Genomic DNA, 72,089 nt, shown 5'->3' with positions numbered 1-72,089 from the left:
TGTTCCATTTTGGTCCATTTTGATCCATTTTGCTCTTTTATGCTCTCCGGGCATCTTTTCCTACAAAACAACATAAAAACACAAAAAGTAATAACAAAAGTGCTTAAAGAGTCACAAAAACTTAAGGAATTAGCATCGAAAATTGCGTAATTTCACGACTCATCACGTCACCCCACGACTGCACGTCTAGGCCAACGGACCCTTGCTTGCAAGGCTGAACCCAAGCCAAGCTCACAAGTCAATACACGAGGCTCTTGAGTGGTTCCTCGAGTACTAAATCGGCACGGAGGTCTTTAACATCCATAAAGATAGCCCGCGGGGCATAATCAATTCCTACGTCAAGCCTCCGACACTCGTTATGCTCCCAACGCGGGCCCGCAGGCACGGCGCCGTCCATAGAGTCCCTTAACTCGTATGGATACCTAGGACACTCTGTCACGACCCGACTAGGAGGCCGCGACGAGCACCCGGTGCTATCCCACCCGGGCACCCCTTGACATACTTTCACATAACATCTAGGTGAGCCACATAGTAAAAACATACATTTCTATCCATCAATCATACTAGTCCCTTTGGACAACAACCTCTTTATATCATCATAGGCATCTATGCCACATCAATGTACATGGGCTAACGAGGCCAACAAAATGGTATACAAAATATAGGCCGACAAGGCCAAACACATCTAACCACATACACATGTCTTCGAGCCTCTAAGAAGAGTATAACATATCACATAAGCGGGACAGGACCCCGTTATGCCTATAATTATGTACACAAAAGAATAAGTACCCAAAAGCTATGGCTCCGAAGGAAATAGAGCTTTGCTATGTAGTCTCTGAGAATATAGCTATGGATCGAGCCTGTCTCCCTATGCACCTGCGGGCATGACGCAACGTCCACAAACAAAAGGACATCAGTACGAAGAATGTACTGAGTATGTAAAGCATGATCAACAACAATATAGAAGCATACTATACAACATATGAGACAACATAGGATGGGAGATAATAATATCGTCGTCATGGCACTTACTTGCTTTTCCACAAGGACAGCCCAATTCTATTGCGTATCCGTGTACATACATCCATATCCGTACTTATTTACCTTCACATTCATTTTCGTATTCGTATTCATGTTCCCATTCATATTCATATTCCTAGAGTCTACATCTCATATACATTGCTTATACATAGCCTTTGCACAACATTTACATATCCTTAGCATATTCGTACTCATATTGATGTCATATATATATATATATATATATATATATATATATATATATATATATATACCCGACCATAAAGGATCGGTGTTTCATACATACTTGGCCAACCAAGGCTCAAGGTCATACATACCTGGCCCTACCAAGGCTTCAGGGTTATCCGTACCTTCTGCAGAAGTGTGCACGTGTTACATAATCATATACATACTCTATACATATTCATATACATACATTCTACCCGGCATCATAAGCTCGGGGTCTTATTATAGCCCTTCATAGACACACATACATACAATAGCCCGTAGGCATCTTTAACATCATATTATTCTCATAATTATTACTATCATTATCACTATCTTCGTTGTTATCATTACATCTATCTTATAGGCCTACTCGTCATATGAGGAACTTGGTACAGCCGTAACGTATCAAGCATCGTGAGCTTACTAGCTCGGAAGATCAAATCATTTGAAGAAATCATAGTCTTATAGAAGGTTTAGACGTTTGGCCAAAGAACCATGCCTTATGAAAGAAGGGTTAGCCTTACATACCTTTTCGTTCGACTATTTACCACTTGCACGTTCTCTTTCAACGGTTGTGTTTATACCTTCATTAAAGTCATACTATCGTTAGAATCGACAACTAGCACACATGGCTAAAGTTAGAGAAAATCGGACAGCATCTCTTTTATTTATACAACATTCCTCCATATCGTAATTCAACTCCCGAACGTCAACAATACATTCACAATACCATAACAATGGCCATTAATTATTTACGTTAACCACATTATCTAGATTTCTCAATTCGCTCCCAATTCACCCATATTCATGGTCATATCACCCGACTTCGTCCATTCATATACAATGCCCATTTTCATGATCTTAACATCATTTATAACACATTCATATCACAACACAACAAGAATCATGGTTCAATTCAAACTATCTCTCAAAATGTCACTATTCAACATTCATGACCCATTTTTCTATACTCATCTAATGTCCAAGCATTTTAACTCTCAAATACCTTAAACAATATATAAATACCATAAATCTTACCTTAGATGTTGTAGGAACGAGCCTTGGTCGAAATACTTCACTTGAGCAAAAACCCTAGTTTTCCTTCAATAAGATTTTCTTGACTTGAATAATCTTAATGGGTTTCCTTACACTTGATTCACTTGATTTGTGTTGTTGATGACTAATAATCCTTGAAATCTTGTGGAATAAATGTAGAGAGATGTTTTAGAGAGAGGGGATGAAATGTGGAAAAGAAATAATAAACTTGGATCCCTTATTTAATGACTTAAAATCTGGTCTGGAGTGAACAGTACAGTGGTCGTAAACTTGGTTTATGATCCGTCTTCCAGTTTACGGACCTTCCTTCGTGGTCGTATTTAATCATAACAGAACTAGAAACTAAGGCTGAGACGTGGTGATTACAGACACAGTTTACGGGCCGTAAACCACTTTACGGTCCGTATTTCAGGTTGTATTTAACCATTTGATCATTTGGCAGAAAGTTGAAGTTTTGGAAGCCAAAATACGACATGGCAGTTTACGGGCCGTATACCACTTTACGGTTCGTATTTCATTTTACGTGCAACTGGCCAAAATGCAGATCTGCAACTTCCCATATTTTCAGAACCTATAATTATTCATTATGGAGCATAACCTATCTCTTATTGCAATTGCCTTCGGAATCTTACTTAGGGTCGTCAAATGTTATTTCTTACTCATGAAAATATCGGATACTCGTACTCCTCGCGGGTCCATTCACTTGGGCAACCAGGGAGGATTTTTCCGAGGTGTAACACACTCCTATGAGGTGCCTAGGCAGGCCCTTGAGGTCCTCCCTCAAGGTTGCTCACTTAGTGAGACTGGCCGATAGCACGCACGGGGGAGGCTGGCTGAGCTGTAGACACCTCTGCCCCCGTTATATATGCTTTAAAAGAAAAACCCAAGTTCTAGCACTGGACATCATTTTGCCAGAGAATCACACTTGGCCTTTCTCACTCTTCCGAACTCCAAATGAGGCGCCGTCTGTTCCTAACTCTTTCTCTTGACTTCCTTCACTCCTCCATGAAGTTTCATCTCATTCCCATACTCGTGGATCGAGATATAGCCTTCGGGAGCTTTATCAATGACACTGCTCCTTGGCTAAGTCAAGCCTTTAGGTGAACGATCTTCAAATGACGCCAAACTTGGTAAGCACATTCCATAACATCCTAGGAAGGGTCCCGTCACCCTAAATCCCAAGATTCCATCCAGAGCTCGGAAACGCACGGGACTGACACTCAGGCTCGCGCTTGGCCTCGTTCGCCGACGGCCCATGGGCTCATCCCAGATCCTTGTTAAACTTCCTTGGCACTCTTATAATATGCCATAGAGCATCTCTAGATGCTTATTGACTCTCGTCCGTCGGAGCCCCTCGTCAATGCACGTCGCCCGCGCACAGCTGACACTGCCTGCGCGGCCGACCCTGCCTGCGCGCGCGGCCGACCCTGCACGCGCGCGCGGCCGACCCTGCACGCGCGCGCGGCCGACCCTGCCTGCGCGCGGCTGACACTCATCTGCGCACGTCTCTTGCACGACTGACACTCGCTTGGACCTCCTGGGGCGCGCAGGGGTTATGGACGCCAAGGCACAATGAAGGCAGCCTGTAACACTACTCATGTGCATTTGATAGATCGTCATAGCTCCAAACAACTTTTCCGACAACTCCTCCTCCGTCTCCGTCTCCGCCTCCACCAAAAACCCCATATCGATCGCCACCGGACGTAACATAACCTAAAGCCAAGTGCAAAATCGCACTAGCAATCGCTGAACTTTAAATCGAAGGAAAACTGTCCCACTTTTAATAATTCAAGGGCAAAATTGGTTCATTTTTTCTCGTTTTAGAGCCATCAGTAAGAAGGTTATTTTGAGTCATTTGACTAGTTGGAGGATATTTTTGAGCCAAAAACGTAACGAAGAGAACATTTTTGAAAAAAAAAAAAACACAACGCGAGACTAATTAATTAATCTATTTTGAATAGTTGAGAAAAAATTTTTTGACCCTTTTACCATTAAGTTTAGTGAATGTGATCCAAATATCATATTGTTAGAAAAACATAACAAAACAAAACTTTAAGAGGGGGACAAATTCTTTTTATTAAAATTGACAACAAATACATTATCTACCAGGGACACAAAAGAATTTAACATCATTAAATTTTCCAAAATTACAGGTAGGAACAAAATGCTCACTTGTCTTCCTCATCTTCGCTGTCCTTAGATTGCACCTTACTAATATTGCTAAAATGACCATTGTGTATTACTTTCCTGAACGACTCAACAAAAGTAGCAGAACTCATTTCCATTTGACAAATCCTCACAGCACCAAACAACTTTTCTGGCAACTCTTCTTCCATCTGCCCCTCCACTAAAAACCCCATATCAATCGTCACTGATGTAACATACCCTAAAGCCAAATGCAAAATCGCACTAGCAATTGTCGAGCTACCAATATCCACGTCGATTTCTAAGTAATTATCACCTTTATGATAATAACAATTCAAAGCTTTACCAAGTATACAAGCTGAGTAATTCCCCACAGCAGCTTTCACTATCCATGGTCCTTTAATCATCCGGTTCACTATCTTGAACCGGCTGTTACGATACGAGTCGTCACCGTGTACAAACCGATAGAGGAGTGAACCCGGTTCGAGTGGGCGGTTTTCTTTAGTGGCGAAGTAAAAAACCGCGCTGTGGTGGTCCCTACTAGGGATTTGAAGATTCACCGCGATTACGAAGGTTTTTAGAGATTTACCTGAAAAAACGACAAAAATAATCCATTATATTTAAGGGTTTGGTTTAAAATAGTCTCTTAAGTATGCACTAGAGATTTACCTGAAAAAACGACAAAAATAATCCACTATATTTGAGGGTTTGGTTTAAAATAGTCTCTTAAGTATGCACTTAACGGTTTTGGTCCGTTAAGTTTGTAATAAGTTAATAAAAATGATCTCTTATTATGTTTGAGGGTAGAGTTAGAATAATTTCTTAAGTATGCACTTAACAGTTTTGATATTTTAAATTTGTCAAAAGTTAATATTTTTAGTTTTGGCAAAATATTTATGAAACTTCGATCAGTTAGATTTGACTTGACTATGAAAAACCGCATGTGGTGGTTCCTATCGGGATTTGAAGATGGAAAAGTTACAAAACATTACAAACATGTAGCTATAATTTCAAAAAATTACAGAACGTATCTACTGTATTTACGAAACGTAGCTATCAACGCTGATATAGTAGTACTGTGTTGACATAATTCTTTCGCGCAATTTCAGCTGATAGCTACCGAATACAATAACTATAACTACATTTCGTAATACGCAAATTATAGCTACATTTTATAATTACGCTTTAAACTACCGCTATATATATGAAATTTGCCCTTCGAAGACTTACCTTGTGAATGAGATTTCTTCAGTGCGTGTATTACACGGTTATCGTTCCTTGCAAGGACATGGTCGAGTTTCGAATTTGACCTTAGCCAATCAACTCCAGCAGGTTGCAAAAGCCATTCCCCTGAGGGTATTTTCGTCTTTTTCGTGAAGTAATTTGGACTTCGTAGATTGAAATTATCTCCTGGAGGTGATGCCCACCCATTTGTTCCATCATTCAAATCAACACACTTTAACGAACCGCTATTGATTACTTCTTCTCTCCAATCTTTTTCGCTTCCACCGCCCTTCTTATTGAGCTTTTGCTTCTGCTTTGTCGAGCACATTATAACAACAAGAAGAACAAACCCAATGTAACTCAACGACTGGAGTTGGGGAGGATAATGTGTGCGCAGATCTTATTTATATCTTGACAAGATAGAGAGGATGTTTTCAATAGACGCTCGACTCAAAGAAAGATGTATTAAAAAAGAAGGCAGTAGCAACGCAGAAACAAGAAGATAAAATAATATAACTGAGGCCACAATTGAGCTCTGAGTAGGATAGTGTGTACGCTGATCTTATCCTTACCTTGAAAAGGAAGATAGGTTTTTTTCGATAGAGCCTCGACTCAAAGAAAGATGAATTGAAAAGAAAGGCTAGCAACAAGCAAAAACAAGAATAAAATAAGATAACCGATGCTAAAGAAACTATTACTTCTTTTTTCTTCCAGTTATTGAATGATCACTGGAATGAGTTATTTTTGGTAGAAGTAAAAGTGAATGGTGGGTGAAGAAATATGGTGGAGCTAGTTCTGTGTTTATGGAGTATATTGAAAATGTTGGACGTGGGGGTGGATATATGTATGAGAATAGGAAAACACACGTGCCCTTGAGTTTGCAGGAAACTACGAAAGAACCCTTTTGACAGCTAATAGTGAGAACTATTTTTTTTTTTTTCAGACAGCAGTGTGAACTGGCATATAGAAAAGAACGGAGAAAATACCCAAACTCTTAAGTTTGGATTCATTTTGTTCTTTTCTTCATCATGTTTCTTTTATGACAATTTCTCTAGCGGACCACTAAAAATTATGATGAAATAGTAAATACTTTGTCATTCTTAATTTATACTTTAAATTTGAGTTATAAGAACAACAATAACATATTCAGTGTATTTTTATAAGTGGGATCTGAGGAGGGTGGGTGTACGTTGATCTTACGGGATAGAGAGGATGTTTTCGATAGATTCTTGACTCAAGAAAATCATTTTTCAAAAAATGGTTTGAAAGAAATTAGAAGCTATGATAAAAAAAAAGATTGAAGAAAGAAAAGTTTTAACAGTACAACTATTAAAGTTAACCAAAGTAAAAAGAAACAACATTAATAATATAATCGAAGCTTAAGAGAATGCTGGCATCATTGTAATAATACCGGTAAGGGAACGCTCTACTACCTACTAAATACTATTTTTTCTGTTCAATTTATGTGATACACTTTCCTTTTAAGTTTGTTCCAAAAATAATGATACATTTCCTTATTTGACAACAATTTAACTTTAAACTTTACCTTTTACGTTTAATGAGATGATCTATAACTACACAAATATCTTTGACTTAATTTAGACCACAAGATTCAAAAGTCTTCCTTTATTTCTTATCCAGTCAAACTATGTCATATAAATTGAAACGCAGGGAGTAACCAACTACCCTAATTCCTCTCCTATCTAGATTTGAGTTATGAAGATGAAATTACTCTTTATAAATAGTGGTTTACTTTTAAAGTGAGACTTTTCAAATATAAATCTAAATTAATCGAATGTCAAATCAAATATACCGATCATTAAAAAAAAAAAATCCTAGCAGAGAAAATTGATGTAGTACTACATATTTTTGTTTTTTTGACATCTGAAAATGTCTTTCAGCAATTAATACTAATGAGGATCTTTTTATACAGTTAACAGAAAGATTTACCGGTTTAGCCAGAGAACAAAATCAACATCGGTTCATTTAAAGAAGAAGAAATAGTGAGCCTAGATGCTCTTCCATGATTTTCTTCAAATATTCTATTAAGCATTTTTCAGTTGAGAATAAGTGATTAACAGTAATTTTTATGATATTTTCCAAGTTTGTATAAATTCTGTCTTAAAATATGAATGAGCCTGTGTTGATTTTATTTTCTAAATCATGGATATAACTTTTAGTGAATGAAAGTAGGTAAAGATATTTAAGGACTTAATTTTCTTTAAAAAAAAAAACTACTCCACTAGGCTTGTGAAAGTCCAGTTGTAAATAATAGACTATGTAATAGTCTACGTAAATATTGTAAATATTAGGATAATCTTTTCATAATTAGCACATGTATATTAGGCATGATCTCTTCCTTATATATAGTAATTAGGTCCTATAATTTAGCCTAGTATTATGGTGATAGTTAGATACCTACTTTGTATATAATGACTTTCATACATCAATACAAATCACGGATTGATTTCCTACATGGTATCAGATTAGGTTTCCTTCCTCACCTCCTAAACCTAGCCGTCACCTTCCCCACCCTAACCCTAGCCATCCTCTTCTTCCTCCCTTTTCTCTCTTCAATGGCTGACAAAAATTTTCATTCTGCTTTAACTGTCACGAATGTGAAATCTTTAATACCAATCACTCTTGACATGGAAACCGGCCATTATCACGAATGGGCGACACTCTTCAAAGTTCTAGCCCGCGTCCACTCCGTACTTGAGCACATCATACCACCAACTGACACCACCGAACTCACCGCGTACAACGCAACGAAGGCGGCTAATCTTCCGCTATGGAAACGGCTCGATGCGGTGGTCCTTCAATGGATTTACGCCACCGTATCCCATGATATTCTTACCTCTATTCTCGTGGCGGATGATGTTGCGGAGAAGGCTTGGAACCGAGTTGCTCAGCTTTTCCAAGATAACAAGCACTCAAGGGTAGCGTACCTTGAAACTGAATTCACCACCACAAAAATGGCCGACTTCGGTTCGGTTATGGTCTATTATAATAGGTTAAAGTCACTTGCAGATCAGTTGCCAACGTGGGGTCGCCGGTGTCCGACCAACGTATGGTCTTGCGCCTCCTTGCGGACTTACCGGAGACATATGCACACTTTGTCACAACCATCCAGCAGAAGGATGTGCTGCCCTCTTTCTCTGAAGTGTGCTCCAGACTCAAGCTCGAAGACGCCGCTGCAAAAGAACGTGCCCGCAATTCTATTCCCGCGGCACTCCTTGTTGATAATGATGCTCCCTCCCCGCCACCTGGAGGCATCAATAATTCAACAAACCGTCGTGATAATAATAATCGAGGCAGGAACTCCAACAGGAACAAGAGAAAGGGAAATAACAATAACAACAACAACAACCGCGGGAAATCCGGCTGCCGCCGCCGCGGCGGACAGCCCAGCCACGGCCAGTGGCCGACGGCCCAGCCATCAGCAGGGGGCTACTACTGGCCTACCTGGCCGCCCCAGCAATGGGCAATGCCCCCCTGCCCGTATCCGACCAGGCCGTGGCAGCAGCGTCCCACGACGCCAAGGCTCGGCGGTGGCATTCTCGGTGCAGGTCCACGCTCACCTCAGTAGGCCTATTCTATGCATGGTCCATCCTACTCTGGGTACACTCCAACAGACGTAGAGGCCGCCATGCACACTCTGTCCATGCATCAACCAGATGATAATTGGTACATGGACACCGGAGCGACTTCCCACATAACTGGCAACACAAGTACTCTCACGTCTTATTTTAATTTGAGCAATAATTCTGGAATCGTTGTTGGTAATGGTAGCACTATTCCAATTCGAGGCTATGGTCATACATCCCTACCCCCACCTAATCCCCAATTACGTCTCCGAAATGTCTTGCATGCTCTAAAACTCATCAAAAACCTTATTTCCGTACGCAAATTCACTAAGGACAATAATGTTTCTGTTGAGTTTGATCCTCTTGGGTTTTTTGTGAAGGATTTACCGACGGGGAGCCGCCTAATGAGATGTGAGAGCACCGGGGAATTGTATCTTATCACTGCCACAAAACGGACCACTCCACCATCAACCTTCATTGTCGCATCACCTAGCTTGTGGCATTCCCGACTCGGGCATCCGGGAACTGCTATCCTTAGTTCTCTTCGTAGTAATGCCTTAATTAAATGTAATAGGGCCCGAACTTCTTTTTGTACCTCTTGTCCTTTGGGGAAACACGTTAAATTGCCATTTTATGATTCATTGTCATTTACTACTATGCCATTTGATATCACTCATAGTGATTTATGGACATCTCCTGTTTTGAGTTCAAATGGGCACCGCTATTATGTTTTCTTTCTTGATGATTATAGTAATTTTCTTTTGGACTTTTCCAATCTCTAACAAGTCCAAAGTTTATTCTACTTTTCTATCTTTTAAGGCATTAATACGAACCCAATTCGGAAGAGACATCAAAAACATTCAATGTGATAATGGGCGGGAGTTCACCAATGGGCATTTTCAATCTTTTTGCGCCTCCAATGGTTTAAATTTCAGATTTTCTTGCCCCCATACCTCTCCTCAAAACGGCAAAGCGGAAAGAAAAATTAAAACCATTAACAACATAGTGCGCACTCTTCTTGTCCACTCCTCCATGCCCCCCACTTTTTGGCATCATGCTCTCCAAATGGCCACATACCTCTTTCATGTGCTTCCCACCAAGGTCCTTGGGTATAAATCACCAACGTAAGTTCTCTACCAACGAACCCCCACCTATTCTCATCTCCGGGTTTTTGGGTGCCTATGCTATCCACTTTTCCCATCTACAACTATTAATAAGTTGCAAGCAAGATCCACCCCGTGTGTATTTTTGGGCTATCCGTTGAATCATAGAGGATATAAATGTTATGATTTATCCACCAACAAAATCATCATATCAAGGCATGTCATCTTTGAGGAAACTCAATTTCCCTTCTCAAAATTGCACTCACCAACCCCAACTTCTTATGATTTTTTGGACCATGAGATTTCTCCATACACCTTGCATTTTCTGTCGCAGCCCACTCCACCCGTCGTTCCCTCGGTCCAGCCCGATCCCCCCACTGCTGAACCCGTGCCCACTGCCCAGCAGCCCCTCCCCCCACTGCCCAGCAGCCCCTCCCCCCACTGCTCCACCCATGACCACTGCCCAGCAGCCCACCCGCATGGTCACTAGAAGCCAACATGAGATTTATAAGCCCAAACAACCGTTTAACTTAAACACTTCCACCACTACCCCCATCTCGCCTATCCAGCGAAATCTTGTAAGTGCTTTAAATGAACACAATTGGAAAGCTTTCATGGTTGATGAATATAATGCTCTAATTAAAAATAAGACGTGGGAGTTAGTTCCACGTCCCATTGATGTGAATCTTATTCGTTCTATGTGGATTTTTCGTTATAAAAAGAAATCTGATGGTTCTTTTGAGAGGCACAAAGGCCGTCTTGTCTGTGATGGCAGGTCTCAACAGGTTGGAGTTGACTGCGATGACACTTTCAGTCCGGTTTTCAAACCGGCTACTATTCGCGCTGTCTTGACCATTGCACTTGCACACTCTTGGCCCATCCATCAGTTGGACGTCAAGAATGCTTTTCTACACGGTAATCTTAATGAGACTGTTTATATGCATCATCCTATTGGGTTTAAGGATCCAAAGCATCCCCATCATGTCTGTCTCTTGAAGAAATCGTTATATGGGCTTAAGCAAGCTCCCCGTGCATGGTTCCAACGCTTTGCAGACTATGTCTCCACTATTGATTTTTCACATAGCCGATCTGATCACTCTCTATTTATTTATTGTCGAGGTTCTGACATTGCTTACATTCTGCTATATGTTGATGATATTATTCTCACAGCTTCCTCAGATGCTCTCAGAAAATTCATCATGTCTCTGCTTAGTGTCGAATTTGCTATGAAGGATTTGGGCCCTTTAAGCTATTTTCTGGGTATTGCTGTTACCCGGACTTCACACGGCATTTTTCTCTCTCAGAAAAATTATGCAGCAGATATTATAGAGCGTGCGGGCATGACTGCCTGTAAGCCGAGTCAGACACCGGTCGACACCAAATCCAAACTTGGTGCCACGGCCGGGCCTTCTTGCGATGATCCCACACAATATCGTAAGTTGGCTGGCGCGTTGCAGTACCTTACGTTCACAAGACCAGACATCTCCTATGCGGTTCAACAAGTATGCCTTCACATGCATGATCCAAAGGTTGCACATATGAATGCTCTTAAACGCATAGTACGACACATTTAAGGTACTATTGAGTTTGGTCTCCATCTGTACAAATCCTCCATTGCCTCTCTGGTTTCTTATACAGATACAGATTGGGGTGGGTGTCCAGACACTCGCCGATCCACATCCGGTTACTGTGTTTTCCTTGGCGATAATCTACTCTCATGGTCATCCAAACGGCAACCTACTATGTCTAAGTCGAGTGCCGAGGCCGAATACCGTGGCGTCGCTAATGTCGTCTTTGAGTCTTGTTGGCTTCGCAACCTTCTTTTGGAGCTCCGTTGTCCCATCCGGACAGCTACATTGGTTTATTGTGATAATGTTAGTGCCATATACCTATCAGGTAACCCAGTTCAGCACCAACGCACTAAACATATTGAGATGGACATACATTTCGTACGTGAGAAAGTTGCCCGTGGAGAAGTTTGTGTTCTTCACGTCCCGTCTCGTTACCAGATCGCAGACATCTTCACCAAAGGTCTTCCGCGCGTGCTCTTTGATGATTTCAGGGACAGTCTAAGCGTACGACAACCTCCCGCTTCGACTGCGGGGGTGTAATAGACTATGTAATAGTCTACGTAAATATTGTAAATATTAGGATAATCTTTTCATAATTAGCACATGTATATTAGGCATAATCTCTTCCTTATGTATAGTAATTAGGTCTTATAATTTAGCCTAGTATTATGCTGATAGTTAGATACCTACTTTGTATATAATGATTTCATACATCAATACAAATCACGGATTGATTTCCTACGGTAGAGAATCACTTTTGAACTGAACTGTCATTATCCAAAACAGATATAGGAAGAATCTGAATAAATGTAATCTATTCTTTCTTCATTTGGTTACAACTACTTTTGCTTTTGGAAGACTATAGATAAGAAGAAGTACAATTTGTTGTGAAATCTTTGTGTTTTCGTTGACATGGTTATGGTTGTTTTGTCCCTATTATAGGAATTGCTGTTTCAATTATTTACTTTCTTTTAAAAAAAAAAAACAATAGCTGTTTTTTTGCTGTAACACGTTGGAGTTTGGACCACGAATTGACAGATCTAGGCTGGTGCCTTTGTGGGGATCGATTATTTTCGTTGGCCATTAATTTCAGAAATTTGTAGAAAATTTTGTTTGAAAAATAATTACGCAAAAGAATGGTGCTTAGTTTTTAGACTTTTTTTTTTTTTTTTGGTTCTTGAATATCAATAGAAAGAAATTTTTTAAAACAAAAGAATAACTCCAACCATGATTTTTCCCAGTGTTCTGCATGGTGAAATTGATCACAATTTAACTAGTTATATCTAGGTTGTCAACTTTATGCAAGTATGCGACTATCCTCTTTTATTCGAGCATGAAACCAACAATATGACCGAGCTTACGTAGATGGAATGCTAGTGGAAAATATAAAGAACTTCTAGTGTCTTTTATTTTATTTTATATAATATGAGATCAAAATGAGCTTAAATAAAGAAAGTATATATCCAGCTATACCATATAATTTGCTTGAGAATTTGACGTAGTAATAGTAATCATTGTCGTAAGTTTTCTCCAATGTGAAATCTGACGAAAGCTTTCATTTTGACTCCTCTATTTGTTGTTTGCTCTTTTTTCATATACAATGGAAGTGTAAATAGAAGCTTTGTGAAAGTTAATTGAATTAATGTAATTTTGCACTACTTGGAGAAAATAGTACCCAAAATATGAAAAAGATTTATTTGCATCAAGTATTTACATTAAATCAATAAATGCATGATATGTGTTTGAATATGTACAACTATTACTCATTCATGATTAGTTAATATATTTTTAATTCATAAAATTATTTAACCACGATAACTTGAATTAGTTTGGTATAAACATCCAGTGCTCATAAGTATTTACGCCCCAAATTAAACACCACTATTTGTTTCTTTTGAAAAATTCTCCAGCAATTGCTTATATAAGCAAAACCAAATCCAAATTCGGTCCTTGAATTTTGTCTTATGATGTTTTACTTCCTCGTCTTTTCTTCTTTTATCAATTGGATTCTCAATTTCTCACATTCAAATTAAAGTTGTCTAGAATATCATCATCCCTTGTGAAATTATTCATCAATAGTTGTTATTTCCAAATTGTGTCTTATTATTGAACTCCATTGCGATTGTCTGTCCAAACATTTCCTTCAAGTTGCTAACTAACAACTCCACTTCAATCATTCATTTCTAGTTGCTCAATCATGTCCCTACCTTCGATTTTCAAATTACTGGGATTTATATATGAATTAAAATTTGTATTCACCAAGTGGTTCACTTTTATATACACTGTTGTAATTTAACATAACAAATATGATTAGTCTAGAATTGGTTTTTTTTTTTTTTTAATGGGAGATTGCTTAAGTGTCATGCTACAGCTCTTACTAAATTGGTTTTTTTGGTTTCTTTGTTTGATATTATTTGCTAGAGAGCAATTGATCTGTCATGTAGTTGATGGTATTGCTGGTAAATAGGACAGGAGCTATTTTTTTGCAAAAAAAAAAAAAAAAAAAACTTTAGTTTTACTTTTTTGAAACATTTAAATTTATTTAAAACCAATGTAAAAAATATAGCTAAACGAAAAACAAGCAAATTTCGTGGTAAATTAGTCACAACTTTCGAGGATAGACTGGACCAATACGTAATAATCATAGAAAGGTCAAAATGCTTGTAAATGCCAATAGGTATACTTGCTTGAAGTATTAAAGGAACTCTCCCCAATTGGTCTTTTAAAGTGGAATCCTGTAGTTGTATATTAACGCTTACCTTTCTTAAAACTTCCTCATTTTAATTCAAGTGACCAGTGGCAGGACCAGCATTTAATGGTCCTGGTGCTCATCTTAAAATCTAACAAAAAATATAGAAAAAATTACGTTTTATAGCTACTTTTAGTACATAATTAGTGATATTAACTATCTTTTGTTTTAATTACTAATAATAGCTAAATATTTTTTGAATTTAACTAATATAGCTACACAGTAACTTTCAGTTACTGGTGCACAAATAAACCTAAAATTTAGCACCCTCAATCCCATACCCCTTTTAATGGTAACAATATTAATCACTTAATATACATTACCATTTTCTCTCCTTTTTCATAAATTTTTAACTTTCTCTATTCTCACTCACTATCCATTTCAGATTTTTCATTTCTCAAATCCTTAAAAAATTCTCCCTCTCCTTCTATCAACCACCACCACCACGGGTGACGGCCGCCCTTCTCTCAAAAAAAATTTGGGCTGTAAATGCCAAGACTTTTGGGTTGTGGAGCAGTGCCCATAAATTTGGACCGAGTTGCATCTGATTTGTGGCTAGGGTTTTTTGGTGGTCTAGGGTTTTTTAGGGTTTTGAGAAGATGAAAAATATATGTATTTGTGTATGTTCTATGATATAGCTACCAATTGTCGTGGTTGGTGGTGTATTTATGTAAGTTTTTCTATATTTTTGTGTATTTTGTTTAAATTAATTCCATCAGTTCATCTAGTTTCAAATACATGAGTAACGAAAATACATTATAAGTTTTCTATATATTTGTGTATTTTGTTCAAATTAATCCAGCAAATACATGTGTGATGCAAATTGTTACACAAATACATGAGATTTAATATAAAAATACATGGGGTTTGATTGGTAACTTCTAATACATTGGTTATGCTATCAAATACATGTGTAAATCAAAACGAAATCAATATTAAAAACTTCAAATACATTACCGCTAAAATACATGGGTGATGCAAATTGGTACTCACACAAATACATAAGATTTAATATAAAATACATCGGGTTTGATTGGAAACTTCAAATACATTGGTTATGCTATCAAATATATGAGTAAATCAAGAACGAAATCAATATTGAAAACTTCAAATATATTTGCTGTTGAATGTTTTCAAATTTTGAATTTTTTATTTTTTATGTTTGAATGTTGAAGATTGGATGCGGGAATAGAAAATGGTTATAGAAAGGTAATCTAAAATCTGATTTTGCGGAAGGGTATGGTAAAAAATACAGGATCTTCCAAAAAAAAAAAGACTTTATATCGAATAAAGTATATACTTCAATCATAAACAATACTTCGCTAGAAAATTGGAAAGAGAGAGTTAGACTAAATTAGGATTCATACTATCTTTCTTCCGAATACTGATTACCAAGAATTTAATAGCTAATTAATTGATCCCACCGTTATGGCCTTAAATCAAGGGATATGTTTTATTTTTTATTGTGTTACTATGTACTTATAAGCATCAAATACATCCGAAAAAATACCTTAATTTGGGAAAACATAGCTACAAATGGTAATTTTTAAAAGGTAGCTATAAATGATAGGAAACTACCAAAAGGTAGTCATTTTGTTAATTTTACCAAAAATATATTGCTTTGAGTAAAATTCGAACTTAGCTCCTTCGTGGCTTAGCCTAAAGCCTACAACCTTTTAATCAAAGCATCAAGATCTTTTATTGCTTCTTGGGTACTATTTATTATTTTATACGACAATTTTAATATTTTCATATCTACATAGAGTATCCGACACGGTTAATGGGTGCTCGAGCACTAAAAACTAACACATGTGCCCGCCCTGCATGTGATGTAATTTGATTGAGTATAAAGTTTAAGAATTTTTTTTTTAACTTTGTGATCTTAAACAGGTTAATTATAATATTTGTGTTTCTATAAAACTTTTAAAACATGTAATTTTAAACATATATAACAATAATGTGTAAATAAAAATATTGGTCGACGAAAAAAGAGTGAAAAAACAACCCTAGACCTTCGACCTTTCCTTCATCATTAGAGCACCCGAGACCTTATCTTCTCATTTTGTCATTGCTTATTACCATCAGGTATGTTTTTATATAGTGATCGTTTTACAAATCAAAAATAAAATTTCGAGAGAAATAAAATATATCAACAATTTAATCGAGTGTTGGATCTATATGTTTTTTCTTTTGAAAATTGAGTTTCTTCATCACATATGTAGCAGCTTTTCCCTAAATGTTTGTATGTAACTTCAAATTCATTTTTCCATAGAAGTATTGACATCTTTATTTCATCAAACAATTTGAAGTAAAATTTGATTAAGACCTAGACATGGGAGACAATAAAAGGATCAAAATCTGGAAGGCATGTGCACGTTGTTGTTAGACTAACTTGTTACATATGAAAAGGCTTGTCAAACTTTGCTTTCATTGTATCTTACTACTTTTGGTATCTTTTGTTATGTTGAGAAAACTTTTTTAGTTTGGTGCAGGTGACAGTTACACCTAGAATGATGAGTTGGTTTTGATATTCCCTGCAACGATAGTTTCATTTAAATAACCAGGTACTATATAAGAGAATAAACTTAAATAAAAGTCTTCTCCAGCAATTTCAGAATTGTTTCTTTATCTGGGCTAATAGGTATTAACGTAAAATAGAGTGCTTTATTATATTGAATCCATCAAGAATAGATAAAATTAAACTCTTGAAGAATTAAACTTTTAAAATAAATTGTAGGTTCCAAAATATTTTTTAATAATAGAATATAAGAAAATTGAGAAGTGGGGTACAAGAGCTTTCCTCTAAAGAAAGTAAATAAATTTTTAGAATACCCAAAACAAGAACTAGGACAGGCTGTACACAGTCATAGACTTGTATAAGTTAAATTATCTCTCGATAAAACCGACCAAAGAATTACTGACGTTTAATTTCTGATATATGAGATTACATAACCAACAATCCACGAAATGAGCATTAACATATCTCAAATGGTGTTTCCTTTCAACAACACCGCATTAGAAATTATAATAAGGGCTAGCTTTGGATGTAACGATGAAAATACTTACCCGCATCAGCTGTTTACACTAAACAATAATTTAACTTTAGCAGTTACAAGGGTTGAGTGATAAAAGTTATATGAAAGAAATGTTTTGCATTCATTAGTTAGGTACAAATACTGCTTGCGGATTTAATATACATAAGCTACTCAAAGCAGAAAGCACAAATCAGAAGAAAAGGAAAGCACTGTATAATTTTGATGTGTTGAGCAAAATACTTAAACAATATCTCATTGGGAAGAGTGGAATGAAACTGCCCAACTTTTCCATTGGAGTAATAATATGCCATGCCAGTAATTTGCCCAATTACAAGTAACTCACAAAAAATATTACGATACAAGTTCATCTACTAACTCACAACAGATATTACTATACAAGTTCATATACCTAATACATGCTTCAATAATTCCACCAGGTTATCCTCAATGAACAACGAACCGATCGATGCTGCTAGAGGCAAAATTGTATTAACTCACGGAGTATTGTGTATAAGATTCTGATTACCTAGAGTTCAAGCCGCTAGATTTTGAGTGCGAGTTTGACGAACGGTGAGAACGTTTTGGCAATGAATCCATACTGTCGCTTGAACTTGGGGTAGAAACATCAGCTACGAACTCATCGAGTGTCTAGAGAAAAATGGGAAGAATCAAAAGCTTCAGCTTTACATTTTAATTAGTGCTTTAGCAAACATACTCAAATAGAAAAAAGAGATGAGAGGAGGATTCCATGCAGAGCACTTGAAATTTGAAGCCAATATCACAATACTATGTACAGTAAGAGGTAGCTGGTAGGCCTGCAGTAAAATCTGGTTTCTTGGTATCATATGTGCACATGCCACATCAAAAATAATCTTAACCTACACTAACTGTTTGTATATCCTTCAAAAGGAAAATAAGTCTCTTGCAACTTCTGCGGACCGAAACATGAGCAAAACTGATTTCTAGTTAAAAGAGCAGTCAAGTTTAATCTTGCAACCATACAATCTTTTGAACTAACCTCGACAGCTTGTCGCAGAGCATGACACATTTCTGCAGTCGTCCTCCTTTGAGTCACAACTTCATCCTGCTCTCGCAACAAATCTTCAAATAGGTTCTCCCTGTGAGTGACTCGAGGAGAGGCAGCGAAATGATCATTCATGGTTTATAACTCAAAGTGTGCTGTAAACAAGGTAATTCTACATTATCTATGACTTAACAGCCTTCTAATCCTATTTTGCTTAGGAGAATCCCCCAAAAGAGGGAGAGGGAAAGGTCGACAAGCTGTGCCTCATGAAAGAACTGGTTCGGCTGTCCATATTAGTCAACTATCTAACTTAAACTTTCTACCATTTTTCTTTCTAAAACGATATAAATATCAAGATAACTGGAATCAAATAATGCAAAAAGCTTAACAAAATGTGGACAAAGAGAGATTGCTCGAACCAATCAATTAAAAAAAAAAAAATTAAGATGGAAACCTAAGACAACAACCAGAAGCATAATTGACCCAGGTGATAGGAACTCTAACCATCCGATTAGGAACAAGCACAAGCTGAGAATGAGTTGTCTTCTTATGAGGAGGTACTCCTAATTCAAGTAAGACTAGTTGTCTTCTTATGAGGAGGTACTCCTAATTCAAGTAAGACTATATTTTCAGATTCTTTAGCATGCAGTTACAAGTTTAGCGAGGACGTCAAATCAATCTACGTGGGGTCTATAAGATCCAAAAACCAAATAACTTGAAAAATAAACACTGTCCCGATGAGCATACCGGTACAATTTCTCTATGAATGTGCCAAGAAGGTTTCTCTTCGCATGATTGACCTGGAGAAAATCAGCAGTGAGTGATACCAAAGGGCAAAAACTTGCAAAGTGCTATACACAGCGTAAAAGAAAAACATAAACAGATATATAAATAAAATTGGCTACATAATACATGTCCAACGAGTTGAACAGAGGGGAAAATACCAGATAATGCATGATAGCTTTTGGAACCAAATCCTGAATATTTCTCCTCACAATATCATAGTAAGATGTTATGAGTAGTTTTGTCACTATAATCTCCACTTGATACTCTCTGTCAGTCTCTCCAGGCCTCAAGACCGACTGTGGCTAAAAAGAGAAAGGGAGAGAATCAATCACAAATATAAAATATTTCATTTCCATGTCTACTGTTCCTCTGCTTTATGATATGTACTTGATTAGTATGCACTTACATTTTCCAATTGTATAACAGGGGGTGCCTGACCAAAATCATCCACCACTTCAGCAGCATGCCTCTTAGATGAATTCCCTGCCGATGATACTCGACTTGCGAATAGGGAAGAAACGGAAGGAACGCCCCATGTTCTTGTGGATGATGTACCTAAGAAACATTTTGTAGCAGCTTCACATGTTACTAATTACTATTATAAAAGAAGAGGTGAAAAGCATCCACTTGCGTTTAAATAAACAAGTATTTTAAGCCCAAGATCTTGGAAAAGACCCTAGTCTCTGAATTTATTTCATAAGATAAATAATTTTATTAATGGTGCGGAAACCCCCGTGTAAAAGCCTTATACCAAAAACTAGAGAACCTACACCAAAATATGGTTCTCTCAAAAGAAACTCAATCTTCTATACAAACAGCAAACTCATGGGTACGCCACCAAAAAGAAATTAGAAACAAGAGATTATTTTGTAACTTTACAAAACCATGGTCAACCCCTTTGAAGGCTATCCTATTTTGCTCCTTGCACATAACCCACATAATGGCTAATGGAACAACTTTCCGTGCTCTCAGACTTCTCTTTCCCCTCCTGAAGGGGAAGGGAAGCAATTGTTCCTTTCTAGGCTTATTTTCAACCTTACAATACAAAGTAAGAAGTCTTACCAAGAAAGATATGCGAGCTTTACATAGTCTTATGCCATCAAAAAAGCAGTTAATTCTCCCTGTCGTCTTCAATTATTATAACCCTTAATTATCTCCACTTATGAAAGCAAATGGACTCCTATAGGTTTATTTTCTTTTATTAAATAGAATATAAGCAAGAAGACGGATCTTTGACATCCGCATTCATTCTTCCAAATCCTCAACTTTGGAACATGGTTTTCAGTTAACTTTTGATTAATTACAAAGTCAACCCAAGATGTTATAATGAGTTGCAGGGCTTCGAAATTACATAGAGTATTTGTGCAAGCACAAATGCCAAAAGCTGCAACAAAGCAATCGTACCAACAACATAATACCCAGTGTAATCCCACAAGTGGGGTCTGGGGAGGATAAGATGTACGCAGACCTTAAACCTACCTTTTTGGGATAGAGAAACAAAGAAACCGTACCAACAGCGGAAAACCTTAGGTAATAATTTATTCTTATCTAAAGTGTCAGTAGGCCTCGAGAACCTGATAGGATGTCTCAAATACTCTCAAAAATTGATAATGATTCATTCAACCAGGAGAACTGCAAATTGCAAAGACTATACAATCCAACGCACTGACTGAGTCCTCTGCGAACCAAGAGGACACATCATCATATACTGTTTAAGCTAGAGCTAAGTGAGTGAACATATTCTACTAATGTAACAATAAGAAGTGCTTCAACATGAATAACCAGTGATTAAGATATCCAGATTAACTTACTTCTCCACATTGTTGCTTCAAGCCCCCCCTCCCCTGGCCCCAACCCCCAGACCGAAAGAGAACTCTAACCAAAGTCTTTTCAATGTTTTGCTCTCCTCTATTCGTCTTGCATTATCAGCATCAAAAGAAAAGGAGTAGATGAAAAGCAGGGGAGATCAGGCATGGGAACAACATCAAGAGGCATGGCAGGTTAAAAAGTTTGAAGGAGCTTACCTGCTGGTGCCGCTTTATCATTGTCAGATTGAGGTCGACCCGCCTTAAACAGTCAAATGCACTAAATCAGCAAGGATTTTCTTAAGATAATAATAACGAAGCAATTTTCTTTTTCATTATTGATAAGTAAACAACAAACAACAACAACATACCCAGTGTAATCCCACAAGTGGGTTCTGGGGAGGGTAGTGCGTACGCAACCCTACCCCTACCCTGTGAAGATAGAGAGGTTGTTTCCGATAGGCCCTCCACTCAAGTTCATTATTGATAAGTACAATTTGGATATGTCAAGTTCTGAGGAAAGTGGGAGCATATACTCTCAAAACAACCCTCTTGCATTTCAAGATCTATAATTAACTGAAGTCAACGCAGACTTAGTAAAGAATAGAACATAATTGATGTAAAGGATCCATATAGGCCATACCAACTAAGCGGGATTCAGGCTTAGTTACTCTCTGATTATGTTCCAGTATTAACAATCAACAATGAGTCTATTAAGTTTGATTACGGACTTGTATGACAGTATGGAGATAAGTGTAAGATTTAGAGAAATTAGTTTTAGATAACCACAAATTTGTCTCTAAAGACAAATGATTCACCTGTACTGAAATGAAGTAAGTCTACGTGGCAGAATGTACGTAGATGATTCAACAAAACCAACCCAACTAGTTCAGGATTAAGATAGTTGATTTAATTTGAAGGTCATTGGTCAGCAATCACTGTAATGGACATTTAAGTTTTCAGTAGGCATATCTTGGGATTTAGCAAGAGTCATTTTTTAATCGCCAACAATGTTGTTAGCATTATCCGGATTTTTTTAGTTTCCACAAAATGCCCCCTAATAGCACATTATCATCTCTTTAACAGTGAACAACTTTTTTTCTTTTTGACTTTCCACCAAAATTTTAAAAGCAAGTAAATCGTTCTTCCCATGATCTAGATGCTCTGTTTTCTTTTCATTTACCAGTGTATTTATCAACAACTCTTCTCTATTTCTTTTTCTGGAAAACAACTATCCATTGACTCCTCTCCAATCTACCTCCGACGAAGCCCATCCTTTTCTCCTCTTCCCTTCTTTTTCTTTTTCCTTTGCTCCTGAGAATACACATTGAAAGCAAGACCCTACTTTTTCTTGCCGTCTGCTGGCTACCTGCACCATCGTCGCTAACTTGCTCCTATCTGCTGGTTCTTTCACACCTCTGCGGGCCGTCGCCAACGACCGCTGAAACTCCATTCCACCTTTCATTGTTTCTGAAATATTCTTTAGTTTGGAAATTCTGCGAGAATTCAGGATATTGTTTCAAGGGAAGAGGCTATTTGTTCTCACATCCTGTTTTGAAGCATCAGCTGGTGGTTGCCTCATTCTCAGACGACGTTACAATGATGGAGAAACGAAAAAAAGATGAACATTGGAAAGGAGAGTGGTATTAGTTTTGGTCAAAAGACGTAAAAGCCCCTCTTGTTGATTTTCAATTGATGCACTATTAAAGGCATTTATAATTAAAGGAAAATAAAAATCGGGCCAATGCTGACCTAATATAGCCATGTTTCCCCATCTTCTTATCACTAAATTCACAATGGACAGAATTGGAACCTCGGATCAAGACGTCAAATTTTACTGACTGCACTGGAACTTGAAAGTAATTGTATTTACAAAGACCAGGAAACACACTAATTTGCCTGCTAAACAATTCCAAATATTCACATGCAATATGAGAAGGGGAGCCTCGGAGCAACAGTGAAGTTATCTCTGCGTGACCTATAGATCACGGGTTCGAGCTGCGGAAGCAACTACTGATGCTTGCATTAGTGTAGGTTGTCTACATCACACCCCTTGGGGTGCGGTCCTTCCCCGTACCCAGCTAACACGGGATGCTTTGTGCACCGGCCTGCCCTTTTACAATGCAATATGACTTTACATATAATAAACTAGACTCGTTTCCTCAAAAAACGAAATAAATTAAACTAATCTAGATCCTTTCCAAAGTTCTCTACAAGGTTCACACGTTTTCAATAGTATAATCTATCCTCCAACTGAAAATTTTAGGGAAAAAGCAAAAGGAGAAGAAGAGAAAAATCTATATGACTATACAACCAGAAAAACAAATGTAAAAACACCAAAGCAACAAGCTCCCAAAATTTTGGGAATCCATTAAATTGGCTTTAAGTTTAGTATTTTGTAGACTGCAAGACTACCGAAATACAGATCAAGATTACCCCAAAAACCTCAAAAGCTGACCAGTAGCACGGGGCTAGGTAAAGCACCATTCAGAAATTCAGCTACAGTTGCTATGGATTTGTGACCCGATTTTGATCCTGGAAATTTATCAGCATCATTTTCCTCCTAAATTATCACATGTCACATGCAGCAGTTAATGTTAGAACCTAATGACATCCCTGGGTTTGGAAAAGTAACTGGGTCAGTGAGCAGTATGACATAATCCTGTATTTGATATTTGCGAAACAAGAAGAAGCGAGAGAAACCTTACTATTGGATTAACAACATACAAAGTGTTCCAGAGTCTATGGCTACATAAAATACTGTGTAAGTTTCTTCACCAACCTAAGGTATCTACACAAAAAAAATGGACATTCTACAAAACATTTGACTTGCCTACTACTCAAGTTGGATCATATCTATCACCGAGTCCAAGCTTTAAGTACATATATTATTGGACCTCCGGGTGTTGTAGTTGTTGTGTATTTTCTCATAAATAAAGTGACAATGATCTCAAAACATTTGGTCTCTCATGCAATACTGACTCCAATGGAATATTATCAAAACTTGGTTGTCAAATCAATTTCCTCAGTACGAACCTTTCTGAATTTTAACTCAAACAACTATTTCAACCACATAAGCTCACTTGTATCCAAAGGCATAGCTCTATATCAAGTTTTGCACTTGATCTGGCAAATGGCAATTACATCTTCCTTTTTACTTTTTCAAGAGATCATGTTTCCACCAAAATACATGATCCAGATGTGGACCATCACATCTAGATCTCTTTGATTAGATACATTTTAACTTCAGAATTGCTTTCCGGCTAGATCTCTTCTCCAGCAACTTTTCCTCCATTGTGGGGGCGCCTGAAGCCATTGCATCCTCCCATTCAATTTTCAGAATTTTTCGTCAATTGTCCGGCCAGTTTCAGACAACCAGCAGCTCTTCTGCTGTTTAACGGTGAGTTTTTCCGACAAGCATGAAACTAGTCTCTGAAATATTCTCAGGTCAGTTGTTGGTCCTAGGTTCAATTCCCAACGGAGGCAAAAACACTAGGTGATTTCCTCCCATCTCTCCGAGCCTTGATAGCCAGAGTTACCCGGTATCTGCGCTGGTGAGAGGTGTCCTGTGGAATTAGTCTAGGTGCGCGCTAGCTGGCCCGGATACCATGGTCATCAAAAAAAGTTTCTCGGGTCAGTTTTTAACTATATTTTGTGGTTATTTGCTGAATTTTAGTTAGAGCTCTCTTGGGAGGACTTAGTGACATGTTGAGTACAGCTCAGATTAACAACAGAATCAGGGGTTTCAAGACCAATGTTGGGGTGAATCAAGGAGTGACAATATCTCACCTTCAATAAGCTGATGACACTCCAATCTTTTGTGATGCAGAAAGTTACCAATTGAAATACCTGAGAGTTATTTTTATTCTCTTTGAAGCTATATCTGGACTTCACATCAACAGGGGGAAGAGCTTTGTGTATCCAGTTAATGAGGTGCCAAATATTAATGCTATGGCCAACATCTTGGGAGGCAGAATTGGAGAACTTCCTACTACATACCTTGGCATGCCACTGGGTGCTAAGAGTAAATCTAAGAATATCTGGAATACAGTGTTGGAGAAATGTGAAAAGAAACTAGTTAATTGGAAGAGCCAATACCTATCTCTGGGAGGTGGACTAACTCTTATTAACAGCGTTATTGATGCCACGCCAACCTATATGATGTCTGTATTTTCCATGCCAGTGAATGTCATTGAAAAGCTGGATACCATCAGAAGAAATTTCCGATGGCAAGGAAACAGTGAGACAGAAAAGATTCATTTGGTGAAGTGGTTGACAGTCATAACCAGTACGCAAGCAGGAAAAATGGGTATTAAGAACCTGAGGACACAAAACCAAAGCCTTCTGTTGAAATGGCTATGGAGATTTGTTTCAAATGAACAGTCTTTGTGGAAACAGGTTGTCCTGTCAAGATATGGAATGGAAGGTCAATGGGTCACAAAGGAAGTGAAGAATCCTTATAGTGTTGGCTTGTGGAGAACCATCAGGAATTAGTGGCCTAAAATGTGGAAAAATACCAGGATCAAAGTAGGCAATGGAGGGAAAACATCCTTTTGGAATGATGTTTGGATTGGGCAACATTCCTTAAAACACATGTTTCCTGATATATATAACTTGGCAACAATTTTGGAAGCTAGGGACAACCAAGGGTGGAATCTCAGTTTCAGAAGACTACTCAATGATTGGGAAGTGGAGAGATTGATAGATTTCTATAGCACCCTTGAACTTTTCAAGGATTTTTCAACTAATGAAGATAGTCTAGTTTGGCTAAAGGAGAAGAAAAGGTCTTTTTCTGTCAAATCTGCTTATACGTGCTTACAATATATAAGGCCTCAGCCTGGGTTTTGGCCTTGGAAGATGATATGGAAAGTGAAGATTCCACACAAGGTGGCTTGTTTTTCTTGGTTAGTGGCTAGAGAAGCTGTCAAAGTGATGAAAACAAGACTTCAGCTTTGTTCCAGAGTGTTTTTTTTTTTTTTTTGAAGCAGAGACAATAAACCATCTCTTCTTACACTGTAAAGTGACACAACAACTTTGGTTGATATTCATCAATTTGAGGGGAATCAGGCGGACTATGCCAAGGAGTACATTGGATGTTCTAGCTTGTTGGAATAGAGATGGGAATATGTCAGTACACAGGAAGAGATGGAAGATTGTCCCAGCTAGCATTTGGTGGACAATTTGGAAGGAGAGAAACCAGAGATGTTTTAAAGACAAGAGTATCTCCTTTCAGAAATTGAAAATGAATTGTCTAGTGTTTTTCTATTTTTGGTGTATTCATGACCTTCCTCAAGAGACTGAGGATATTGTCACTGTTTTAGATTGTCTGTGAAGGTCCTAGGTGGTAGGTTTTCCCTTTGTAACCACTACTTGTAAGTATTACTGAAGTACACCTTTGGTGTAGCTTTGTCTATAATAAAATGTAAACTGTTTCAAAAAAAAAAAAAAAACTGACAGTGTCTCTTGTTTTGATATCAAAAACACAAGATCCAGAAATTTGAGTCCCATGCATACTTCGGAAACCTTACTCGGAGGTTCTAACTACTTAGCTTGGGCTTCTTCTGTTGAATTATGGTGTAAGGGTCAAGGTGTCTATGATGCTGATGAAAAGGCCAGAGGTAATTGGGAGGAGGTTGATGCTTAGTTGTGCAGTTATTTGTGGTGCCCCATTGATCCTACGTTGATGGATTTGTTTCGGTCATTCCAGATAACATATCTAGTTTTTGAGGAAAGGCCCGTGCAGATGAAGTGTTCTCTTGCTTACTGTCTCAACTACTCCTGGTCACACAGTGGTCCCCTCACCATCAGTGGACTCTTCTGTTCTAGTATCAGACTGTGGAAAATCGGGGTCAAGGTCACTTCGAAAAGTCTCGACCTAAGTGCACGCACTATCATAAAATTGATCATACACGTGAGAAGTGTTAATCTTTACATGGTCGACCACCAAGGAAGGCTGATGTTTCCCAGACTGGGCCAGTTGGTAATCCAGGCAATTCCATACACTTCATTTGAAGCAAAGTATAATGAGTTCCTCCAATTCTAGGCTAGTAAGCAGACGTCCACTAAGGTAGCTTCTGTCATCCCAACCGGTAAAATCATAGCTTGTATTTCTCAGTTTTTACACTCAGTAGTGGATCAGCAACTCATTTTTGCCTCTGATCATATACCTGGTAATAAATCATTTTCTCTACTATCTCTTTTTCACAGTCTCTACCAGCAGTCACATTGCCTAATGGTCAGAGGCGGACTCATGTATTAATTTTTGGTGCTCGAGAGCCCATTAACCGCGGTTATCGATACTCTATGTAGACATATAGAAAATACTGAAATTTTGGCATAAAATAATAAATAGCACCCAGGAAGCAATAAAAGATCTTGGTGCTTTGGTTAAAAGCTGGGGTAGGCTAAGCCATGGAGGAGCAGAGTTCGAATCCTACTCAAAGCAACATATTTTTTGTTGATTTTAAGGTGAGCACCCAGGACCATTGAATCCTGGGTCCAGCACTGCTAATGGTACACGGTCCATGAGAACTGGGATTGGTCAAGCAACCCCACTTCCTTCTTCAACCTTAATCTTTATACTTTATGTTCCTAGTTGTCCCTTTAATCTTATATCAATTAGTCGTGAGTCGTACGTTAAGTTATTATGTTGATTTCTCTCATGAATTTGTTGTCATACGGGGCTGCGGTACGGGTGATTGGCATCAATCGTGAATCATGAGGACTCTATTACCTCACCCTCGCTAGCCTTTTTACAGCCTGCCCAATTACTGATTCTCCGGAATTATTCCATCGACGATTGGACATCCTAACTTACACAAGCTTCAGAAGATAGTACCTAGTTTGTTAAAACTGTACCAACATAGTTCTGGTGCCACTGCAATCGCAGTGGGGGGGAGACCATCGCGGAGAGCCATGGTTGGGTTGGTCTCACATTTGCAAAGTATGGGCACATTTGCGAAATGATGAGGGTTAGGGAAGCTTTGCATTAGCGGAGTGTTGGGTGGATTCATAGAAGTAGTGGGACTCCCACAGAATCATGTTCACAGCCTAAGCGTCGTGTTTGCAGAGTTCTAGGCTAGGCCCGTATTCACAATAGCGAAGGGTTCACAGCGATCGCGGTTCAGTCTGAGTATTTAAAGAGGAGTTCATGGACAACATCACTTTTCACCATTTTTTTTTTAACCTAGGGCTACAGGATGGGGGTATTTTCGCCGAGGGTTGACAATTTGAATCAAGAGAACTATACCTATTTGGACTTAATACAAGATTTAATTGGATTTTTAGCTTTAATTTTGTGAATTGGTGTGTAAGTGGTTTTGAGCCCCAAGCCTTTAAGGTAGAAAATTAAGATTTTGAACACGTAATATCGACTCCAATTGGAAACCTCCTTATTGTATTTCAACTAAATGACCTATGGGTAACCCAAGAATGTATTGGGTTTGGGAATTTGACCCTGTTGATCAAGGATTGACTTTTTGGGTTGACTTTGACCAACGTTTCTGTTGATTCTCCCATATCGGTTGTGGGATGGGTGTTTGGACTTGTACAATCCTCTTCTCATGAGCTAGCTTTTGGGATTGAGTTAGGTCCAAGATCCATTCTTTACATGGTAGCAGAGCCAGGCCCATCCCAATTCATCGTTTACCCAATGTTGGGCCCCCACAATCTTATATTGTCCACGCTCCAGATATCCAGTCCTTGGCGTGCGGTGGTGTTGATTCTCCCACATCGGCTGTGGGATGGGTGTTTGGACTCCTGATATGGACTTGGACAATCCTCCCCTCATTAATTAGCTTTTGGGATTGAGTTAGGCCAAGATCCATTCCTTACCGTTTAAATTAAGGAAATGGGTCCAATGGATTAATTTAGCGTTGTTAAACACTCTTTTGCATGGATCAAAGACGTTTGGAGGAAATTGAACGCAGCAAGACTTTTTAAAACAGTAGCTTAGCTCGGGTTGAGGCCAGTTAAGACTTTGACCTCATTAGGGATTTTCACAAGTCAAATCATATTATATGCACGCTATGAATAGGGGTGACTTGTATGTGAGGTGACGAGCATATACACAGAAACCGGATTATATGTTCGGAATGCTATGCGCATAGTGTATATGTTAGATTAACGTCATGGACTGTATGTATGTCATGATACATGCATAGTTTAGATTATCGTGACATTGCTTATATAATTATATGTATGATGTGATACATGCATGGTCTGGATATTTATTCATATTGGATAAGTGGGACTCTGTTGACGAGCATGGTTTGATTCATGTCTCGCATTATGTTTACAAGCGCGGTGTGCTTCACTTCTCGAAACAGGTCATCGAGCATGTGATTTCATGTCTCAAGTTATGATTACGAGTGTGGTGTGAATCACAACTCGGGTGCATGTCACTTGTCATGGACCCCACGGCTGTGTGCACGCAGGATATTGGGGGCATGTTGGTTGACTTTACTAACAATTGTGCATTTTATATGTTTTACCCTTGTGCATCTTACGATATGTGTTATCTTTGCGCATGTTATTATAGATGCTTTATCACAATGCATACTAGCTAGAAATGTTGTGCTAACTAAGGATAATTTAAAAAAGAAATACAGATCTGTGTTCAACATGCTTTCTATGTGGAGAGGATGCAGAGACAATCAATCATCTTTTTTTACACTGCAAAACCACAAGTCAGCTGTGGAGGATCTTCATCAACCTGAAAGGACTTATGTGGGTAATGCCTAGAAGTATTCTGGAGACTTTAGAGAATTGGAATAGCTACAGTATGCTAGCTACGGAGAAGGAAAGATGGAAAACTGTCCCTGCTTGTATTGGTGGACAGCGTGGAAGGAAAGGAATCAAAGATGTTTTGAAAACAAATGTAGCTCCGTCCAGAACTTGAGGATGAAGTACTTAGTTTTGTTTTATCTTTGGTGTAAACATGAATATATGGAAGATCATGAATCATTCGTAGATGTTATAGGAACCTAGTGAACCAAAGGAATAGGAGACTGATCTATAGCATTTTGTAATTACTTTGGACTGCAGTTTTTTCCTGGATATATAAAACAGTTGTTATATGTTGTATTTGTGTATTGGAAGCATGCGGTAGATGTTGATACCTTGGTTGTTGTGCATAAGATTGCGCTATTAAATATATATCATAACATTTATGTAGCTATAAGACTTTTGAAACATGTGGCCTTTAACATGCCATAACATTTGTATGGCTATAAAAAGCTTTTCATTATGGGTGAAACGGAAAGGTTAAATTAAAAACTTCTTTCAAATATAGAAAGGAAAACGGACTAACAAGGAAATAGGTTCACATAAATTGAAACGGAGAGAATAATATCTTAATACAGAGAAAGGTGAGGGATTGAAAAGACAATAAAGGCATCACGACTCCTCACAGTCTTTGCAAATTGGCCATCCAGTGTTCACTAAATATAACAAAACAAACAGAAGACTAAGTCTTGCTCACATAAAAAAGGTCGGACGTGCGATCAGGAAATGTAGGACAAAGTAATAAATGGAAAATAATGTGTTCTTGACCGACTCCCTTGGTCATAGGTCGGTGCATAAGGGTGACTGATGGTGTCGGAATATTGGAAAGATAAGAGAACAATTACCAGTCACGTGATATTGGGCTCCTAAATCAGATATTTCTAGAGCCCAAGAGACGAAAGGTGATAAAGATATGCAATTGATAATTGGTGAGGATAACAAAGACACAGATGAATGCTTAGCCACCTTAAGTTTCAACACATGTAGTTAGCATAAAAAACGAGAAAATGAACCGACTCTCCTGAAGGAGCACTCTGACACTTGTTCCTGGTTCCAGTTTATGATTGGAATGTGACAAACCTGATTGCAAAAATGGAACCGGACCTCAAATAACCCAAATTTTGATTTTTCGAAACGGGGCAGGTGACTACATAGTGAATGATTGTTGATTGGACAATGACATGATTTTGACTGAACAGTGACTTGTCATGACTGAACAATGATGTGTGAACTCATTTAGTGCTAACGTGGCACTGACGGGACAATTCTGGCACATTTGGCAATTGACTTGACGCTAAGAGTGACGTTCCTTCAGATGGCGCTTAGGTTGTTTGTTTCTGCTTCTCTTTCAACGACTGTGTTTGTCCCTTTGAGTAAAATATCCTAATGTGGTAACTTATTTGGCTGCCGAATCAGCATGGAAATCAAGGTAGCAGCACACTTAATGAACTTTGCCAGAAAACATCTTTAGTGTAAATTCCAATATTTTCACTTGCTCTAATACCCAAACAAGATACAAGAAAACAAAATTCTTATTAAATTAACATGTAAAGAGACTTCATCTTGGTCTTGGTTTACATACCATCAATTGCATTTCCTAATTATTGATAACTCTTTGAAATATTGTACACAAAATGTTATATAATATTTCACTTCTCATACACAAGCACAATGAAATTAGACATGAAACAGAAATAAAGTTGTTGGTACCTGCATAGCTTTCAATTCTAATTGAGCCGTATCAACCGCTTTTGTCCCACCAATAAAATTGGGATGTGAGGAATTTATATAATCCATCTACAATGAATTAAAGAGTTCGTTTCTCAGGAATAGAAAACTAATCTTTTGATTGCTATGGATAAGCATGGAATATATAAAATCAACCATTGAAGTACAAAACTCAGGAGAAAATTGGCAATACAGCTTATTTGAATTTTTTTTTTTTTTTGAAACTGGTAACTGGATTGTATTCGATATGAACAAAACAGTACATAGGTTGTACTGAAACCATATCTACAAAAGTACTCCAAGACTCTACTATTCTAATCCTATATTGAATCTAATACATCAATAATGGAAATAGTATCATCTGAGTAGGCCTGATTACACCAAAAACAAAGCAATAAAATACAATTCAACTTGACCTTCTGCACTCCATTCTCTATACTCTCAAAACATCTGGAGTTTCTCTCCTTCCATATTGCCCACCATATGCTGGCAGGGACCATTCTCCATCTATTTCTGTTTTTTGCCTGCAATCCTGCCTCTTCCCAACTCTTTAGAGCCTCTGAAACCTTGCTAGGCATAGTCCAGGCTATACCTTTGAGATTTAAAAATATTCTCCAAAGCTGTTGTGTAAACTTACAGTGTAGAAACAGATGGTTAACTGTCTCTGCTGTTTCTCCACATAGGAAACATCTAGAGCATAAAATTATCCCCCTTTTCATCAAATTATCCTGTGTAAGAACTGCTTCTTTAGCTAAAAGCCACACAAAGCAGCTAACTTTATGTGGGATTTTGGATCTCCAAATGTGTTTCCAGGGCCAGTTGGTAATCTGTTGAATTGATTGATTCATCATCCTGTAGGCTGAACTAACTTTGAACACTCCTTTTTTATTCCCCAACCACCAAAAAACATCCTCTCCTAGCTGAAGTCCCTTAAATTGTTGCAATATGTTAAGAAAATCAGCCACTCTTTGTATCTCCCAATCATTGATTTGCCTTCTGAAAGTGAAATTCCATCCTTGAGGTGTCCACAAATCAGCCACAGTCCTTTGATGATCAAAGACAATGTTGTATATATCTGGAAATAGTGTTTCCAGATGACCAGCCTCAAGCCAATTATCCTTCCAGAATCTGGTTTTGACCCCATTCACTACTTTGATCTTGGAGTTGCACTTAACTTCATTCCATAAGGCTCTTATGGATCTCCACAGACTAACCCCATATGGTGTGGTAACCTCCTTTGTCATCCAGCTATCTTCCTCTTCATATTTTGCATTGATAACTTTCCTCCATAAAAGTTGATTTTCATTGGCATACTTCCATAGCCACTTCATTCTGAGTGCTTTGCTCTGCATTTTCATATCTTTTATTCCCAGTCCCCCACTCTTCTTGCCAGTGATCACTACTTTCCACTTCACCAAGTGAAATCCTTTTTTTTCTTTATTTCCTTGCCACAGGAATTTCCTCCTAATGCTATCCAACCTCTTAATAATCCCTGTTGGAATTGGAAACAGGGACATCATATATGTTGGTAGAGCATCAAGGACCGAGTTGATGAGTGTCACTCTACCCCCCAAGGACAAATATTGGCTTTTCCATCTGGCTAGTTTCCTCTCACATTTTTCAATCACATTGTTCCAAATCTCTGTTGAATTAGATTTGGCTCCCAGAGGCATTCCCAGATAGATAGTTGGCAAAGTACCTACTTCACCACCTAGATTTGCAGCCAACAAGTTCATGTTTGGGACTTCATTGATAGGATACAAAAAACTCTTCCTCCAATTAATGTGCAGCCCAGAGATTCCTTCAAATAAGACTAGTATCATCCTTAAAAACCTTAGTTGCTCCTCTTCAGCATCACAAAAGATCAGTGTGTCATCTGCATATTGGAGATGTGTCACCTCCAGACTTTCATTACCAGCTCTAGCCACCTCAAAACCATTTATCCACCTATTCACCTTTGCTGTCTTGATCATATTGTTTAGACCTTCCATTGCAATCAAAAATAGGAAAGGTGACAAGGGGTCACCTTGCCTGAGACCTCTTTGTGCTTTAAAAAAACCTGCTGGGGAACCATTAATCAGAACTGAGAAACTAGCAGTTGATATGCAGAATTTGATCCATTGGATCCATTTCTGTCCAAAACCCATCATCTCCAAAACCTGGAGTAAGTACCTCCAGTTTACATGATCATATGCTTTTTCAATATCTAACTTGCAAAGGATTCCAGGTTTCTTCTGCTTAAACCTGGAATCTACTGCTTCATTAGCTATTAGCACAGCATCCATAATTTGTCTGCCCTTAATGAAGGCCATCTGCTGGGAGTCCACTAGTTTTGCAATGACCCCTTTCATTCTTTCAGTCAACACTTTGGAAAAGATTTTATAAATACTGCCTATCAAACTGATAGGCCTGAAGTCCCTTAGTTCTTTAGCACCTTTCTTCTTAGGAATGAGAGTAATGAAAGTTGCATTAAAACTTTCCTCAAAAATTCCTTGCTCATGGAAGTTGTGAAAAGTGTTCATTATGTCATGCTTCACTACTTCCCAACATTTGATGAAGAAACCCATGGTGAATCCATCAGGGCCTGGAGCTTTGTCAACTGCACACAATTTTAGACATCTCAATACTTCATTTTCTTCAAAACTGCCTTGTAAAGACTCCTTTTCCTCCTCTGATATAGTAGGGCAATTTGTGAAGTTACAGGCTGGCCTCCATTGTGTAGTCTCAGAATACAGCGTTTGATAGTAATCAATTATCTCTTCTTCAATTCTAGCTGGCTCCTCAATTGTTTCTCCCTGAATCACAAGCTGATCAATATTGTTATATCTTCTGTGAGCATTTGCCATTTTGTGAAAGAACTTAGTGTTCTTGTCCCCTTCTTTTAACCAGAGTGATCTTGATTTCTGTCTCCAAGATATTTCTTCATTCTTGACCAACTCCTCATACTCCATAAGCAAAGTTGCCTTCTTGATTGATTCCTCTTCTGTTAGGGCTCTTTCTTCCAGCACTACATCCATTTCAGCCATCTGTCCTAGCAAACTTCTTCTTTTAGAGCCCAAGTTTCCATCCTCACTTCTGCTCCAAGTCTTGAGATTAGACTTTAGAGCTTTTAATTTACAAGCAAGTATGTAGTCTGGTTTGCCTGTGAAGTTGAAAGAATTCCACCAACCCCTAACTCTATCCACAAAACCCTCGGAGCCTAGCCACCAGTTTTCAAATTTAAAATAACTCTTACTCCTATTCCATGAACCACCTTGTAAAGCAACAGGAATATGGTCTGAAACCAGTCTTTGAAGAGGAATCTGTTTCAAATTGTTGAAACTATCATCAAACTCTTTTGAGATTAGTATCCTGTCAATTCTAGAAGCTATCTCTAGATTGTCACCTTTGAACCAAGTATAAGTAGCATCCTCAAGCTGTAGGTCAATTAGGTTCATGTCTTCAATGAAATCAGAAAATTCCTTCATCCCCCTGGTTCTTTGAGTACAGTTTTTCTTCTCTGAGATAAACCTGGTGACATTAAAATCTCCACAAACAGCCCATGGCCCTTCCATTAAGCCCCTCACAGAACCTAATTCTTCCCACACCAGTCTCCTTTCTTTATAAGAGTTTGGAGCATACACTCCTGTGATATGGCATGAGAAGTTTTGTAATTGTGCTTCAAACTTGCAGGTTAGAGTGTAAGCACCTATTTCAAGAATATCCCCCCTCCATACTCTTTTATCCCACATCAACAGAATCCCCCCTCTTGTTCCACTAGCTTCCAAACAAGCAAAATTAATCCATCTCCCCCCCCAGATTTGTTTCACCAGATCTGTAATGTCACCCTCAATTTTAGTTTCCTGAAAACAGATGATATCTGCTCTCCAGTCAAAAACTAAACTGCTCACCAGTCGCCTTTTGTCCCTATTGTTTAATCCCCTAACATTCCATGTTACTAGTTTGAACTGCATTAAGAAACAGGGATGATACTTCTCCCCTTGTACCTATTCCCATTGCTCTTGTATTTAACATCAAAAGAAACAAGACCTTTCAGCTCTTGTGCACCCTTAAACCTTGTTTTTCTGCATTCAGAATCCTGCACCATTCTTCTTGCTTGTCTACTGCTGTCAATTTGCAGTAATAGTTCCATAGCCTCTTCCTCGTGCCCCTGGAAATCTACCCCAAAGATTTTGTTGAATTTGCTCATATTTTGTTGTACCCATACCGAAGCTTCTTGCTCTTTATCCATGATTGTTTGCTGTTGCTGAATTTGGATAGGCTCTGCCTCCTCAACTTCCCAGTTTTCAATAGCATTGAAAGGATTCAGATCTGCTATCTCAGATGGGTCCTCTGCCACCCACTTTCCACCACTTTCCCCAGCCACCATCTGCCAATCATCTTTTTCCACCCCTTTTGAAGTTTCCCCAATCACCTCCCTAGACAAGTTCATCACCACTTCTGCAAAAGTGTTCCCTTCCTTTGCAGTTTGTGTGCATGCATGCTTTTCTTTTTGTTTTGAGAGCTCAGCCATGGTCATGCAGTGCCAATTGTTGTTGTACAATGTTGAGGGCAAGTAATAATCACAAGTTAAGTCATTAAAGATAACTTGTCCAGCAAAATCAGGCCCATTTATCACTTTCAGAGGTTTCTGAGGTGTGGGCTCACATACCCGGCCCAATCCTGAAATTTCATTTAAACTGTTCACTTGCCCATCACATGATACCTCTGATGGGAAGTCAACTACTGTATCTGACAGTCCCATGTGATGCATATCTTTAGAATCCCTAGGAGGATGAGATTCTTGTACTTCTTTGCAGAGGTCATCTCCTTTTACCCAGCATGCAATAGCTTTACCTGGATCTTTCACAGCATCATCTACAGCAGCATCTCTGATGGTTCTTCCTTCCTTTTCCGGTGTGATTTCGAATCTCGTTTTACTTTCCACCCAGATTGGGAAGTAATATGTGATTCCATTACGATTGATCGACACCTCCCTTGGAATAAATCTACCATCATTGGACACCAAGATTCTTGCCCATTTCATATGGTTCTTGAGTTCTGTCTCCTCCTCTGTAGCCACCCATCCCCCACAGATTTCACCTATTTCTTGGAAAATTTTCTGTGACCACAAATGCAGTGGAATGCCCACTGCTCTGATCCAAGTCTCCTTTACTTCAATGGAGTTTGAGACACTTCCTGATAATGGGCTCCACCATTCGAGGTTAAAACAGATGTTCTTCCACCTCCATTGTCCTTGGAGAGTTTGTTCAGCCATATGTCTATTTGGGAATTCAAATAGGAACATATCATTGTAAAGCTCGTAGATGTTTAACCCAATAGCCTTTTTCCAGTTGGATGAAGACCATCTCCTTATATCTGCTAGGGTAGGTTTTTCCTTTGACTTTTCTCCACAACATCCAACTAAACATCTCTTCAAGAGCCCATTTTCCTGATTTGCAGATGATTCTGATATTTCAATGCTTCCCTTCTTGCTTTTAACCTCTGCTGTACGGAGATTTCTCGACTGCCATTTACTCTCTTGTACTACCTTTGAGAAAGGGTAGTTGGTTTCATTAATTCTAGGAGGGGCTGCTTGTTCCTGCTTTGAGTGGCACTTAATGAATCTTTCAATCTTAAATGCTAAGTCAACCCATCCAGCATTCAATACAGGCTCTGGAATAATGAGGACTGATCTGCCACTACCATTTAAAGATAGGATGCTCATATATCTCCCATGCTCATTATGTTTCCTGGTGCAAAAGTGCTCTGCTTCTCGTTCAGAAGTTTTCCATCTCCTCACCACTTTCTTCTGATCTGTTGAGGCTTCTTTCAAAGTGAAAATGATCCACTCCATGATTTTTCTACTTATGGATGTCCTCCTCATCATCTTTCTACTTCTTTCTACCCATTCATACCAGTCAGAGTTTCCAGAAGACCATCTAGTAATGTCAAAGGATTTAAACCCTGCATTGAAGTAAATCCTATTGTCACCCATGTTTGAGAAGAGAATCTAAGTTGTCGAACTGAAAGAGAAGGATAAGATATCACAGAAGGTAATAACTTGAGAATTGATGGGAGAGATAGAAAGAAATTCCGGTAGAAAGTCACCGGAAAAGGGTTAGATCCCCTCCTAAAAAGTAGGAGAGAGAACTTTCTTGGGGAGTGTGCCTGGGAGCATTTTCAAACCCCTTGTGTCTTTTTACAGCTTATTTGAATTTTTACTTCTCAATAGTCCAAGGTAGACTATAAAAGAATGGAGGATTAATACAAAATACATTTCTAGGCCATCCCAACTTTCAGCAAATTCATAAAAATGAGAAACCCACCCATCCCAACCCTCAAGGAAAAAAACCTTTCAAATGAAAAGAAACTGAAGCTTGTTAATATCCATTAAAAACCTTGAAACATTACTCCAAGTGGCAATTAGAGTATGGACATATTCATATCTATACAATTCTTAGATCAGTTATAAAACTAACTATTTGATATGGGAGTGAATGTTTGGCTGTTAAAGTACAACCCATCTACAGGATCAGACTATCAGACTATCAGTGTCGAAAGGATGAAGATGCTAAGATGGATGTGCAATCTACGAGACAAGACAAAAAATAACCACATAACCAGAAGGTGCTAGTAGTCCACGTGGAGGATTAAATGAGAGGAGGCCACTTGAGACTAAGTTACTCGGACACGGTGCGGGTGTCCGATATGGGTGTGGATCTAGATGACGGATCCTTCATGATCTAAATTTTAAGATTTGGGGATACGGATCCAGTTACAGATACGGGTGCGGGGATTCGGCAAAAAAATTCAAATATCTAAAAATAGAGTTATAAAACCTAAATTATGGAATATTATGCGGAAAACATGAGGAAAAAATATTCATCAAGAGGAGAATCCCCAAAGGAGATAAAAGGAAACAGAGTGACATAGAAATTTTTATATACAAGGTATTCCATTTTCTTCAATTTCACCTTAGCATTAGTTATGATTAAAGAAATCATTGAATCTGTCTAGAATTTCTATATCGATTTTGGTCAAAGGATCCAAAATCGGTTGACCAGATTAGGTACGGATCCCACACCCACACCCATGTCGTGTCGACATGGGCGCGGCACCGAAAGTGAAGATTCCGAGTAACATAGACTTGAGATGGTTTGGCCATAACCCTGTATTGACCTCCAGATGCAGAGGTCTGTAGGTGCGAAACTGCGAAACCATGGTATGTGAAGGTATTAAAAAGGGAACGACAAACCCTGTATTGTCTTGGATGCGTATGATGTCCATATTTCCAATATCTGTTACTGTAGAGGAGAGAATTGACAGACTCAGAAGAGATTTTTTATGGCAAGGCAACAGTGACAAAAAGAAGATCCATTTAGTCAAGTGGATATCTTAACAATCAACAAGAAAGGAGGGTTGGGAATCAGGAACTTGAAAGCTCAAAATCAGAGTTTGTCGATGAAGTGGCTATGGAGATTTGCCTCTGAAAAAAAAACCTCTATGGAAGGAGGTTGTTGGAGCAAAATATGGGAAAGAAGGAAGTTGGACCACCAATCCAGTTGCAATTCCTTATGGGTGCAGCGTGTGGAGATCAGTCAGAAATCTATGGCCAAAGATGATTAGAAAGGTAAGGTTTAAAGTTGGTCATGGAACGAAGGTATCCTTCTGGAAGGATAAGTGGATTGGCCAGGAAACTCTATTTCAACTTTTCCCAGATATTTACAACTTATGTCAACAACAGGAGGTTACTGTGGCTGAAGTGTGGTCTGAACAGGGATGGAACCTAACTTTTAGGAGACTATTCAATGACTGGGAATTGGGAAGGATAACTGAGTTCTATAGTTCTTTAACTCAGTTGGAAGGGGTCACTGGAAGGGGAGACTGTATGGTTTGGCAAGGGAACGCTCAAGGTAAATACAAGGTGAATGAGGCATACAAAGATTTGAACAGAGTTAACAATCAAGTAGGATGTTGGCCTTGGAAGTTGATATGGAAGGTAAAAATTCCTTATCAAGTAGCATGTTTCACTTGCCTGGTGGCCAAAGAAGCAGTTTTGACTAAGGAAAAATTAAGAAGTACAGGAGTTCAGCTATGCACTAGATGCTTATTTTGTGGGGAACAGGCAGAGACAAGCAACCATCTCTTTTTACATTGTAAGTGGACACAGCAGATATGGAGATTATTCATTATTTTGAGGGGGATCAGTTGGGTAATGCCAGAAAGGGCAAAAGATGTTCTACACAGCTGGAGCAGAGAAGGAAGCTTGTCCATGCAGAGAGAGATGGAGGATTGTCCCAGCATGTATTCGGTGTGCTGTGTGGAAAGAGAGAAACCAGAGATGTTTTGAGAACAAGCAGTGTAGCATACAGAAGTTGAAGATGAATTGCTTATCCCTTTTTTTATTTTTGGTGTAAACAGGAATGTTTAGGGGAAACAGAAGATATTTTTGATGTTCTAGACAATTTGTAAAAGAAACATAGCTAGAATGATCCGACTTTTGTAATTGTCTACTTGGGTACTATACAGTTTGGTATAGTATACCTATTAATATATAGAAATGTTACCATTGTCAAAAAAAAACAAAAAAAAGGAACGAGGTAGACCTAAAATCACTTGAAAGGAAGTTCTTCGGAAAACTACAATCTCTGGGAATCATGCACGACTTGGCGATAGATAAAGCATAGTGCGGAAAAAATAAATGAAGGTGACACTAACTAATTCGGAATATGTATGTTAGTACGTTTACTTTAGGTACTATACTTTTAGGAGTCTGACACTTTTATGCTAAAAAAGGAAATTTCCAGTAGAGAATTCATATAGCTAACACCAACTTGTTTGGAATTGAGACATAGTTTGCTTTCATATATCTATAAAATTGGTTCTTTTTTCGCGTGAGAAAAACTCTTAAGACATATGAGTATCTACAGTCTGTAAACTGAAGGAGCCTTTAGTTTAAGCACATTACTTCAAGCAGAATGGTCAAAAAATATACAATCAGAGAACAGCATTGGAACCCATGGTTATGGACCCAAATCCGTTAGTAATACCTCCATATCAATAAGATTTGTTATCATTCTTTCAGCAGGCTTTACACCATCTCGTAGAAACCTTGCTGTAACATCCTCTAGTCGCCTTCTTAACTCTGAGAAGCGCCGCATTTCAACTGCTTCACAAGCACGACTAATCTGCAAGAATATCGAAAAGTATGTCCAACTGAATATCCATTATGCCTCAAGGATCTAGTTTGTGTGTGTTCACATGATGCTCATGGGAGAGGAAACCTAAATACTGAAACTGTAAAAAACCATATTGGTCAAAAATACCCTTCATCACCTTTATAAGCTCATCATAGACAAATCGCAAGCACTGGACGCTGGGATCTAGCAGCCTAGCAATTTGTCTTTTAACCAAAACTTCAAATGGGACCTAAAACGCTTGTACCATCAGTATCATCCCAACGATTTCCACAATAGAAAGAATTATAGGTGCTCTGCTTGAGGCATAGATTTACAGTCATGGCACGCACCTCTGGCACAAATAGCGCATTTCTTGGACCAGTTGCATTGTGGATAGCTATTCTTATGTCCTCATCACTTAGATCTTCACAAGGATCAACATCCTACAGTGACACAAAAAGCAACATAGCTATCTGATGTAGCATTAAAAGCTTACTGCTACTGCTAAAAGCCATCAGTAACATTGTTAAGTATATAAAATCCTGGGAATATCTAAAGCAAGAAATATCAAAATAATATTGAACTTAGACCTTCATTAGAAAAGTTAGTCCAAGAAAGATCAGCAGCAACAAGAAACTAATTGAGGAACAAAAATTTGCACCTCCAAGCTCTTTACAAAAATTGATTGGAATATGTGGTGAATCCGTGCTCCCCCTGACAATGCTTTAGTTGTCATTGCTTGAGTATTACCATCCACCTCTGCAGAAAATGCTGTTTATCACCAACAAATGCAAGAACATTAGAAGCAATCAAAAATTCTACTCCCTCTAGTTTGACTTGATTAACGTACTTTGACTAGAAAAATGATCAAGACAACACCATAAGAAGGTGTTTTTTGTTTGTTAAAATGTTGAAGTGATTGTGGGAATAACTGACAAGACAGATGTTTATCAAATTCAAAAAAAAAAAAAAACTATATGTTATTTTGATCTTTTTAAATTGCAAAGTTTACCACTTCAAGGAAAAGATCAATCTTTTCAGACAAACGGAGAGTAGGTCAACCAAAATGAGACAAAAAGAGTCCAAATGAACTAAATGTTGCTACAGATTAATAATTGCCTAGTTTCACTCGGACAATCTGGGAAAGAGAATATGCATACCTAAATTAAATTCTATGTTATCGTATTTGAATAATAAGACTTAATTAAGTAAATAAAAGAGTTCTCTAACGACTTAAGCTTTTAGATGTGATAGTCACACATTTCATCATGGTATCAGAGCTAGACCCATTCAAATTCTTGGTTTCCCAAGGTCAAATCCCTATGTTATATTGTCATTCTCCAAATATCCCGTCTTGGGCATGTGAGGGATTTGGGGGTGGGGGGTGGGGCGGTGTTTGCAAAGACCTACATTGACAGATTGGTAGGTCTCTTTACATGGTCTTGGCGCATGAGCTAGCGTTTAGGATTGAGTTCAACCTAAGGTCCATTTTTTATCAAGAGATCGAGTCCCATAATGCTTGTGGAGGGATAGGTAGGTCTCTTTATATGATTTTGGGTAATCCTTACCTCATAAGCTACCTTTTGGGGTTGAGGTAAGGATCAGAGCAGGAGGAGGTCCTGGGTTCGAGTCTCATTGTCACCCATTATTGAAAAGGATCTTCACGTGTTTGGCCCGAATCAAGCTCGCACGTGAGAGGACATGTTGAAGACATAACAAAGTAAATAAAAATATGCTCTCTCTAATGGCTTTTATAGAGATGATGACATATTTCAACAGACCATATTGAGGCCATACATTTAAAAGTATTAATCATGTGATCATCCAAGTAACTAAAAAAGTATGATGGAGTACGACGTTCCAGAATGATATAACTATGGAACTAGCAAACTGCAATAAAAAGAAACCTAGATACTTCTCACCTTCAGAGTACTTTGTCAGAATATTCAACAGCATCGCTCCTTTTTCTCCCTGTCTCATAGATGCAACAAGATAATCAAGGGTGTAAAGTTAGAATCAATGTCCTACTTTTCTCTAGTAGTAAAATACATTGCTCCATCCATATTTTGGTATCTTTATTAAATTAAATAATATTCATTTATCTATGTTATTGTCTGATTAAGCATTCTCTTTCAATCATTTCTTCCATGCTTAACATTGTAATTTATAGATAATCACTTCCCAGCCAACAGATTTAAAATAACATCACAGCAGATTGTTCTCACTTTTGATTCCAAAGCCTCTCCATAAGCATGTAACTCTTTTTCAACAGCAACCAAATGAGAAGTTAAATCGGTCTTCAAAGTGGGGAGAACATTTCGAATATGCTGCTCCAGAATCTGAAACAAAACAAAAGTATCTTAAGTTTAATGCTCTTATCTAATACTTTTTTAACATAAACAAAGATCTATATCACAGGAAGATAAGTCAATGATATCCTTCTACATTGACCGTCAAACAGGAATTTTATATCTGATCTATTCCAACTTTCTAAGCATAATGGTAAACCAAGTTACCATTTTCCGATTGCATCAATCAACAAAAAGGCGCAAAAGATATTGTTAACATGAATGCCATGCCCACAAGAAATGAAGGCCAAACATGAATTCAATAATTCCTATAAGGTTGACCACAGTCCACAAAGGACAAGTGCCTTCTGAGGATAATTGCATTCACTCCAACTATATCTTCCAATTTTGCCTCAAAATTACAGCAATGCTCTAAAGATGCATTTTTAGGCATTGAACAACCTCTCGGAAACACAAAAGACTTCTCTACAGTATGTAATAAATTTAGAACCGTTGATATGAAAATATGACAGCGTCTCCGTCCTTTCTCCATCAGTTTTTGCTCTAACCTGATTTAGCTTCTTTGCCAACTGCGGGATTCCACATCGATCAGATAAACCACGGTACACCTTCAAAGAAACGCCAACTACCATGTAACAATGTAAAAGAATTACCATAAAAAAACAATGAGATGAAAAATAGCAGGACATGTACATGATGATCACGGAAGAATTGATCCTCATAAGCAAGTGCTTCTCTGATAGGACGATTCTTGTTAATATCCTGCAAAGTACTGTATATTATCGTACTTGGATCTATGTGAATTATAAACATAATATAAGTACCAAATGTATTGGTGAGTAAATGTGAAAATAGAAAGGAAAAACTCCTCACTGACTTGATCAAGTAACAATGTAAAAGCAGGTTATCAGCAACATAGTAGATAATCAATCTCTAAGCTAATAAAGTAGAAAAATAATTTATAACTAAATACAGAATATCCTAAGGTATCCTATAGAATAATTTATAAGATTTTCTTATTCAAGTACAATAGATCTAGACATGTATGAGATCTAGACATATTCTCGTGATATTCTAACATCTCCCCTCAAATTCAAAGTGGGGAAACAAACTTGAGTTTGTTTATTATGAAAGCAAAGAAAGCTGATGCCAAAATAACACTGGAATAGTGTTGAATCACCAAAAACAAATGTGATGATGGAATTCTTTCTCAGGGAAGTTGCTGGTAACCGCACAGCAAAAGAAAACATCAGCCGCCTACTTCTCCATTGTCCGGTAGCAGAATTATGGAGTATGTTTCACTTGATTTTTGGCGTTAGCTGGGTCATGTCATTCCCTGTTAAGGATGTATATGACAGCTGAGCGCATGGAAAGTTAGATAAAACCATTAGCAATATATGAAGAACATTCTCTGCTAGTATTTTTGGTGTATATGACATAAAGGAAACATAAATGTTTGATGGTAGCTCAACTCCAAGTCATTCCTTGAAGGCTAGGTGTCTTATGGGTCTGTTTAGTTGGTGTAAACTCTCACTTGTAAATAGCACGTAAACCATTTTTTGGATTTTGTAAGCTCCTGGTCCTAGTTGAATTCACATGTATTGGGACTAGTGGAATCAAGTTTGTAATTCTGCATCTTCTTGATGCCTTCAATGAATTTACTTACCTCATCAAACAAAGGTCCTTAAACTATACAAGGAAAGGAATCCATTCTCAATCGCAGAAAAGAGATATGATGTTGCAAATCTCTAGGACTTAAGCGTAAGTTGATTTGGCAGAAATGACAAGAAACTCAAGGTTTAGAAAAATGTATCAGCTAGTGGCACCAAAAGGGATGTCGGGGAGATGAATGGTGCTTGAACAATCTAGAGAGTGGAGCGGCACCCTAACTATTGTCAGAGAGAAGTGATGCATTAATGGTCACTGAAGAGAGAAGAGACGCTTGAAAATTTATCCAGCGAGTAGCGGCAGAGGTTAGTGGAGAGAGGAACTGCATCAGATGCTGAAAGGAAGAAGAAAGAATAAAAAGTTGGTCACTCGAGCGGCACATATTGGTCGAAACCTCCAGCCAGTAATTGAAGCTATTTAAGTATCTACCAAGATCATACTCTGATGTCATATAAAGATAAAAATAAAATTAAAATAACTTCTCGTTGACTTGATCAGGTAACAATGTACAAGAGGTTTTCCTTATAAGAGTCTTAGGCTATGTACAATACGCTCTATAACTAAATACTACACAATATCCTAAGGTATCAATCTTTATGCTTTTCTTATTCAAGTACAATGAATCTAGACAAATATTCTCTTGATATTCTAATAGTGGATACACACAGAATTCTTGTCTCCAATATAATTTACTCCTGTATTACTTTAAATCTTCTAAACAAAAAATTTAGAGCTAAAGTTGGCTCAAAAAATAATAGCTCAATGAAGGGCAAAACCACCCTCCAGATAGTTACTTGACGAAGTTGAGAAAATATGTTTTCGCTAAATCTGGAGATTATGTTATCATGGAAAGGACCACATTTAGTTCCCGTATAAATATAGATACAAGGTTGAAGATATTCTTCGACATAATGTTGTATCAAGGTCCCTGTTGGCATTATAATGATATTTTAATATCACAAGAACACATTCACCCTTCACAAGAACTCCTTTCATCCTAATTAAATTTGACCCACTTTCTCTTTTAGCTTATCCAAAACTACTTTGCTCGCTTTCCCAAAATGGACAAGCTCTTCACTCAAAAGTTTTGAACTAATGTGTAGTGTAGAAAATTCTTCTGTTTGAGTGGCCTGATAACAAGGAGATTATTGAATTGTTAGAGTAAGCCAATATAGCAATCCATCGCTTATGCATTGATGTGACATTTTTACAACAATAAAGCACACGTTACATATTTACTACTCCCTCCTTCCCAGTTTATGTTCACTTCCCGAGAGTCAATTTGAGTGATCTTTGAAGCTAAATTAGATTAAATCGACTCAGTATTTTAAAATTAAGATTTAGTTATCCAAAAACTATATGAAAAGTACCAGAAGTTGCAATTCTTCTCATGTCAATAAAATGAGAAAATATATTTTTAAAATGTTGGTCAAAGCTTACAATGTTTGAATCTCGAAAAGCGAAAAGTGTCACATAATTTGGGACAAAGGGAGTATATCATAAGCAAATATATGCCTTATTACAAAACCATTCAAACTTCATTTTCTAAAATCATTATGCCTATAAAAGGGGGTTTGTCTACATTTGAATTGAGGGATAGAAACTCAAGACCTCATATAGTACATAACTACATATGATGAAGCTTGGGAACCACAAGGGTCCATTATCCACTGAGTTTTCAACGAACACCAATGGTCCTCGAGGATTCTTGGTTCTAAAGAGAAAGCTCGGGAACTATATAAGATGTGAAAGCGTTTTTTAATAGTTTTTCTTAAGCTTTGACTTGAGTAAGAAGCAATACATACAAGCTCAAGTGCATCTCCTCAACCATGGAAAGATTGTAAGACATGCATAAGAGCAAAGGGCAACAGCATTGCATGGTTGTGGAAACACGTTAACGTTGCACATAATTCTTAAAGTAAATCAAACCTAGACCTTGGCTTATACGCATTATATACGATATAGAGACTGCTATTGCATAGAAGGTCATTAGTGTCAAACAAAATTCTACTAGAAACTTCAAATTTACATTGCAAAATGTCTGTGGAAGGAGAGGCCATTCTTCCAACTGATCACATCGCTAAGTACCTTGCCCTACCAAACCAAATCTCTGTTGATCTCAGAGGTGGCATAAAAAGGACAATATAAACTTAAAACGGAAGGGCGTCCGAGGACAATGTTGGGGCAGATATACAATAGAAATCTGATTGACAACACCATGTCAAAAGTCATCTTTGCTCGTGAAAGGAAAGAAAGAATGTGAAATATGAAAGAACTAAATCAATATATGGTCTGTAATCAAGATGAAAGCCTATGTCCTGATATATTTATGTGTAAGAGGTATATGCATCCAAATATGTATGGGTTTAGGCGCACGTCATGTGTTCGAACCCTGCTCTAGACAAAAGTCTGCTCTTTAAGTGGAGAAGGGCAGAGGCGCTGGCCCATTATCTAATTATTGTTTTTTTCTTATAAAGAAAAGGACAATATTAAGTAAATAAAAGTGTAATCTCTTTAACATCTTAAACCTTAAGATAAGATAGTCGCACACTTCTACAATGTAAGATACAAAATCTTAAAGATGATCCTTAGCCTCCTGATACACAATACTTTGATGTCAATCAAAACAATAGTTTTTTCTTAATTGCTTTTGATGATATGAAGTGAGAGAGATACTGTCAGTAGTAGTCTTCTTATACTACTCTAGTTCACAAAAATGATGGGGCTTTAATAAAAAACAGCAAATGGTTGAAAAACAGATTCTAGAATATACCTGTTGACTGCGGTTGACTACACCAATATAACCTAAACGAAGTGGAATAACTTTTCCAAGCAGAAAGTTTCTCGCATCGGTACCCTTATCCATTATATCTAGCTGCAGCCAAAACACAAGTAAGATCATACCGCTTCTTGACGATTTCACAAAGATGCTAATGAGCACATAGCTGAACAAATTTCCTTTTTCATGACATAGTTTTCTTTCGGAAAGTGAAGGAGATATTCTTTAACCTCCAATGGACAATTTGAAAACTAACCTTAGTTATTACGCCAATTGTACGTGTTCCTGCCAAATAATTAATCAAGTCAAGGCACTGGATGTGAATGATCAAATGAATTTCAGAAATCAGACAAAAACATATTTTGTCGGTGTGTATGCGTGTAAAATGACTTGAAGTACTAAAGCAATAAGTTTGAACTATGCAAACAACTAAACCAAAGACCTACCAGTTGGATCCACCACTTTAGCCATTTGTAGTGCATCAGAATTAGCCAAATCTGCATTTGCAGGAGAAACAGCCAATATGATTGAAGTATCTTGTTTAATATAGGACATTATCATATTTCTGATCCTTGCTTCAATATCACTGGGCTGGTCACCCACAGGAACTTTAGTAATTCCAGGTAGATCAACTAGTGTTATATTGAGAACATTGGGAGAACAGATTTTTAACCGAATTTGTTCATCCGAAATCCCCTTCTTAACTCCAACTTCTCTTTCTGTTTCAGCCTGCACCAATGAATCGGTTTATTCACATAAAAGCATGAAAAAGATGTAAGTCCCAGTACATTGACAAAGTTCAAAAAATTTAGGAAAAAAAAAAAAAATTCTTCAACCTAGTAGTCAAAAAGAAAACAAGAAGAAGTTGACAAGCATCAGTAAATGAGATGAACATTCTACTTCCCCACATGCAGTAACTTTGAACATTTCTTGCATACGAAATCTCACATAAAGGAGTAACAGACAATTTCCATTTTGGTGGTGCCCCAAAAAGTTTAACGTAGCCTCAAATATGATATAACAAATTATCTTCTTCTTCTTTTCTTTCCATTTCAATCCAATCTATTCCTGCTAATTATTAGCTCCCACTATTTTGAGAAGCTCTTAGTAAATGTTCACTCATAACTCCTTACAGAATATTTAGAGTCAGACTTCCAAAAGAATGGCATGAACACACAAAATTAAAATACAACAGCTGAAATAGAGGAGTGCTATGGGAGTTCATCGACAGACCGATACCTAGAGAAAAAAAAAAGAGTTCTATAGATTAGTTGTAGACTAGCAATATTATATGGGAATCTATGTTGGGGCTCTCAACGCCAACATATTCACAAGATGAATGTAACTGAAATGTAGATATTTCAGATGGATGTGTACTCCTATAAGATTGGACAATATTAACTATGATCACGTGAGAGGTCGCATGAGATGGGTAGTATATTTCATATGTAGACTTCCATATGCACCAATCAATAGGTTTGACACATAATAACTTCTTTTTTTGTTTATTCTTTTGGCTTTTCTTTTCTTTTTTTTTGGTTTTTTTAATCAGGTAAAAAGTTGTTTCGTTGATAAAGCATCTGGAGGATGCAGCAGATTACAAGGTTTGACATAAAATAATTGACAGTGCCAAATGAGGATGAGGTAAACCTGAAATCATATGGAGGAAGTTGTCTCTTCAAATTAATGCAGACTTGGCTAAGAACAGAAAACATTGAAAGTACCGTATCTTTTTTCGCTGACCGAGAAATTTGCCTAAGAACCACCCGCAGCCTTTGAAACTCGGGATAATGGACTCGTGCCTCTACCTTCTCCATTTAAATACCAGGCTTAGTTCGCATAGCATAGGGCTTGAACCTGTGACCTAAGCACAAGTCCCTCAACCTTTGCCACTTGAACTAAGCCATGGTAGCAAAGCAACAGAGTTTATATGGCCAATACCAACTAGTTAGGATTAAGGCTTTGTAGTTACACTTAAATGCCGTCTAATTTTTAACGAGAATCTTTTTAATCCGCTTAGAGACATGATTATTAGTGTAGGAATAAGATTGAGATTCAAATAATCTCAAGATCATCTTCTTCTTCCTTTTTTTTTTTCCTTTTTTTTTTTTTTTTTTTTTTTGAGAATGGTAACAGAATAATCTCATGATCTTGAAAAACCCCTAAATGTTGTAAAAGACAAATAAGTTAGAAATAGAGCAGAAATGAAGTAGATGCTCGTATTTTTTATTTTTTTATTTTTTTGATAAGGTATAGATACCCGTATAGTCAACCCCAATTAGTTTGAGATTGACACACAGTTGATTAAAGATTCTTCCTGGTCCTCCATATAGAATGATGGATGAATGTCCATGGACATACACGTGGAAACAACAAGAACAAAATTGGGTTGGAACTGAATAAAGATACAAGGCATGACTTCTCCCCGTATTATTTAAAAACACTATTATTATTACGCCTCAAATCTAACCAAGTTGAGATCGGCTATATGAATCCTTACTGACCATGTCACCACATTTAAGCTCATCTCAGCCACATATTATCCTCTTATTATTCAGGAAATGATGATATTCCTTCACTTATTCTAAGCATGGAAAGCTCAAATTGTCTTATATTCTTTATTCAGGAGTTCACACAAACTGGTTCTTAGCATGAAACTGATGCCAATCATCCTACTCTCTTTTTCCTTGTAAATCACACTATCCATCGCAATTCTTGTCAATAGCGAATAAATTCTGATACTAATGAATAATTAAGCTCAAAGAAAAACCAAAAGCAGAAATGTTGGTGCCATTCATCTTATTTTACTTATTTGCTTCTCTTCTTTATTTTATATGGACTTATTGCTTCTCTTATAGCTATCAATCGTGTATCTCATTATCATTATTATCAAAAACACTTTAAAGTCCAGTCATAGAATGTTGGGTGTACTATTAGATAACCATATCTCTGTGTCGCTTGTATATGAAATAGCTTTTGCTTTCTTTTCATCTGGCTATTAAGATGTTTTAGTTTGCCAGGTTGTCTCTTGCCTGCCCATGGATTCAGCAGTAGTTCGAAAGGTTGCCCTATTCAGGAATCTCCGGATCTATGTTTTTCCCATATTAGTGGAAGTACTTTACCTTATCAAAAAGAAGTACAAAAGGAAACAACATTGTGTGTCCTCCCAAGGGACAGCTTAGTTACCCAGAAGTCCATAATTCAAGCCACAAGTCAGAGTTCGAATTAGGAAGCTACTGTCCAGTTTAATCTTCCTACTCAACTATGAAGAATGAAAAAAACAACTAATCAGAGAATGCTACCATCTATCGTAGGAACCACCACAAAAAAAAAAAAAAAAAAAAAAAAAAACTGCATTTCCAAGAGGATTAAATTTCTAATTGCATCAAGCGCAGCATGTAACCCCGAAAGGGGAAGTAACAGAACATAGCAGTTGCGAAGAAAACAAAGGGAAAAAAAGCCAAAATAGAATCCAAGAACAGCCACAGGGCTGCAATTCAGTGGTCAGAATGTTCGCATAGGGCGCACATTATGAGTTCCATACCACCCACTACAAAAGGCATACTCCCCTGAGTTCGGAACCTGTGGCTCAGCTTCGATGGGTGGAGCTAGAAGCTCGATTTCAGATTCAGCCGAAACCAGTAGCTTTTACTCAAACTATGTATTTGTGTTACCAAATTCATCAAATATGTATAAATATTAAATTTAAAACTCAGTTATTACCACTTGAAGTAGTCATTCTAAAATCTAGAACCCAAAAAGTTAAAATCCTAGTTCCACCTGTTGGCCAGCTAATTCATACTCCATCGGTCCCAATTTATGTTACACTCTTCGCTTTTTAGTCAGTACCAAAAAGAATGGCACATTCTATTTTTAATAGTAACAATTTATCTTTAAAATACTCATTTTACCCTTAAGATGATTTATAGTCACACAATTATCTATGACTAATCTTAGATTCCAAGATAGCATAAGGTCTGCATACACTACCTCCTCAAACCCCACTTGTGGGACTTCACAGGGTATGTTGTTGTAATTTCCAAAATTCTTACTCCCTCCGTCCCAATTTAAGTATGTTACTTTCCTTTTTGGTCTACCCAAAAAGAGTGTCTCTTTCTATATTTAGTAAGTTGACAAGTCAAACATCCTACATAGCAAGTTTTTGGTCATGTTTTGATAATTTTCGCAACTTGTGAGGTTTTTATGTCTATAAACGAAAATACAACTTAAGATATTTAAATTACATATCCAAACATGATTTCAAACCATATCCATACGGCTCCTAAGACAAACCAATTGAAAAGGAGGGCGTACTTAATTGCTTAAACTTCATGTTAAGGTCAAACACATTCACATAAATTGAAACACAAGTAGTGATTTCCAATTTTTTTTAAAAAAAAAAAAAAAACTGACCAGAATTTCCCGGCGAATAGCTGAAAAATCATAGAATCGTTTAGCAGGTAAATGACCAGCTAAATGACCAAACTCTCCCCATTCATCATTATTATCACCAATTCCTTTAGGGCATTTCTCAAGTTGAAGTATTAAAGGTCTACGAGTGCAAATACCACTGCCACGTGGCAGGAAATCACGACCAACTAAAGCTTCAAGCACACTCGATTTTCCGCTACTTTGACTACCAACAACCACCACTTGTGGTAACCGGAGACCGGTAAGACGATGATTGTCGATGTCATTACTGAGTGATGAGAAGATATCTTGAAGTTTATTGATTATTGGAATTACTGATGAACCAATGAACAATGACGGAACATCGTCGTTTGATTTCTCCATTGGTTTGATGCAACTTTGCTATCACTGTGAGAGAACTGGAGTTCTTAAAGGGGTTGAAGATTCTTGGAAAGAAAAGCTTCTTTTTTTTTTCCTTGGAAATTTGAAAAGTTTTAGTACTAAAACCTTTGGCATGCTTAAGAGAGGAGGAAAGGTCCAAAATAGTCTATATTTGCCAATAAAAATTTCAAATACAACTTGAACTTATATTTAAAATTTGGAAAACAACCAAAATTTGTTTTTCACTTTTTTCACCTTCAATATATTCAAACAATCAAATATTTTTTAAAAAAATTATAACTAAGCACAACTCCAATTTCAACTCCAACTCTAAAATACCAAATAACGTGAAAAATATTTGATTTTTATGGCCAAACGCCTTCGAAAGGAATATGGTCATAACAAAACTGTTTAAAGATAGACGAATCAAAATACTTAGTTTGAAAGGAATGTGGTCATGACTTGGTGGGAATCAATTCTCTCTCCTATATAGGAGGTGAGAGTGGTACAGCTAAAGCAGACAGCTTGTTGCGCAAGCACGTTTATATGCTTTAAAGGCATTGTACGTATAGCCATATCACCTGTACATGAATATAAACTGCAGACAGTCTGGGGACCACTTCAATTTGAATGCAACGCGCTGCATTTGCAACTTTTGAAATTCCAGCTATCTTCCAATGAGGGTCCCACATTTGTAACTCTTTATTTGTCACTGTTGGCGTCTTTACCTTCTTATTTTCTTTTTATTTATAAAGTAGCACTCCTACTATTTTTGCATCTGCTTTTCAAATTAGCAGTAAAATGTTGTAATCAAGCATATATGCTTGGAAATGTTTCTTAAAACTTCCTCTTGACTTATTTGTGACTGGGCTTCTTTACCTTTTTATTTTCTTTTTATTTATAAAGTAGCACTCCTACTATTTTTGTTTCTGTTTTTCAAATTAGCTGTAAAATGTTGTAATTAAGCATATATGCTTGGAAATCAATATATATAATAAATCTAGGAATAAAAAAAGTGATGTGGCACCTTTCTTTGGCCAAGAAACATAATTATCTTTTTTCTTCTTTTTTTGGACTTTTCTCTATTTTTTTTTACCATTTATGTGCTATGTTAAATAATCTCAAAGTCATTCCTTTAACCCTCTTAATTAAATTAAATATGCAATGTCAAAATTTAAAAGAATCATCTCTTTAACTCTCTTAATATTACTCCCACGATCCATCAATTGAATAAAAATTAATTGTTGCTCTTAAATACTAGCCCTAAATGGGTACTTTAAATTTTCAGTTTTTAAACCTTTTGTTACCTATTATTATTACCCTATTTTTATGACCTTCGTTATCCATCATCAGAATAGTTGTAGACTTACATCAAATATATTTAGCACCCAAAAGTTCTCATCAATTTATTTTATCCACCATGTGATAACTGATAAGTAACACATTTTATCTACTTTCCCACTAATCGTGTTGGTCATTCCTTTTGATCTCAGGTGAGTAGTTCTTTTAAATTTTGTGTTTCAGCTTTCTTTTTTTCTTTTTGAAATATTTATATAATATCATACTGTTACTTCTTAAATGTTTGTGATTTTTTGCAAGTTGAAAATAGGTGACTAATGGGGTTATATGTGGATATAATTTTATCCTATTTTTGTTTGGTAAGTTATCGGTATGTTTTTATTGGCGAATTGATATAACTTTCTTATGTTACTTTCTTCTTCTTTTGCTTCCTATTTTAATATCTAGTGTGTATGAACTTTCTTGAATCGAATGCATGTTTTTTCAGGCACTATAGTTTTTGGTGTCAATTGGCCAATGGGGTTATATGTGGATGTAATTTTACCCTATATTTGTTTGGTAAGTTGTCGGTATGTTTTTGTTGGCAAATTAATATGATTTTGTATGTTTTTCCAGGTACTAAAGTTTTTTGTGTCAATCATTTTCTATCTTTTAAAAAAAAAAACAATTTGTCTTCTCATTCCTCTATTCTATAAATAATATAAGCAAATAATATAAGCATGCCTTTGTTGGACAGCTGCTAAAGTAAGATATCAACAATAGTAAGTGAAGATGTTATTTTAAAATAATCTTTACCAAATAATTTTACGTATTTTCAATTAAAAAAAGAATTAGTTAATAATAAATTTTTCAGTAGTCGAAAGAAGGATTGTCAATGAAATTTAAGCTTGAATATTCAATTGTTTTTTGAATTGTCTCTCCCTTTAAACGATGTCATGTATAGAATTCGTATGAACTTTTTTAAAAAGAAATGAACAGCTTTTTTAGATTTTATAACTTTTAGTGTAGCATCGATATTTTTAGGACGGAAAAAGAGTAGCTTTAGAGTGGAGTAGTCGATTATAAAAGTGAGATATTCCAATGAGAAAAGAGCATAAAAATAGAGAATTTTTCTTAGAATGAATGGGCAAGGAAGCAAGAAGAACAAGAAGAAGAAGAAGAAGAAGAAGAGAAAAAGAGTTAGACAAATACTTAATATATCAAATAAAAAGGAAAATTCATCCATATAGATTATTATTATTATATAAAATTCAAGTATTTTTGAATGATTGAAAAGTAAAAATTCGTAATTGATAAAAATTAAAGAAAAAGGAAAATAAGTGACAATAATAAATTAGCTTGGAACTTAAAATGTAATCTATTTTGAATTTGAAAAGAAAATATTAAAAAAAATTATGATCGCGCGAACCACGAACCAATTCACTAGTGTTTCTTAAAACTTCCTCTTGACTTTCGCTAATTAAACTTGGTTTTCCATGCTTTAAACTTAATAATTTGCATAAAACAATAAAATTTCTTACCTAAATCGCTTAATTAATACTGCTAAAAAAAATTAAATTTATGAATCCATATTGAGCCCGTGCTGATTCTTCTGCCTAGTCTAAGATAAGTACGCCAAAACAATGTTTTTCTACAGAAATAACAACAAAGAAAATGTCAGTGCATCATACAGTTTACAAAGCTCAGAGTGTAACAATTTGCTATATTTGCCTTTGGAAATGAATCAACTAAAAAGGACAACAACAACAACATACCAGTGTAATTCCACAAGACTAAAGTAAAGCTCTGATGCATTATTTATCCAATAGCCAGTACCTCAAAGTCATATAATTTGGCCCTAAAAAAATAAAAGTGCCAACTAATTAAAAGGCAATATCTCTAAAGAAAAGGCAAACAACCAAAAGACTTTTTCCAATGGCTTACACAAGCAGCAAGCTCAAGTTTAATGTAAGGGAAATAAATGTCATGAGGAACCACTCATAATATCAGAGTTTATTATACAAAGTCCAAGGTAAAATGCATAATACGAATGGATAACACAATAATTATTGAATGACATAAAACCAACCTTAAAGAACTTGAACATACCAGTATATTCCGACAAGTGGGGTGATGTGGCGTGATTTTACGCCACAATCGACGCTTTTCGGCTATAAGTTTTACTTGTTTTTAAGCAAGTCTATGTTATTTCACGTGGTTTTTATCATGTTTCAGGTAATACGAGGTCCCTAGAGCCTAAGTGTGGAAAACAAGCAAAACAGAGCACAAAACGTTGGTCACTGGAAATAACTGGAGGTTCTAGAAATTATTGGCGGAATATTGCTCTGCGCGTTCGCGCAGGAATATCACCCGTTCGCGCTTACGCGCGTCCGTGACTCTGCGCGTTCACGCCCACGCGCGTTTGGGACTATACGCGTTCGCGCTATATAATCACGCGTTCGCGCTGAAGTAAGGCGAGTGGAGCTGACGTCATCCACGCGATCGTGCAGACACATGGCGCGATCGCGTTGAAGGAATTTCGGGCCAGATCGAACAGAACTCGGATTTTTACGATTTTTGATATTCCAGTTCCTATAAAAAGCCAACTAGGGTTTTCTAAACACATCTTTGGCAGTTTTCACAAAGTGGAGACTAGGGTTCCTACAAAAATGTTCTCTCTTCTTTTTAATCCTTGTTGATGGAAATCTCTTGGTGACAATTAAGATTGACACTCTTGTTGTGCTTATTTATTCATATGTATTATTCTTAATCAAGTAAGTTCTTGCTATTTTAATTATTCTTGTTCTTGAATGTTTTCAAGGGATTAGCTAACCTTTGAACTCGCCCCATTTACTTTGTTTGAAACTCGGAAGAGGAAGAACGGGGTTGGGATAGAATAATTAACATGAATTTGGGGCGTTAACCCTCATCTAATGGAAATTGACCTAGGAATAGGCAATACCACTTGTAGCCATATTCGGGTGTTCTTAATGCTCCTAATTGCTTGAGGGATCTTCAATTGGGTAGTCTAGTTAATCTTCGGAAGAAGTTAATTTAGAGTCATTATCCGAGGCTAAATAACATAAACTTGCTATTATTTATAATTCGTGAAATAAATTGGATCGTTACTTGAGAAGTAGTTTCCCTTGTATCCATTCTTGTTGCCATTGATAAATTTACTTGCTTTCTAGATTAGAATTTATATTTCCATATTTTATCAAAACCTTATCAAAAACCATCATTGATGCGTTTGGGCATAGCTATTGTTAGCGATAATTCTTAATCTGCTTAAATCGCCTACATATTGTTCTCTGTGGGATTCGACCCCATCCTTGTTGGGTTACTATATTTGACAACGTCCGCGTTATACCATTAATAGGTGTAATTTGAGCGTATCATGGGGTTTGGGGAGGGTGGGTATGCGCAAAGCTTACCCCTACCTTTGTGGGGTAGAGAAGTTTCCGATAGACCCTCGGCTCAATAAAATCTTTTTCAGTCATTGTCTTACAAAATAAAGATCAAGACCAGAACCATTTAGGAAAATATTTGAAAGACTCTGTCGAATAGCTTTGGACAGGTTTTTCAAGGCAAGAAATACCAAAACAAAATTCTAATACAACCAAACAATGTTCTAAATCAATATAGTCGAAAAGTATTGTAGTTAAGAAAATTCAAGAATATTTCATACAAACGCAATGATCTATTTATACTTTCAGAATCACATGGATATTAATCTAAGCGTTACTTTAGTTTTATAGAGAAGGCTTAAAATTCCCGCAACAGAAATAGGCAACAAATGGTTTGAGTAGATGGTCTTTCGGAAACAACCTCTCTGCCCCAAAAAAGCAGGGGCTTACATCCTTACCCCACTTGTGGGATCACACTGGGTATGTTGTTGTTGGTCATTTTTTTAATTTTTGTTTTGATATGAGTGTTAGAATATGTAAATATTTAGTTACCATCTTTATTGATGTAAATATATTAGAAGAATATTTAGTTACCATTATGGTTAGGTGTATATTTAGTTACCCTCATTATAGCTAGGTGTATATTTAGTTACCTTCATTATAGCCTAGGATCTTTGTATATATACACAAGTTAAGTAAGATTAATGCAAGCAGATTATTACCTTCTTACAATGAGATTGTAAATAATAGCAAACAATGCATGTAAATAAGTACCAAATTATATAGACAGCATTGAACGCTACATGCTGGTTATTATTAACATACATTTCAAGACAATGTATCTACGGATACTATATTTTTGGCAGGTGATACATTCTGTTAAATAATATAATCGAAGCTTAAGAGAATGCTGGCATCATTGTAATAATACTGGTAAGGGAACGCTCTACTACCTACTAAGTATTACTCCTTCTATTTGTGATACACTTTCCTTTTAAGTTTGTCTCAAAAGTAATGGTACATTTCCTTATTTGACAACAATTTAACTTTAAACTTTACCTTTTGCGCTTAATGAGATGATCTATAACTACACAAATATCTTTGACTTATTTTAGACCACAAGATTCAAAAGTCTTCCTTTATTTCTTATCCAGTCAAACTATATCACATAAATTGAGACGGAGGGAGTAACCATCTACCCTAATTCCTCTCCTATCTAGATTTGAGTTATGAAGATGAAATTACTCTTTATAAATAGTGGTTTACTTTTAAAGTGAGACTTTTCAAATATAAATCTAAATTAATCGAATGTCAAAACAAATATACCGAACATTAAAAAAAAAATCCTAGCAGAGAAAAATGTTCTAGTACTACATATTTTTGTTTTTTTGACATCTGAAAATGTCTTTCAGCAATTAATACTAATGAGGATCTTTTTATACAGTTTAACAGAAAGATTTACCGATTTAGCTAGAGAACAAAATCAGCATCAGTTCATTTAAAGAAGAAGAAATAGTGAGCCTAGATGCTCTTCCATGATTTTCTTCAAATATTCTATTAAGCATTTTTCAGTTGAGAATAAGTGATTAACAGTAATTTTTATGATATTTTCCAAGTTTGTATAAATTCTGTCTTAAAATTTGAATGAGCCTGTGTTGATTTTATTTTCTAAATCATGGATATAACTTTTAGTGAATGAAAGTAGGTAAAGATATTTAAGGACTTGATTTTCTTTAAAAAAAACTACTCCACTAGACTTGTGAAAGTCCAGTTGTAGAGAATCTCCTTTGAACTGAACTGTCATTATCCAAAAGAGATATAGGAAGAATCTGAATAAATGTAATCTATTCTTTCTTCATTTGGTTACAACTACATTTGCTTTTGGAAGAATTACTACTATTCTAACTATTTAGAAGAGCCGGTTGGGCACCTTTTTCGTCATCCAACCGGCTCCTTTTTTGTCGTCATTTCCAAGTTAAAAAAAAAATTATGGGCCTCATATATATTAAAAAACAATAACTAATATTAAAAAAAAAATTGGGCTTCATATTAAACACCAACCAGTATTAAAAAAAAAAAAGCAGAAAAAAAGTGGAACCCACTACATCCAAACTCACGGGGAAAAAAAGTGGACCCCATATTAACAAAATCAAGTAAAGAAAATCAAACAATTAAATCAATAATGATGGAATCATTGCCACATACGTATCAACCCATTAGTGGGAGCAAATGCAATTATTGTACAGCAACATACTTAAAATACTTATATATTAAAATAAGATTAATAAATGTGAAAAGAGATTAATGTCATAAAAGAAAAAATACTATTAAATGGAGATCAAATAATTAATAAGGTAAATGAGTGAAATTATAATTCTAATTGACGTTTCCTTAAAAAATCGTGTAAAAAACAACATGACAAGTAAAATGAGTTAAACAAAAAATATTTATTAAAAAATAGAAGTTCTTCATGTACCCATATTAAACACCAACCAGTATTAAAAAAAACCACTATTAAAAAAAAAGTAAAAAAAGTGGAACCCACCATCTCCAAACTCACGGGAAAACAAAAGTGGACCCCAACAAGCAATATAAAAAAAAAGTGAATCCCATATTAAAAAAACAAACAATGTCAAAAAAAAAAAAGTGCAGACTTTGTATTCATAGCAAACACTAATATAATAATGTTTTAAATACGGAGCACAAATTACAATGTTATATTAATCATGTTTTGAACACAGTATCCCATATTGACAAAATCAAGCAATATAAAAAAAAAGTGAATCCCATATTAAAAAAACAACCAATGTCAAAAAAAAAAGTGCAGACTTTGTATTCATAGCAAACACTAATATAATAAAGTTTTAGATACGGAGCACAAACTACAATGTTATATTAATCGTGTTTTGAACATAGTATATATATATATTATATGCATAAAAATAGTGCAAACTAATAATGTCCAAAAGGGTAGGCCCCATACTAAACAACACCAAGCAATATAAAAAATAAAAATAAAAAAAGAAGAAACTATATAAAGCACGGGTTTAGACCCATGCTTCGTCGTCCGTTGTCCCTTAAAAAAAAGGGGGTGGGTCCCATACTAAATAACACCAAGCAATAAAAAAAAGGAAGAAAAAAAAGTGGAACTCACCATCTCCAAACTCATGGGAAAAAAAAAAGTGGACCCCATATTATCAAAATCAAGCAATATCAAAAAAAAAAAAAAACGAACCCCATATTAAAAAAAATATAATGTTAAAAAACAAAAAGTGCAGACTTTGTATTCGTAGCAAACACTAATATAATAAAGTTTTAGATACGGAGCACAAACTATAATGTTATATTAATCGTGTAAAAAACAACATGATAAGTAAAATGAGTTAAACAAAAAATATTTATTAAAAATTAAAAAATAGAAGTTCTTCATGGACCCATATTAAACACCAACCAGTATTAAAAAAAAAACAACCACTATTAAAAAAAAAAGAAGTAAAAAAAGTGGAACCCACCATCTCCAAACTCACGGGATAAAAAAAAGTGGACCCCATATATTAACAAAATCAAGCAATATAAAAAAAAAGTGAATCTCATATTAAAAAAACAAACAATGTCAAAAAAAATGCAGACTTTGTATTTGTAGCAAACACTAATATAATAAAGTTTTAAATACGGAGCACAAATGTAACGACCCGTTTGGTCGTTTTAGCACTTATGGACCCTTTTCGCTAAAATACCCTCTCCGTAGCTTTAAATAGTATTCTTGACTTGCAGGAATTGGTGGCAAGGTGATTTAATTGACGGGTAATTATGGAATTATTTTATTTATTTGTTTTGGCTAACATGCTAATGGATTGGTGGACTAAAGTGAAATTGTTTGGTTATTAGATGGTAAAAGAAGTGGGTCAAGCCGACCATCCTTCACGTCATTGGTCTTAGGGGTGTTTGGGAATAAATGAACTTTTTATTATTTTATACCTAGTACACTAATCAAAAGAAAACTGCACATATTCGGTTGGGCCACTTCGGGAAAGAGGCAACTGGAAAGAATTTTTGTTGAAGAAATATTCACGTGGAACAAACTATTAAGGCATCAGGTAACGTGGAACAATTGAATAAGTTCTTTACATTTTGTTGTCTTGAGTGTTGATAACGTCCAAATACACTCCTCAAAGAGAAAGTGTACACGGTCGTATGCAATATATTTACCCAACTATGAGTCGGGGTCGATCCCACAGGGAACAATATGCTAGGCGATTAAGAAAGTAAGGAACTTTCACCAACTAAGCTAAAGCCAAACGATAGATAATATTTTGGGTTTTTGAGAAAATTATGACTAATGCGAAAATGTAAACTAACCTAGAAAGCAAGTAAAATGATCAATGGCCACAAGTTTGGATACAAAGGAAATTACACTCAAGTAACGATCCAATGTATTTCACGATTTTACAACTAAGAACGGGTTTATGTCAATAGATAATGATATCTGAAATCTCATTGAAAGTCTTCCAACCAAATCAATGAATTTCACTCTAAGCTTTTCCAAGCCTTAGAGTGTGATATTAGGCACAATCAATTTAACCTCAAGTAACTATCCTCTTCCGAGCTCAAGTTATTAGATGAGTTTAATGACCCAAATTCTTGTTAATTAATCTTTCCCAACCTAGATTTCCTCTTCCGAGCTCAATCTAAGTAAATGGGTGAGTCCTAGGGTTAGCTAATCCCTTTGGAAACATTCAAGAACGAGATTAATTAAATCAACAAAGACCCACTTCAATAGCAATAAGAATCATTCAATACATAAGCACAACAAGAGTTTCAAACCAAACTTTAATCAAGAATACTTTCATAAACGAGATTCAAGTTATGGAATAGAAAGCTACACACTTAGATATACAATACAAAGCAAGGAATTGAATAAATGAATTAAAGGTTTAAGAAATACTCAACAAAATCTTTAAATCTTTAACCCCAAAGTGTGGTGTAAAAACTAGTCTCCAAACTTGATGAAAAACTGCCAAAGATCATCTATTACAAACCCTAAAAGAGTATTTATATTATTCCAAAAACGGGAACAAAATTTGGCCAAAAATACCCTCATGCACAACATGCAGCACCACATGCTATTAGCATGTTCAACATGCTAATCGCATGTGGTGCCAAAACCGTAGCATGTGGTGACAATTTTCTGTGTCACCACATGCTGCACCACATGCTACTCGCATGTTGCACATGCTGCGCCATATGCTATACTCTGCGTGTAGCATATGGTGCCAGAAAGTATGAATTTGTTCTATTTTTGCTCTATTTTGCTCCGTTTTGCTCTCCGGGCATCTTTTCCTACAAAACAACATAAAAACACAAAAAGTAACAACAAAAGTGCTTAAGGAGTCACAAAAGCTTAAGAAATTAGCGTCGAATATCGCGTAATTTTGATAACGTCCAAATTACACTCCTCAAAGAGAAAGTGTACACGGTCGTATGCAATATATTTACCCAACTATGAGTCGGGGTCGATCCCACAGGGAACAATATGCTAGGCGATTAAGAAAGTAAGGAACTTTCACCAACTAAGCTAAAGCCAAACGATAGATAATATTTTGGGTTTTTGAGAAAATTATGACTAATGCGGAAATGTAAACTAACCTAGAAAGCAAGTAAAATGATCAATGGCCACAAGTTTGGATACAAAGGAAATTACACTCAAGTAACGATCCAATGTATTTCACGATTTTACAACTAAGAACGGGTTTATGTCAATAAATAATGATATCTAAAATCTCATTGAAAGTCTTCCAACCAAATCAATGAATTTCACTCTAAGCTTTTCCAAGCCTTAGAGTGTGATATTAGGCACAATCAATTTAACCTCAAGTAACTATCCTCTTCCGAGCTCAAGTTATTAGATGAGTTTAATGACCCAAATTCTTGTTAATTAATCTTTCCCAACCTAGATTTCCTCTTCCGAGCTCAATCTAAGTAAATGGGTGAGTCCTAGGGTTAGCTAATCCCTTTGGAAACATTCAAGAACGAGATTAATTAAATCAACAAAGACCCACTTCAATAGCAATAAGAATCATTCAATACATAAGCAAAACAAGAGTTCTAATCCAAACTTTAATCAAGAATATTTTCATAAACAAGATTCAAGTCTAGAAATGAAATACTACACACTAAAATATTCAATACAAAACAAGGAATTGAAGAAAGGTTTAAGAATTATCTCATTAAAGTGCTCCAATCTTCTCTTCCAATGGTGTAGGTGAAAACCCTAGTCTCCAAAACTTGCAAAATGGCAAAAGATGATAATGTTTTGCCCTAGCCTATCTTTTGTAGCTCCCCCCAATTTTTCCAAGTCCAAAAAATGTCAAAATCTGCCCCCATATTTCTGTTTTTGCAATTCTGCCCGTTTTTGCAAAACTGTCCACTTTTGATAGTTTTGCAAATCTGTCCCGTTTTTGCAAAACTGTCCAGTTTTGACAGTTTTGCAAAATGGTCCAGTTTGGCCTCTTTTTGACTTTCTTTTCACTTGGTTTCTTCCGATCACTCATTTCAGCTACTTGGCTTGTTTTGCTCTATTTTGCTCTATTTTGGTCCGTTTTGCTCTGTTATGCTCTCCGGGCATCTTTTCCTACAAAACAACATAAAAACACAAAAAGTAACAACAAAAGTGCTTAAGGAGTCACAAAAGCTTAAGGAATTAGCATCGAATATCGCGTAATTTCACGACTCATCAACACCCCCAACTTAAAGTCTTTGCTTGTCCTCAAGCAAACTAAAACAAAAATCCCAATGAGGATCCATTTTAAGCACAAAAACATGACTTTGGTTGGTACCAATAATTAGGCTACAAGCATGTGAAGCTTCAACGAAATAACTCCCTCGTTTCAAAATACAATTTCAAGAATGCATTAGAGATTTAAAATAATCAAGCAACAACACTCAAGTCTCAATAAGTGACTCAAAACCACTAGTTTGCTAGATATGCTCAATTGACTCAACTTGGAATTTTTGAACATCACCACTCTATCGTAATCCATATGCCCTCACAAGAAAGAATGTCCCAAAATCACAATATTCACAGCAACGACACAAGGGACAAATACACAAAAGTCGCTCACACTCAACAAAGAAGTTCTAGTGCTAACAAATATCACACCATAAGCTTGCCCTTATTTTCGTCTATCACTAACTCAAGAACATTCGGTTGGAGATCACATAGGCGCTTTTTAAGCTTGTAATGTAGGCTTAGGGAAGGGTAGGATAAGTATTTGGGATACAAGTGACTACGCCCTCCTTGAACACTACACATACTTTATGTCCACTTTCCTCTTCATTTCGAAATATCACTCCTTCCTTTGCATACCAGTTTCCCCAATTATTCACACTTCCTTTATAAAGTTTCAAAATATAATGTGCTAGCACATTCCAAAAATGGCGTTCACGGTGGGACCGGCGCCATTTTTGATAACGTCCAAATTACACTCCTCAAAGAGAAAGTGTACACGGTCGTATGCCATATATTTACCCAACTATGAGTCGGGGTCGATCCCACAGGGAACAATATGCTAGGCGATTAAGAAAGTAAGGAACTTGCACCAACTACGCTAAAGCCAAACGATAGATAATATTTTGGGTTTTTGAGAAAATTATAACTAATGCGGAAATGTAAACTAACCTAGAAAGCGAGTAAAATGATCAATGGCCACAAGCATGGATAATAGGAGATTACACTCAAGTAACGATCCAATGTATTTTACGATTTTACAACTAAGAGCGGATTTGTGTTGATAGATAATGATATCTAAAATCTCATTGAAAGTCTTCCAACCAAATCAATGAATTTCACTCTAAGCTTTTCCAAGCCTTAGAGTGTGATATTAGGCACAATCAATTTAACCTCAAGTAACTATCCTCTTCCGAGCTCAAGTTATTAGATGAGTTTAATGACCCAAATTCTTGTTAATTAATCTTTCCCAACATAGATTTCCTCTTCCAAGCTCAATCTAAGTAAATGGGTGAGTCCTAGGGTTAGCTAATCCCTTTGGAAACATTCAATAACGAGATTAATTAAATCAACAAAGACCCACTTCAATAGCAATAAGAATCATTCAATACATAAGCATAATAAGAGTTTCAAACCAAACTTTAATCAAGAATATTTTCACAATCAAGATTCAAGTAATGGAATAAATACTACACACTTAGATATGCAATACAAAACAAGGAATTGGAGAAAGGATTAAGAAATATCTCATTGAAGTGCTTCCAATCTTCTCCTCCAATGTTGTAGAAAAACCCTAGCCTCCAAAACTTGCAAAATGACCAAAGATGATAATGTTTTGCCCTAGCCTATCTTTTGTAGCTCCCCCTAATTTTTCCAAGTCCAAAAAATGTCAAAATCTGCCCCCATATTTCTGTTTTTGCAATTCTGCCCGTTTTTGCAAAACTGTCCACTTTTGACAGTTTTGCAAATCTGTCCCGTTTTTGCAAAACTGTCCAGTTTTGACAGATTTGCAAAATGGTCCAGTTTGGCCTCTTTTTGACTTTCTTTTCACTTGGTTTCTTCCGATCACTCATTTCAGCTACTTGGCTTGTTTTGCTCTATTTTGCTCTATTTTAGTCCGTTTTGCTCTGTTATGCTCTCCGGGCATCTTTTCCTACAAAACAACATAAAAACACATAAAGTAACAACAAAAGTGCTTAAGGAGTCACAAAAGCTTAAGGAATTAGCGTCGAATATCGCGTAATTTCACGACTCATCAAATTTCACGACTCATCAAGTGTTCAATTTCTTTTTCTTTTTTTAATTTTATTTTGTATCATGTTGCACTTCAATTCTAATATGTAGGGTATATGTAATTGAATATTTTGGTATTGAATTATATGTATACCTTCAGATTCATGGTATTTGAATTGTGGAAAGTTGGATTTTTGTCCGAAGTTAAGATATTGGGGAAATTAAAAGTTTCGAGTCCTAGTCCTAAGAAAGGAGAATTAATTATTTGAGAGTCCATTTATAGAATGAAATTGACCAATTTTAAAAATATATGATCATTAGATAATGGGTAAAATTATTTTTCAATAAAATTCCAATCTTGCCCTTGTGGGCCCAAGGCCACTTTTTGGGGTGCGTTTTGGGTTTCGAATATAAATATAGCAATATGGGTGTCCTTAGACTCGTATTCTAACGTAGATCGCATATTTTATAGATTTTGATCGTTCAGAGGCTCTACGCAAAGGGAAAGCATTAGTTTGATTGTTCGTGGCATCCGCTCGGCATTGAGGTAGGTTACGGTCTACTTTAGTTAGACTTTGATTAGAGAATCGTTTGTAGTTGTAGAAAGTGACGGGGATAGCATGATAGGCCTTCGGGCATGAAGTGGAGGTGAAATTCCAATTAGGTTGGTTCTGTCAGCTGTTATGTGGGCTTGTCGCCAAATGTGTTATTTCTGCGATTATCACTTGTTTGTATCTTCGTCACATACTAGTTCACTCATCACATGAAAAGGAATGGTAATATTGATAATTGAACGGTGAACAGTAATATGAATTGTACTTGTTGATTTATATTGGTGATATTGTTGAGACGGATATCATGCATGACATGTTTCCCATATTATTGTTGTGATGATTGGTGAGGTGAGTGTTTGAGAGACTCCGAGGTCTTTGCCGGAGATGGAGAGTGACATAGAGGCTCCGAGGTCTTTGCCGGAGATTGAGAGTGATTAATAGCCTCCGAGGTTTCTGCCGGAGAGCACGAGTGGTACATGGACTACGCGGGTCCCCCATGGGTCATGGCTTTGAGGCACTTCCCTTAGCATGTGTGTACGGGAGTGGAGTGAGGGAGGTGACTATTGTATTGCATTGCATTCATCCACTCATATATTTGACTGATCGTTTTGTGAATTATATCTGTCTTGGTTGATTTCGTGATTCCTTTACACTTTACTTGTATATGATGCGTGACCATACCTGTTTGCTCTATGTGCTACTTGTTGGTTTCAACTTCTTCATGTGTTATCTAATCATTGTCGGCCTATGATGCTTACCGGTACAAGTGTTGTACTGATACTACTCTTGCTGCACTTTTGTTGAGTGCAGAGTACGATACAGATTCCAGTTCTACACCCCGTGGCTGATACGCGAGAGTGACGTCTCTCAGTAATTCAGGGTGAGCTACTTGGTCATCCGGGGCCCCTGAAGGACCTCCTCTATTTATTTCTGTTTTTGTATTCGACAGACAATATGTAGCCTTCGGGTATTTTCAGACTTCTATTCCGTACTATGTTAGCGCTCTTGTACCCTTTGACCAGACTTTTTGGGGTTGTCGTGACATTTCTAGTTATGATAAGCATTTAAGACTTGATAATTTATTCTTATTTAATTTTTCGCTTATTTTACTTGTTATTGGTAATGTGGTTCGCCTACTCGGAGGGATAGTGTAGATGCCACCACGACTCGCGAATTGGGCCGTGACAAGTTGGTATCTAATGAGTACAAGAGCAATGTCTAGTAGAGTCTCGCGGATTGGTACGTAGACGTCCGTACCCATCCTCGAGAGGCTATAAGACATCTAGGAAACACTTTACTTCTTTTTCTCTTTTCGTGCTAGTTCAATCCGATTGGTATCTAATTCATTCTTTTCGTGCAAGATTGTTTAGATTGGTATCTTAACCTCATTTCTATGTTCTCCCACAGATGGTGAGGACGCGATCGACTGCTACTGGAGGCCAGGAGCCTGCACCTGCACCTGCACCCGTATCCATACCCGTGGCCCGAGCAGCTGTCTGTGGGCGAGGTAGGGGACGGGGCAGGGGACGGGGCAGGGGTAGAGGCCGTGCAGCTATTCCAGATAGGAACCAAGCACCAGCACCTGCTCAGGACCCTGACATAGAGTTGACTCCGGAGCTTGACGACATTCCGGAGGAGGAGATTAGGGCTGCTGAGGCCAGCCTGGGGTCGCTGCTACTCCTGATTTTCAGGAGGCTGTGTTTCGAGTGTTGGGGTACTTTGACAGTTTGGCTCAGGCGGGCATGATTCCAGTTGCTCCAGATGGCTCGCAGACTAGAGTGGGAGGTCATACTCCCGATGCTACAGTTGCTCCAGGATTTCGGACATCAAGGGTATTGCCGGCAGCAGCATTGGCTCCTCGTATTGATACTACTCCAGCGCCTGATTTTGCTCTAAGGCCTATGGATGGGCCAGTGTTGACCGGCCTATGGATAGGCCAGTGTTGACCAGTGAGGAGTGAAAATTATTTGAGGGATTTACCAAAATGTCCCCTCCTTGGTTCTATGGTACTCCCGGGGAGGATGCGTATGAGTTTATTGTTAGCAGCCATGAGATGCTTCATAAGTTGGGTGTAGTGGAGTCTCACGGGGTCGATTATGTTTCTTTCCAGTTAGTTGGGGATGCCAAGCAGTGGTGGAGATCGTACATGGAGTGTCGACCAGTTGGGTCGCCACCTTTGACCTGTACCTAGTTCTACCAGGTATTCCTGGAGAAGTATGTCCCTCGTACTCTGAGAGACAACAGGAAGGATGAGTTTTCGACATTGGAGCAGTGGGGTAGGTCAGTTGCGGAGTATGAGACCAGATTTATCGCTTTGTCCCGTTATGTGACGACATTACTTCCCACAGAAGCTGAGAGAGTGAGGAGATTTGCGAAGGGTTTGGACCTTCCGCTTCGGTTGGCGACCTTACAGTTGGAGGCTTCTGGGGCCTCATTTCAGTCAGTAGTAGAGCATGCCAGGAAGGTTGAGTCAGAGATAGGTCGGGCACATAGTGGGGGTGGCGACAAGAAAGCTCGTAGATTTGACAGTTTTAGAGGTCCTATTAGAGGTGGGGGACACCATGACAGGGTTCATCATAATCCCTACAGCCGCCCCATCCAGTCATCACTACAGGCTTTGGCAGGTGGTTCTTCAGGTTAAAGCGGGCACAGTTCTGAGCAGACTTCCCGAGGTTGTAACTCTCGACCTTCAGACCGCGGAGGGTATTCTGGTTCTTCTATGACAGTTCAGCAGCCTATGGCCAGAGGAGCATGTTTTGAGTGTGGTGAGACAGGGCATTACGCGAGAGAGTGTCCTAGATCCAGGCAGGGTTCCAGAGTTCAGACATCTAGGCCTCCGGCACTGCCAGCTAGAGGAGGAGGATGTTCTAGTAGAGGGGGTTCGCAGTCGGGCAGGGGTGGCCATTAGCCTAGCAGAGGTGGTCATCAGTCTGGTAGGGGCAGCGCTCAGTCAGTGAGAGGAGAATCTCAGGCAGTCCGTGGTGGTCGTGGAGGCACACAGTACGAGGGTGGACGTGCCCATTTCTATGCTTTTCCAGGTAGACCAGAGGCCGAGGCCTCTGATGCGGTTATCACAGGTATTATTTCGGTTTGCCACCGATCAACTTCTGTCTTATTTGATCCAGGTTCTACTTTCTCTTATGTGTCCACCTATTTCTCTACGGGTCTAGATATGTTTTGTGATATGCTTGATGTACCTATTCGTGTCTCTACTCCTGTTGGAGATTTTGTGATAGTAGATCGGGTTTATAGGTCTTGTGTGGTCACGTTTATGGGGTATGATACTTGGGTAGACTTGGTTATTTTGAATATGGTGAACTTTGATATTATTTTGGGCATGGACTGGTTATCTCCTTATCATGCTATTTTAGACTATCATGCCAAGACAGTCACGTTGGCCATGCCAGGTATTCCACAGTTAGAGTGGAAGGGTACTCCTAGTCCAGCACCTAAGAAGATCATATCATTTCTTCGGGCGAAGAAATTAGTGGATAAGGGATGTTTAGCATATTTGGCTCATATTCGGGATACTAGTGTGGATATTCCTTCCGTAGAATCAGTGCCAGTTGTTTGTGAGTTCTCAGAGGTTTTCCCTACAGATTTGCCTGGTATGCCGCCTGATCGAGATATTGACTTTTGCATTGAGAGCCAGGCACCCAGCCTATTTCTATTCCACCCTATCGGATGGCTTCGACAGAGTTGAGAGAGTTGAAGGAGCAGTTGCAAGACTTGTTGAGCAAAGGATTTATTAGACCCAGTATTTCTCCTTGGGGTACCCCCGTTCTGTTCGTGAAGAAGAAAGATGGTACCATGCGGATGTGTATCGATTATCGACAATTAAACAAGGTTACAATTAGAAATAAGTATCCCATACCCCGCATTTGATGACTTATTTGACCAGCTTCAGGGTGCGTCGATCTTTTCTAAGATTGATTTGAGGTCAGGCTATCATCAGTTGAAGATTCGAGCGGAGAATATTCCGAAGATCGCTTTCACGACCCGTTATGGTCATTATGAGTTCTTGGTGATGTCTTTCGGGCTCACTAATGCCCCCGCAGCATTCATGGATTTGATGAATGGGATCTTCAAGCCGTACTTAGATTCATTCGTGATCGTGTTTAATGATGACATCTTGGTGTACTCTCGGAGTAAGGAAGATCATGAGAAGCATTTGAGGATCGTGCTTGGCCTATTGAGGGAGAAGAAATTGTATGCCAAGTTTTCCAAGTGTGAGTTCTGGATCAGTTCCGTAGCATTTTTGGGACATGTTGTGTCCAAGGATGGGATTATGGTTGATCCCAAGAAGAACGAGACGGTTAGAGATTGGGCCAGGCCTACTTCGGTGACTGAGATTCGAAGCTTCGTGGGCCTTGCGAGTTATTATCGTCGATTTGTGAAGGGGTTTTCATCTATTGCTTCCCATTTGACTAGGTTGACTCAAAAGAATGTGCCTTTCCAGTGGTCCGATGAGTGTGAAGAGAGCTTTCAAAAGCTCAAGGCTTTATTGACTTCAGCCCCGATTTTGGCTTTACCAGTGGAGGGAAAGGACTTTACTGTTTATTGTGATGCTTCTCGGATTGGCTTGGGTTGTGTGTTGATGAAAGAGGGTAGGGTGATCGCGTATGCTTCGAGACAGTTGAAGGTTCACGAGAAAAACTACCCTACTCATGACTTAGAGTTGGCTGCAGTAGTCTTCGCTTTGAAGATTTGGAGACATTACTTGTATGGAGTCCAGTGTGAGGTGTTCACGGATCACCGTGGTCTTCAGCATGTGTTTAATCAGCGGGACCTAAATTCGAGGCAGCGTAGATGGATAGAGTTGCTTAAGGACTATGATATCACCATTCTTTATCATCCGGGAAAGGCAAATGTGGTAGCTGATGCACTGAGCCGAAAGGCAGTGAGTATGGGTAGCTTGGCACGTTTGATTGTGGGAGAGAGTCCTTTAGCCGTAGAGGTGCAGTGTTTGGATAATAGTAGAGTGAGACTTGATATTTCAGAACCTGGTAAGGTTCTAGCTTATGTGGAGGCGAGGTCATCTCTTTTGGAGCAGATTAGGTCCCAACAGTTTGAGGATGTGAAATTATGCAAGATTCGGGATAAGGTGCTAAGTGGAGAAGCCAAGGAGGCTATTCTTGATGACGATGGTGTTTTGAGGATTAAGGGGCGCATTTGCGTTCCTAGAGTTGGTGATTTGATTCCGTTGATCTTGAAAGAGGCTCATAGTTCCAGGTAGTCCATTCATCCCGGTGCAACAAAGATGTATCGTGATTTGAGACAGCACTACTGGTGGGGTAGGATGAAGAGAGACATTGTGGAGTTTGTTGCCCAATGTTTGAATTGTCAGCAGGTTAAGTATGAACACCAGAGACCAGGTGGTGTGCTTCAGAAGATGCCCATTCCCGAGTGGAAGTGGGAGAGGATTGCTATGGATTTCGTGGTTGGTCTTCCGAAGACTTTGGGCAAGTTTGATTCGATTTGGGTTATTGTGGATAGGTTGACTAAATCCGCACATTTCATTCCGGTTCAGATTACTTATAATGCAGAGAAGTTG

The 72,089-nt window shown here is 37.5% G+C and overlaps 2 protein-coding genes across 3 annotated transcripts; both read right to left on the bottom strand.

Moving 5' to 3' along the window:
* Nucleotides 1-4,365: 4,365 nt before the first annotated feature.
* LOC132609455 (protein ENHANCED DISEASE RESISTANCE 2-like) lies at nt 4,366-6,500 on the bottom strand. Its single transcript, XM_060323443.1, has 2 exons — nt 5,683-6,500; nt 4,366-5,041 (listed from the first exon to the last, which is right to left on the bottom strand). Exons 1-2 carry the CDS (start codon nt 6,002-6,004, stop codon nt 4,476-4,478), a joined length of 888 nt encoding a protein of 295 aa, XP_060179426.1. The 5' UTR covers nt 6,005-6,500; the 3' UTR covers nt 4,366-4,475.
* An 11,488-nt stretch (nt 6,501-17,988) lies between these two features.
* LOC132609454 (dynamin-related protein 3A-like) lies at nt 17,989-52,698 on the bottom strand. 2 transcript variants are annotated; one of them, XM_060323441.1, is made up of 19 exons: nt 52,179-52,696; nt 48,212-48,494; nt 48,022-48,050; nt 47,760-47,861; nt 44,012-44,080; nt 43,867-43,926; nt 43,235-43,348; nt 42,932-42,980; nt 41,671-41,780; nt 41,360-41,452; nt 41,167-41,259; nt 40,881-41,018; nt 31,831-31,917; nt 21,556-21,598; nt 19,938-20,086; nt 19,690-19,833; nt 19,493-19,545; nt 18,740-18,839; nt 17,989-18,369 (listed from the first exon to the last, which is right to left on the bottom strand). In XM_060323441.1, the coding sequence occupies exons 1-19, from the start codon at nt 52,557-52,559 to the stop codon at nt 18,244-18,246; spliced, it is 2,223 nt and encodes a 740-aa protein (XP_060179424.1). In that variant the 5' UTR covers nt 52,560-52,696; the 3' UTR covers nt 17,989-18,243. The 2 variants fall into 2 exon arrangements, with proteins under 2 accessions (XP_060179424.1, XP_060179425.1); XM_060323442.1 differs by lacking the exon at nt 31,831-31,917 and having other exon boundaries at nt 52,179-52,698.
* Between the last annotated feature and the right edge of the window lie 19,391 nt (nt 52,699-72,089).

This window comes from Lycium barbarum, chromosome 9 (genome assembly GCF_019175385.1).
Source record: "Lycium barbarum isolate Lr01 chromosome 9, ASM1917538v2, whole genome shotgun sequence".
NCBI lineage: Eukaryota > Viridiplantae > Streptophyta > Magnoliopsida > Solanales > Solanaceae > Lycium > Lycium barbarum.
This window is presented reverse-complemented; position numbering and strand designations above follow the sequence as displayed.

Coding starts and splice junctions, on each gene's coding strand:
- LOC132609455 (XM_060323443.1), bottom strand. CDS start 6,004: ATGTGCTCGACAAAGCAGAAGCAAAAGCTCAATAAGAAGGGCGGTGGA. Junction 5,042..5,682: donor GAAGAAATCTCATTCACAAG/GTAAGTCTTCGA, acceptor TCGTTTTTTCAG/GTAAATCTCTAAAAACCTTC.
- LOC132609454 (XM_060323441.1), bottom strand. CDS start 52,559: ATGGAGAAATCAAACGACGATGTTCCGTCATTGTTCATTGGTTCATCA. Junction 41,453..41,670: donor TTTTTGTAAAGAGCTTGGAG/GTGCAAATTTTT, acceptor GTGTCACTGTAG/GATGTTGATCCTTGTGAAGA. Junction 41,019..41,166: donor TCTATGATGAGCTTATAAAG/GTGATGAAGGGT, acceptor ATATTCTTGCAG/ATTAGTCGTGCTTGTGAAGC.